Source organism: Coptis chinensis, chromosome 2 (assembly GCF_015680905.1).
Source record: "Coptis chinensis isolate HL-2020 chromosome 2, ASM1568090v1, whole genome shotgun sequence".
Classification (NCBI taxonomy): Eukaryota; Viridiplantae; Streptophyta; class Magnoliopsida; order Ranunculales; family Ranunculaceae; genus Coptis; species Coptis chinensis.
This window is the reverse complement of record NC_141457.1, coordinates 20780835-20851509: the sequence shown is the minus strand read 5'-3', so window position 1 is coordinate 20851509 and position 70675 is coordinate 20780835. Positions and strand designations below refer to the sequence as shown.

The following is a 70675-nucleotide window of genomic DNA, read 5'->3' as shown; positions in this document are numbered from 1 at the left end:
TCACTCTCTTAGATGTCGAAGTTTGCAATAATTTTAACATCCCCCTTTGTCAGGGCATAGGGAATTTTTGGCGCATAATGTATGCCGCGAATTCTTACAACAAGACTAGAGAACCCAAAATCACAAGCCGCGATATCTACTCTCACTATTACCTTAAGACAAGCACCTAAGATGTCAATGTAGGGTATTAGTCTTCCTGTGTACGCCCCAAGAAACAATATTTTGTCCTCCATGTCATCACTTCAGACAAAGTGTGGCACCACTATCCTCTATATGTATCAGGAAACATTTTGTCCGCGGGCATTCCTTCCACCCTAACTCTTAATCACCTCGCCTTCCAAACTCGGGGTGAGTATCGCAGTTCTTTCTTCCTTTTTTGAGGTGCTTTCCATGTTGTCCACTAATCCGCGGTTGTTCTTATTTGCAGGTTGGCGGCCGGACTCTAAATCCAGGATTTATGCCAGCATTTCTTGTCCTATCTTTACAAAACTCCGCGACCTTGGTCCTGCTCAGGTTGATCTTCTAGGTATACATCCCACTACCACTACTCCCTTACTACCCATCCCCGCTCTCCACAATTTCTGCGGCTTCTCAGCTCCCTTTTTCCGTCCTCCCCCTCCCAAGGAGCGAAAACCCAGAGCATCCCCTCCCCCAAAGAAAAGGTCTCACGCCCACACATCCCGCCACAAACGTCCCCGAACCTCCACACAATCCCCTGCCTCCCTTGAATCTCACGATCCTCCTACCTCCTCTGCTCCCGAGGACGTCCCTTCCTACCGCTCCATCTCGCACTGGGACGATCAGTACACCTCCCCCCACTCCCCTCCTGAATACATGGATGTTCACAAACAAAAGCTGTTCGACAATGATACCGATGATGATGAGGTGATGGAGGTTCCCTCCACCGAAGTGCGGGCACTTGCTGACCAACCCCCATCCAAGAAACAACAGACCTCTGCATCTGTTGAACCTACCCCGGCCTACCACTCAGCGGACCTCCACATCCGAAGAACTTGCCGCTACCACTTCACCCTTTCGCCCTGCTGCCTCCTCCCCCCGCCCACGCCGGTCTGGCAAAGAACCAATTCCTCCTACTGCCCTGGCCTCTAAACTCACACCCGTAGAGGACTTTTGTCCTATCTTCAATGTGCGCAATCGCAGGGTGAATATTGTGGACTCCATACTGGATAATGCGGCCGTAGCTTCCTCTCTTTTTTACAATGCTCACTTGCCTAAAGACATAGCGTATGCGGACGGGGGTTCCTTCGATCAACACTGTACTTCCCTGTATACCAACTGGGAGAGGGTACTATTTCTCTCTCTCTCTCTCTCTCTCTCTCTCTCTCTCTCTCTAATCCCTCTTTCTCTTGGTTCCTAGGTGAGCTTGGATGTCTCCTTTATGATTCACGGCCTATACAGTGCCAAGACCAAGGTGGCATCCATGGAGAAAGAGCTTAACGGCCCTGGTGGCCTAAGATATGCCTATGTCGGCCTTCAATCGGATCTAGCACTGCTAATTTGGCCAAAATCAAGGCCCAAGATGAGCTCTAGTCCGCGGAGAGAGCTCACGAACAGTACATGGATAATGTCAACGAGCGTCTGAGCCATCAACGGGAAGTACTCCTCCAACAACAACAGCTCAACCTAGATGCACTCACTTAATAACACAAGGAAGCCATAGACGCCCTCAACCAGAAGCACCAAGAGTCCTCTGCCGAATTATTGCAACATCACCACGCAGACATGACTGTACTCTGCGACAGTTTCAAGCTCCTGGCTGACAAAGGGTGGCCAAGAAAATTCAGAAGGATCATGAGAGACTCACATGGGAGGGTCGTCTTCTCCCTAAAGGGCCTACCACCCCGGTGATCGAATCCCTAGATGCCAGGAGGGAAGAAGTGCCAGCCCAAGAGGTCTTTCATGAACATCCTGTGACAACCGAACTATTCACCCAGACGCCGGTCACTCATTAGACCACCGTTATCGAGGAAGCTACTGAAGAAATCATCGCTGCTACCATCCAAGACACTGCAGATGTGGTGCTCGTTAATGAGCCCACCACTGAAATGCTTTAGAGAGCTTTTTTATGTAATAAGATACTTTTACAATTTCTTGACCTATTGTTTGCTACTCTTTATTTTGCTACTGTTTTGCTTTAATGTGATATTTGATTTAGCCCAATGTGTTGTTGCCACTTTATCTTTTGCTTCTAGCTATTTGTTTAATTCGCAACATCTCTTCTTAAATAGATTTCCATGTCTCTACTTCTTCCCCATGTGTCTCCTGTGTCTCTGATCTGCGGAGGCTATGAAGCCTGTTGGAAGAATTCATCTTGTTTCAGGCTCATTCCAGCTCTAGCATCAGCAAAGGGCTCACCCCCCTCCGCTGCCTCTCTCTCTGATAGGCATGGACCCAGATGGGGTCACTCTCTTTGTCCCATGTGTCTTTGCATCTCTAGTCCGCGGAGGGCTCATCCCGCCCCACAGGCTCAATCATGCCATGACCTGTTGGAACAACTCATCTTGTTCCAGGCTCCCTCCAGCTCTAGTATTAGCGAAAGGTTCATCCCCTCTGCTGCTTCTCTCTCTGATGGGCGTAGAAGCCCGATAGGGTCACTCTCCTTGTCCCATGTGTCTCTTACATCTCTGATCTGCGGAGGGCTCATCCTGTTCCGCGGGCTCGATCATGACACAACTTGCTGGAATAACTCATCTTGTTCCAGTCTCCCTCCAGCTCTAGTGTCAGTGAAGGGCTCATCCCCTCCGCTGCTTCTCTCTCTGATGGGCGTGGAAGCCCGATGGGGTCACTCTCATTGCCCCATGTGTCTCTTGCATCTCTAATCCACAGAGGGCTCATCCCACTCCGCGGGCTCGATCATGCCATGACCTGTTAGAACAACTCATCTTGTTCCAATCTCCCTCCAGCTCTAGCGTCAGCGAAGGGCTCATCCCCTCTGCTACTTCTCTCTCTGATGGGCGTAGAAACCCCGATGGGGTCACTCTCTTTGCCCCATGTGTCTCTTGCATCTGTGGTCCGTGGAGGGCTCATCCCGCTCCGCAGGCTCTATCATGCCATGGCATGTTGAAACAACTCATCTTGTTCCAAGCTCCCTCTAGCTTTAACGTCAGCGAAGGGCTCATCCCCTCTGTTGCTTCTCTCTCTGATAGGCGTAAAAAGCCCGATGGGGTCACTTTCCTTGCCCCATGTGTCTCTTGCATCTCTGACCCGTGGAGGGCTCATCCCGTTCCGCAGGCTCGATCATGCCATGACCTGTTGGAACAACACATCTTGTTCCAGTCTCCCTCCATCTCTAGCGTCCGCGAAGGGATCATCCCCTCAGCTGCTTCTCTCTCTGATGGGCGTAGAAGCTCGATGGGGTCACTCTCACTGCCCCATGTGTCTCTTGCATATCTAATTCTCTATCCGCATTACTATTTAAACATCACACATAGCAAACAAATTTCGTTTCAAAAAAGTGTTATAGTCTTATATTTATAAACAGCTCTAGTCCTTAGCTCTGGACTTTTCTTACATTGCTTGGTAACTTCATTACATTCACTTGCAAAAAACTTTAAGCATTCTTACATTCCAAGGCTTCTCTATCAGCTTTTCCTCCAGTGTTCGCAACTTGTAAGTACCAAACCCTCCTATATTCGCCACGGTGTATGACCCTTCCCAGTTCGGACCCAACTTCCCATCCTTTTCAGCCTTTGTACTTGGAGTCACTCGGCAGAGCACCAAGTCTCCCATCTTGAATTGTCGCGGCCTGACCTGCTTGTTATATTGCCTCTGTAGCCGCCTATGATACTCTTCTAACTGGATGCGTGCTGAGTCTCTTTTCTTTTATGCCAGATTCAAATCCCCTGCCAAGATACGCCAGTTCGACCCCTCCTCCACGGCCTTAGTCCGCATGGTGGCTGCCACCATCTCCGAAGGAATTACGGCCTCGACGTCGTAGGCCAAGGCAAATGGGGTCTCATTGGTGGTGGTCCGAGGTGTAGTTCGATAAGCCCAAAGAACATGGTTTAACTCATCTGCCCACGTGCCCTTCTTATCTTCCAACTTTTTCTTAAGGTTGTTCATTATCGCTTTTTTGGAAGATTTGACCTGTCCATTGCCCTCAAGGTTGTAGGGGGCTGAGAATCCCTGTTTCACCTTGTACACCTGCAGGAACTTAGTCACCTTTGCTCCTGTGAATTGTGTCCCATTGTCAGCAATGATGGCATACGGCAGCCCAAACCGGCAGATGATGTTCTCCCATAGAAACTTAATCACCTATGGCTCCTTCACCTGTTGCAAAGGTACGACCTCTATCCATTTAGTGAAGTAGTCCGTGGCTACCAGCATATATCTCATTTTGCCGCTAGCCATAGGCAATGGTCCTACGATATCCATCGCCCACATAGCAAAAGGTCACGGACTTGAGACATTGTGTAGGGGTTCCGCGGAGGCAAATATCAGCTGTGACAATCTCTGACACTTGTCACACTTCTTAGCGAATTCCACTGCATCCTTTTTCATGTGGGGCCAGAAGTAACCCTGTGTCATCAGTCGGTGTGTCGTAGTCCTTTCAGCGGAGTGGCTCCCACAGTCCCCCTCATGCAATTCTGCCAGCACCTCCAAGGCTAACCGCGGTCCTAGACATTTCAACAATGGTCCATTGAAGTTCTTTCGGCAGAACATGTCTCTGAGAGGCCTATTCCAACCTTCTTCTTTCTTTCTTGTCCATCACCTCCTTTCCCTCCAAGAAATACTTAATGGGGTCCATCCATCCCCTTTCTTCTTCAATAATCTGACACACCTCTATCAATTCCTCCGTGCTTGGCCTCTCCAATCTTTCTACCTGTATCGTTCTCTCCTCTGATCCAGGCATGGCGGCAGCCACGTATGCTAGAGCGTTTGCGTGTCTATTCTCACCATGCCCTAAGTGTACAAACTGGAGCTTTGAAAACTTGTTGGCTCTTTGGTGTACTACCTTTAAGTACTTCGCCATTCGCGGACATCGAGCAATGAACCTACCATTTGCCTAACATACCACTAGGTTCGAGTCCGAATACACGGTCAACTCTTTTACTCCCAAGTCCCCAGCCATCCTCAATCCCGCTATAACTGCCTCGTACTCTGCTTCGTTACTAGATGCCACAAACCCCAGTTTTATGGTCAGTTCTATTATGTTATTGTCAGGTGTAACTAACACAACCCCTATGCCGCTGCATGTGTCCGTGGCAGATCCATCTGCGAATACTCTCCACCCATTTCTCTTATCCCAAGGGTCTAGTAGATCGAGCTCTACATCCTTTTCTGACTCCATGACCATCTCCTCTCCCCACGTGGGATCCTCGGCGGGGAACTCTGCTACTTCCTGCACCTTCTCTGATGTTCTTATCTGATATTGTATCTCGTACGAGCTAAGCATCACTGCCCATTTCAACATTCTGCCTGACTTCTCTGTCCTTAATGCTTGTCTGAGAGGCAGGTTCGTCACCACCACCACCAAGTGTGACTCAAAGTAAGGTTTCAGTTTTAGGGCTGAGAAGGTTAAAGCAAGGGCATACTTCTCCATTCTGCTGTACCGCGTCTCGGCATCCAACAATGTTTTTCTTTGAAAATACACTGGCTTCTCTACTCGATCGACTAGTCGGACAAGAACTGAACTAACCGCATACTCAGTGGCCCCTAAATACAGGTATAATTTCTCCCCCTGCTCTGGTCGTGACAGCAAGGGAGCCTTGCCCAAATACCTCTTCAACTCTTGAAACACCTCCTCACATTCTGATGTCCACAAAAAATCAGGGGTGCTTCTCAATAACCGATACAGCGGTCTACATTTGTCAGATGACTTGGAAATGAATCTATTTAATGCCGCAACCCTTCCAGCAAGCCGTTGCACCTCTGTGACATTCTATGATGACATCATCTCCACCAATGCTCTTATCTGTTCTGGATTAGCCTCTATTCCCCGATGAGTAACAATGTACGTAGCCCAAGAACTTCCCCGTGGTCACTCTGAACATGCATTTATCTGAATTCAACTTCAAATTGTACTTCTGCAGTATCCCGAACGTTTCCCTTAATCCCTCTAAGTGTTCCACCTTAAACATGTTTTTTCCACCATGTCATCTATGTATATTTCTATCTATTTCCGAATCTTGCTTTCAAACATTTTCTCCCCCAACCAATGGCTCCTGCATTCTTCAATCTAAATAGCATCCTTGTATAGCAATATGTGCCGCCTACTACGACAAATGTTATCTTCTCCTGATCTGGCCCGTACATTGCGACCTGATTGTACCCCATAGAGGCATCCATAAACGAAAATATCTTGAATCCTGCGGTCCTATCCACTAATTCATACACCCGTGGCATGGGATAGCTATCCTTCGGGCACTCCACATTCACATCTGTAAAGTCGACGTACATCCGGACCTTGCCATTCTTCTTTGGTACCGCGACCACATTGGATAGCCAATCTGTAAATTCCACTTCTCGTATTATTCCAGCTTCTTTCAATCGTGCAACCTCCTCATGAATACCCTCCGCATATTTTGGTCTAATGCTCCACATTCGCTGCCTCACTGGCTTGGCATCTTCCTTTATGTGTAACCGATGACATGCAAACTCTGGATCTAATCCTGTAACATCCTCTATTACCCACGCAAACACATCTTTGTTTTCTGACAAGAATTGTATTAACTTACTTTTCCACTCCTCCGGCAAAACTGGATCCTACCGAGGTGAACTTCTCTTCCTCCCCCTCCCTAATATTTACTACTTCAATCTCATCAAGCGTCTTCGGCCCCACCGCTGACTCCTCTTCCCTCTCCCCCACGGCGCACTGTAATTACTATGCCTGCCTCTTCTTAGGGTTTGGGTTCTCCTCTTCTGGTCCATGGATTAACCATTTCACTGTACCCCGATGATTGTTCTTGGCCGTAACCTGATCTCCGCGAACTTCACACATGCCTGTCGGGGTAGGAAATCGTATCACTTGGTAGTACGTCGACTGGACAGCCTTCATCTCGTGAATCCACCGTCTCCCTAAAATCGCGTTGTATTGAGAAGAAGAATCTACCACCATAAACCGAGCGAAAACCGTCACTGATCCCGTGGTTACCGGAAATAAGAGTTCTCTCATGGGCTCCGTCATACTCCCATTGAACCCATATAAATTGGTTCACGGAGGCCTCAATTGCTTAGGATCAATCTCATTTCTTTCAAAGCTCCTTTAAACAGCAAATCCACTGCACTACCACAATCGATCAACACCCTCTTCACCATATAATTGCCCAATGCAATTGTGATGACCAACGTGTCTTCATGGGGGGAATCCACTACCAATAGATCCGCACTGCTAAAAACAATCCTGTCTCTGTCTTCCACTGACCATACCCTTGGTCGCGGTCTGTCTAGCCCATCATTGATCTGCTGGATGCTCGCGGTTCTCCTCACCCTGTCTCTATGCGCATTATGACTTAGTACCTCCCCACTAAAAATCACATTGATAATTCCCAATATTCAGTCCTGTCGTGGCAAGTGTTCCTCATTCTGTGCATCTCTCACAAACTCCCTCATCCTCCCTTTTTCCACCAATTGCTGAACCAACCACTTCAGTGCATAGTAGTCGTTGGTCTTATGATTTCGTATCTGATGATAGGCGCAGAAAGGTTTATCCGCCAGTTCTATTGGTGTGTTTCGCGACCCTTCATATCCTTGCAGGTTCTTAATCAATGGCAATATTTCGCTTAGGGGTCTATTCAGCGGCATCACTTCTATCTCGCGGTATGACTTCCTTTCTCTGTTCTCCTTTCGGATCCCCTCCCGACTTCTTTCTGCCCTTGGGGGGTATCCACGATACCCAAGGCTTTCCTTTTCAGACGTCTCCGCCCTTCGGTGTTCTTTGTCCTTCTCTAATGATAACACTGCTTTCCTTAATCTCTTAGACTCCTTCTGTACTGAGTCCTCATACCTGATATATTTTCTACCCACGGATATAACTCATGCAAGGTTGCAATCTCATTCTTCGCCACAGATTGGTGTACTCCAGTTCCTGGCCGCAACCCCCTTTCAAATGCGATCACTGCGGTTCTCTCATCCAGATTTTCAAATTTCAATGTCTCGGCTTTGAACCGGCACAGATACTCCCTCACTGACTCTGTGGACCTTTGCCGGACATTGAACAATGCCGCGATATCCACCACTCGCTTCTTCTGGTGTATGAAATGACTTATAAACGCATGTTCCAACTCTTGTAAATTACTTATGCTTCCCGCTGGCAATAGGTAATACCAGTCAGAAGCCCCTCCCTTCAGGCTTGCTGGGAACATCATGCACCGTAGTCCATCATACCGAGCCTCTTGTAAGAGAGGCATCTGTTGTCGGAAATGGTGGATGTGGTCAGCCGGGTCTCCTTTGCCATCGTATCTCTCGAACCTAGGTTGGTTAAAACGCTTCAGCACCTTTGAGGCCCAGATGTCGTCCGCTAACGGTTGCGGTTCAGTCCAGCTACCACTTGGCTAGCCGCTCCCCCACGGTCCTTTGCGTGTTGCCGATTCGCCTATCTGTCGTTATCTATCATCTCCTGAACTTGTTCCATGATCAAGCCCGCCACCGGATTTTCAACGAGGTTCAGTCCGCCCTCCTCATTGTCCGATTCCTCATCTGCTTCTTCCTCCTCTGCTCTTTCTTTTTCCCTCCTCAGTTCATCGTTCTCCTCTCTCAGTCTCCCGATCTCCTCTCGCATAAGCCGGCTCTCTTCTGTTTCCTACTCCGCTTCTTGACCTCCCACCTCATCAACCACCGCCTTTGGTGTTGGACCTTGCACTGCTGCCCTCTTCGGTCTGCCTACCCCTTTCTTCACTTTCGGTGCCATTTCTACCTTCTACACTCTCTTCGGTCCCCACAGACGGCGCCAAATGTATGAACCTAAAACCTAACAACCGGAACCGAAGAGTTTCCCCCTAGTTCTAGGTCTCTTCTTTTTTCCTCTCCTCCTCTTTTCTCTCTTTTTCCTCTCTTTTCTTATCCCTTCCTCTCTCCCTCTCTTCACTGTGCGGCCCCCCCTTTTCTCTCCCCATCATCTTCTTTTTATACCCCTTCCTCTTCCTATCTGGGTCGTCCATCTGTCCTCTCATCTGGTGGCTACCCTTTTTGCTGTACCTATGCCACGTCCGCAGTTTAGGGTTCCGCGGCTAGGTTTCCCTGCTCCCAGGGATATCTTTTTAAGCTGCATTCCACTCTTAGTCCCATTGACTTAGTCTCCTTCCCTTTATTGGGTCGCCTCAATCTGGATTGTCCATCTCTCCTTCCATCCCTCGGTTCATCTTATAGTCGTACGAGTACCACGTCCTCGGTCTTGGGTTCCGCGGACATGATCCCATACTGGGGAGTTACTACAGTCCTTCCATCACCGTTATCATTATCAACATGAGCAACAGTAAATGGCTTTGTGCACTTTGTACACTCCTTATAGCGATTACCTTTTATCTATAGATTAAAAAAATAAAAATCATGTCTATTAGCAAACTAGTAACAATATATGAGTGATTTTTTGCTCCCAACGATATTGCTCCAAGGTCTCCAAGGGGACTCTAGAGCCAACCACCTGTCCAGCATAACTAGAAAGCCAGCCTAGCAGTAACCGACTTTATTTCCAACTTCCTAATTTGTCCCTTACCTTATATCAAAATAAAAATGGTTCATCTTCTCCACCTGAGTACGTGATTCCGCCATCGAAGTTAGTCTGGCTCTACCTTGTATTCATCAAGTTCTCTAATCTCTTTTGTTAGTCTCTTCGTTTGATGAACATTAAAATCTCATTACTTTGAAGACTACCACATAAACATTTCCATGTGAGATTCATATGGATTAGTTTCTTTGTATTTGTCTATATCATTGATTAAATCATACATTCAAGAGGAAAATGCAAACTGACCAACATTTCACTTGATTTTTTTTGTTGGTTATATATTAAACACTCATTCACAACTAAAGTCAAACCTTGATTCAATTTGGTAATTGATATTGATATCATATATATTTTTTACTAAATTAAAATTTGTAGTGTTTACTCAAAACAGTGAATAATGTTGTTTCCTCTCAATGAAAAATAAGGGGGGAGGCGAAAATCCCAACGCCGCACTGTCTCTCTTTTTCATTATATATTTTATAGGGATAAAATAGGAAGTCAAGATTTTCGATGGTTTTTGGCTATCTGGCTTTCTTATTTTACTCACAATATATAGCGGCAACCCGAAAATAATTAGTTTGTCTTCTTACCAGTCGTTGAGGGCCCTAACATAAACATGGCATGCAGAATCTTCTGCCACGAATGGCAAAGGAAAATATGTACTTCTTGGCATTCCCTTGTCCCTACTAGGTAACAAATTGATTTGATTGGGAAAGTCGTGTTGTCCGACGTCAATGACTCAATATCTTTACTTTATAAAGAAAACTCCCCAAGCAATAGTGTTTTTTGGGTCGATTGGATTTTTTGTTTTCCAAATTTGCCCTCACTCATATTTTCTATTTACAAAACTATAATATGATTTTATTTGTAATTTATTATATTTGATAAGGGTAAATATGTAAATATAATATTCAACTCTAATTGGATTGGTCAACAATTATGGCTGGGCATCTGTTGGAATTCGATGGGCTTTTTGCTACTGGGCTTCAATTGCAATTTGGTTGGGCTTATTTTGAATGGGCTGCGGTTGCAAATTTTTTAAAAATCAACCTCACCATACGGACTGGGCTTTTGTTGCGCTTGCTTTTGTGGCTTGATTAATTGGACAGCTCTCAATTTCACGCTCATAGAGCGTGCCCAAAATGTTAATATATATATATATAAAGCTCGCACCTTACATCTCTTCTCATCACATGCCTTTGTTTTCTTAACTGGGCATTCTCATTGACTCCTAAAAAAAAGGCAACTCTATAAATTAGTTAGACTTCTCTAGATTTGCTATTTTCTCCTTCTTTTATTATTTATTTATTTGGGCCTCCTCAAATAAAATAAATTATACATTTTTTAAAAAGATAGGTACTTATTAAAATTCTAAACACCTCCCTAGATTTGTTAGTTTCTCCTTCTTTTATTATTTAATTACTATGCCCTCAAATTAATAAACCAAAAATAGTATTAGTGTGATTGAAACTCCTAACACTTAAAAGAAAGTTAGACCCTAAACACTAAACCCAACACTTACTTTCTGAAAATACAAGGTCTCTAATCTCCATCTTCTATCTCTGTTTCCTCATCTTATTTGATCGATCAACACCCAAACTATTTCTTTACGAAAACAGAGCTTCAAGAGTTTTGCACGAAGCTTTCGCTTGAAAGGTAATAATCTTAATATACTGTGCTACTCTCTTTCCTTGAACTAAGAAGTGCTTGTGCTTTATTCTTTTAAACATGGTAAAATGTGTTTGAATTCAGGTGGTGGAAAGGATTGAAGGTGTCAATGTGTGCTATGGCTATAGGCGTGTGCAAATCAGCCACGAAGAAGATGCCTCCAGTGTTAAACAGGAATGACTACCGTACCTGATGCAAAAAAAAAAAAAAAAAAAAAAAAAAAAAAAAAAAACTCTAGGATGTGGAAGCAAAAGGAGACGGATAGGAAGAAAATGGATGTGGAAATAGCTAAGATCAGATCATTAGAGCTGAACTGATAAAGGAGGTAATTAAACTTCAGTTAATTTTTTTAGCATATTTACTGGTAAACATTACTGATCGAACAACCTTGAATTCACAGATGATTCTCAAAACTCAAGGACAAGTTTATATACAAAAATACTAACATGAATGAATCAGTTAAAACAAGAAGCAGATTAATGTAAGTAATTCTCTAAGGTATAGAAGCCAAACAACATAAAGTGTATACTCCTAATGAACCAAATTACAATACTCACAATATAGGTAGAAACTAGAAGATGGAATATCTTCGATTTCAAACTGGCCTTTGCGGTCCGATAAATGTTGATTTGTCTGATGACTAATAATAATAGTCGGATATACTGATGTACAACCAAAAGAATCGATTGTTTATTATGCTGCAAAGACCAGCGTTTCGTCCAACTTTCGAGAATCCTTTTCTGCTGTAATGGTTCTTGGCACAGTCGGGCATCAACCCTTTGAAATAAACTTGGGCAGGGAACAAATTCATCCCAAGGCAGAGAGAATGGACTGTAGCTGTTCTTACTGATGAATTTTGCATCCCAGGGATATAAATGGATAATTATTATGCAAAACTTGAATGTAAAGTGTTCTTACGAAATAATGGATATCAGATTTGCAGGCATAGCCAGTACCCAATGATTCAAAAAAGAAAAAACGTGAAACGAGACTAAAGATAGAGATTATGGTCACAAATTTAACAAAGCCAAGTCCAAGAAACTGTAGTGAAGGAAAATAGGCAATCAAAACTGACATATCAAATCACATAAATAAATAGACATGGTAAAATCAAATGTCTCCTGAACACAACTGGAATGCATACACCAATGAACAACTTAACAATGAGTCAATAAATTTAATAATGATAAAAGCACACGATAGAGTTTCGTCGTTTAGGCTTTAGCTAGAAGGAAGGCATTCGGTTTTCCTTGAACAAAACAGCTACGATGCCTGCATAAATCAAATAATCCGAATCAACATATAGAGATGTATAGTGTCATTGCATATCAGAAAACTTAAATGTGATTATCCATTTTAAGTTCGCAAGAAAAGGTCTGTCAATATTATTCATTCTCTATCTATGAGAAACATAAAATTCGCATACCATAGGCAAAACACAGATCAATTAAAAACAATAGCATGCCATGCTGCCCATGCAAGAACTTCTGCATCTCACAACGATAGGCATAGTCTGCATTCAACTGTCAGGTTGTAGTCCAATGCACACGTTTCTTTTTTATTTATCTTTTGGGAACCACTTCTTCTAAAATTAAGAATTGAGTCTAAAAGCATTGTTTAGGTAACCTTTTGGTGTAGTTGTTCTGTCTTTAAACTTTTCAGAGTAGTCACTTTGTTGTTTATCCTGTTAATAAGGAAGAAGAGGAACCTGGAACAGAGCCTTTGTTCCTCTGGACAAAAATATGATTTGTTCAATAAAAGGTAACCATACAATCATTATTAGTCTATGAAGTATGGTTATGTTAATATATTGATTTCTTAATTCAATTTTATTTGTTTTGTTTTCCTTAGGATTTGACCTATTGGGTTAAGTATGATTTTAGTGGTAAACACTTTAAAAGATATTTTGCACTTTGATTTAGATTCAACTTGACATTTGACAGCTGTTGCTTTAATAAGAACAAATACTTAATTACACAGTTGAGACGTTAGGTGAAGCTGTAAACACGTATCCCGTCCAACTATTCAATTGATTTGCTTTCATAAATAATTAAGTAATTAACCTTATTAAGCAATGTAGATCATTCCCTAAACAAACTTTTTTCGTTTTTGTTATTTGTAGAATGTGGAGTTTGGCTTTATATCGGAACGGAAAGGCATAGCTTTAGAAGCTATGATGACATATTCTAAGAAATTAATATTTAGACACAAGAAAGAGCACTCACGTATATCCAAAGGAGCCAAATTACATGGGGTTTACCCGTTTAGAGTGATACACTAATTCAAGTACGTATCTATGTACGCTTGATTTCCACCTATCAGTATATATAACTCCCTCAGAGAGCATAATAAATTAAGCCTTAATAGAAAGAAACAACTAAAGGTCTATAAATTATTACTCTTGGAATGAATTTCCAATTTGTTTGCTATGTAGCTTTTCGAAACTGACCAAGACATTCATGGATCCATGTAAGAAAAAAAAAACTATTCTAGACCAAGGCCGTATCTGGACAAAGATGTCAACTTCCTAATAGCTTAACTTATCTACTGTCATTTTGATGTTATCTGATATTTATTGATCTCTTTGACCATTTTAGCAGATACACAAGAGCAACCATTTTGGAAATTTTGCAATCAATAAGCATCAATAAAGTTTCTGTCTGTTCAAACTCTCTTAGGAAAATTTAAATTCTCAAATGTTCAGGAGGTTAAACATAGTAATCCTTTGATATCGAACAAACATAGTAATCCTTTGATATCTTAGTATGTTATCGTGGAACTTATATGCTACCTTTAATTAAACTTAGTCAATCGTATCAAACTGAAATACATGAATAAGCTTAAACATGCATGAACATAGTAGCTATAACCACTCATCATCACATTTTTCTTATTCTTATTGATCAAATTTATAGCTTATTGATCAAATTTGTAGCTTGGCAGGAGTAGCTAGATTTTGGCCGAATATTGCATCTTCTCTAATTCTATTGGGTCGACTACTAAGCTCCATTAAAATTCTCATAATACTAAATGTGATTCACACTTATTTTTTTTTTTTTTTGAAATAACTAGGGGTTTAGGACTCCCCAACCTTTTATTTATGAAACTATGATATTCGCAGATACATCTTTCCTTCCTTATCTGCCAAGATCAAATCATTAAGTTTGTGATCCAACGGTGGAATAAAGTACACACACTCATTACAATTTTGCCTACTTAGCTTAGATAGATAATCTGCTACTTTGTTACCCTCATGAAATACATGTGATAAGCACCCAAAACTGTAATATTAAACCCCGAGAGACATAGCATTTTGGTCGATTATGTGTTTAATAATCATGTAATAATCATATTTTTGTACTTTTGCAGGTTTCCGTATTTAAAATGAATATAATGATAAAACATGCATCGAAGTACGGGAATATTAGAATATGTGAAGTTCCCACTCAACCCCAGTGAAGCCCAACAGAGCCTGACTAGAGCCGAAGTTTCCAAAAGAACAAAACCAGTGCAGAACGGAACCACATATAAAGAAGCAGCAAACTTCCGAAGCTCAAATCTGATAAATCTGGGTGCCGACGTTGGCTAGTGAACTGCCAGAGTGACCAGGGCGACAAACTCTACGCAAAGACAGAAAGTTGTAAAAACGCCAAAATCGGCGCCGCCACTGGACATACTAAGTGGACCCACTCAACGGGGCCAAAAGGCATGATGAGTCAGCATAGGCAGGTGGCAAGAGATGGTCACAAAATTGTGCCACCTTGCAATGAGAGAAGACACGTACCTGTTCAAAGATTGAAATGAAATTGAGCAAAGGGACAAATACAAAGCATAAAAGGACGAAACATTAAAGGAAGTCACATGCAAACAAAACTTTGAATATCAAAGTTTTGAATGTCTCAAATGGAGAAACGACCAAAACTCAATTAAATCCTTCTCCAGTCTCCAGCCTATATATATGAGGGGTAGCCTTTGATATTCTTCCTTCAGCATTTTCATGCTTTAGCTTCCGTTTAGCAGATAGTTAGTTTTATTTCTGCACTTATATTCTGTCATTTTCATTCCAGTAGCTTAAATACTGTAAGTCATTTTACCCTTAATAACAGTCATTTCTTTTCTAGTTTAATTCCTGTCCTGCATTTATTTACTTAATGTATACAGCAAGTTTTATTATTCCTTCAATGACCATGAGCTAATCCCCCCCCCCCTCAGGGGGAGGGTTATGCTGCTCGTGTGAGAATCCGGATTGACTCTTTAATATTTTAGAATCACTACTTAGGAATTAGGCATAGATTAGACATCCGGTCCCAAAATGACTGAGATCAGCATAAATTTGGAGTGCCGATGCTCCGGAGCAGTCTCGTCTTGCGACCAAAATGTCTCGCCGCGCGACTCATGGTGTCGACATTCTCTCCAATTTGTCCAGCTGATGTGGAATCGAGCCAGGAGCTGAAATGATATTCCAGAGATGAAATATTAGTTCAACTCTTTATGCTAGTGCGATACAGCTCAGAGATGTGGGCATGAGCTAGGGATCAATACTCAACGTTGTCTCCGAACACGAGACGAATTAGAGATGTAGTGACGTGGTAATATAAACTGTTAAAAAATGATTCTTGCATGAGTATGATTAACTCTCTCCCTGTTTCTCTATCTTTGTTTATCTACATATAAATCACCGTAGTAATTTACATTATTTGCATTACCGTTAATTTAATTAAAACTAACTAAAAAACCTAAAATCCTACTCACCAAAAGTTGTAATTCCAGTTGTGAACCTTTCCGAGCCCTAAGGTTTGGACGATCCCTTACTCGACCTATCCTACCAAACCCACGTGAGTAAGGTAACTTGACTAGAACGTACGACTATACAGACTTTGGACTTGGGACTTTGGTCTTTGGACTTCGGATTTCGGACTGTGGACCTCGGACTTAATTAATCGAGAAAACCAATAAATGCACAATTAAAAGAGTTTTTATCAACATGCTTGAATGTTACTAGCTCAAACTTCAAAATATCAGCTTGTATATGAGCAACTATGTTCCTACAGTGCCATGGCGTCTCTTCCTCCTTTGCCAAGATTTGCATTGCCCTCAGAGAATCCGATTGCACTTGAATTCTGCTAATCCTCATATTTGTCGTGCCTTCTAGTCCTTTTTGAACCCCTAGTAACTCTTGGTATAGGACTGACATTCTGGTAGAGCTGCCATTATAAGCCATTAGTGCATCTCCATTCCAATCTCTTACCGCTCCACCATAGCTGGCCCTTCCCTTTTGTACCAATCCATCCGAATTAAGAACTACTATTCCATCTACTGGTTTACTCAATTTTACCCATATCTCCTCTCTTTGCTTTAGAGTAACCCCAATTCCCAGTTTCGCTAGAAGTAATTTCGCAGCCTCCTCCTCCTTTACCGGTTCCAGTGTTTTCCCCATATAAATCTTCATGCTGTTCAAAACTTTCTGGCTCACAACATCTGCTGACCGAAATCTATCTTTCTTCAACCTCCAGTTTCGCTCATTCCAAATGGCTTGGACTGCAGCACAGGTAAAGGCTCTTATCACTTCAGAAGCTAAGGTATTCGCTCTGCAGAGTCTCATCAAGTAGTACCATTCATTATGCGATGCTCGCACCATCTCTGGCAACCCCATGGCTTTCTTGAAATTTTGCCAGACCAGTTTCGAGTACGGACAATCAAAGAAAAGATGAGCTAAACTCTCTTCATGGCCACCACGCAAGCAACACTTTGATTGCGCTATCACCCTCTTCACCATAAACCTATTCTTAGTTGGGAGAGTTCCCAAGAACAACTGCCAAGTGGTAAAATAGTGCTTTGGTACTGATTATTCCCCCCACACAATCTTGAACCATTTTACCTTACTTCTCACCTTTTTCAGGACAGAGTATGTTGAGGAAGTAGTGAAAGCTCCTGTACTGCTTGGGGTCCATGTCACCTGATCCTCAATGATATAGGAATTTATCTCAGTTCCCATAATCCAATCCTTTACCTCACCCTCCGGCATATCGATTAGTGATACAGCTTGACCATCTCCCCTCCCTTAAAATTGCGGAAACCTTCGCATCCTCTGGGACGATATGTCCTAACAAACTTCTGGCTTGGTTGTTCAAGATTAAAGGCCCCGAACACCATGGATCATGCCAGAAACTAGTACCATTTCCATTCGCTATACAATATTGGACAAACTTCCATGAGACTTCTCGATGTTTCAAAATCCCTCTCCACACCCAGGAGCAATCCCTCGGCACCTTCATAGTCCAAAACTTTTTATGCTTTATGTGTTGCTGCCATGTCCATCTAACCCACAAACAATCTTATTTCTGCGCAAGTTTAAAAACCAATCCACAGTACGCGGCTTGATTCCAAACTTTTGGATCCACAAGACCAAGCCCTCCCTGATCCTTGTCTAGTTTGAGAGTAGCATGACTAGCATGATGCATCTTCCTATCCATGTTTGGGCATATCCATATGAACCTATTGCACAGCTTCGCCACCTTCTCAATCACTGTTTTTGGCAACACAAAAGTCTTCACCCAATAGGTTTGGAACGATGCTAGAACAGACTTCACCAATTGTACTCTTCCGGCTCTGTTAAGATCTTTATTCTTCCAATTTGAGATTCTCTCCGTGATCTTTTCAATTAGAGGCAAACATTCTCTTATACCAAGTCTAGTGGCCATAAGAGGCAGCCCTAGATAAGTAACAGGGGGAGCTACAAGAGAGATATTCATAACTGCCGCTAATTCTAGTCCTTCTTCTTCTGACATGCTACCAGTTAGGAGAGTAGTCTTTTCATTGCTAAACTGAAGCCCTATAGCCTGAGAGAAGTCTTGCAAGATGTCTTTCACAGCCATCATAGATTCCATATTACCTTTGCAGAATATTAGGACATCATCGGCAAAGCATAGATGAGATATGTCCAATTTCCTACATTTGGAGTGAGCATTGATTTTTTTCTACTGAAGCCCTTTATAAAGAAGAGCACTCAAGATCTCCATGACAAGCACAAACAAATAGGGAGAGACATGGTCACACTGTCGAAGCCTTCTTTTTCCTTCAAAATACCCTTCCGGTGTCCCATTTACCATTACTGAGAATGAAGGAGAAGCATAACACATATGTAGCCATTCAATGAACAAGAAAGGGAACTTGAACTTGTGCAAAAATAGCTTCTACTACTTGCCAAGACACCGAATCTTAGGCTTTCTTTATATCAAGCTTGATAGCACATCTCTTCTGACCATGTTTCCTAGAATAACCCCTTAGTAACTCATGAGCTAATAGCAGGTTATCTTGAATCGACCTCTCCGATATAAATGTTGATTGTGTACTTGAGATCAATGAGGATATACAAGTCTTCATTCTGTTGGTTAGAACCTTTGACACACACTTGTATACGATATTACAACATGCTATGGGCCTGAAAGAACACGGTAGAAGCATTCTTATTTTTTGGAACGAGACAGAAGAGAGTGGAATTTATACCTCCTGTCAATTTCTTCTGGAGAAAAGTGTATTTGATTGCTTTGGTGAAATCAGCCCCAATAGTAGCCCAACTTTTCTTGAAGAAACATGTATTGAAGCCATCTGGTCCAGGCGTTTCATTATCCTCCATGGCAAAGAGTGCTTCTTTTATCTCCAGATCAGTTATAGGAGACTCTAGAAATTGCCTTGTACTCTTATTAATCTCCTTCAATTGCACATTACAGAGAAACCAAGAATCATAGAAGGCAGCTGAGGGTATTCCAAGTAAATTAGAGTAGTACTGCCGAAAGGCATTGGCTACTGGCTCTCTACCCTCTCTTCGAATTCCGTGTGTATCAATGATATCCCATACGAAGCTTCGAGTCTTCTTTTCCTTTAGTGCATTGAAGAAGTATGCACTACATTTAATCGGTCCTATGGAAAATATCAGCTTCCTCCATCTTTATAAAATAACAAAACTTTTCCCTTAACTCAAACTCCTTTGTACTGAGAGAGCAATCCAATGGATTCTGGTGACGTGTTTCTTGGACTATCTTCAATTGTACTCTCGTTTTAGTCACTATTCTCTGAGTATCATGGCAAAAATTCCTTGCCCATCCTTTCAAAACTAGCTTCAAATTTTTCAGCTTTCTTGTTAACATATACGGGGGGCTCCCATGATTTGTTATATCCTAGCACACTTTAAGAGTTTCTTCAAATCTTGGTGCTTCATCCAGAAGTTACAAAATCTAAACGGGGGGTGGCTTCTGAAGGAGTTTTGGAATGTCATCAACAGCGGACAATGATCTGAAGTTCCTTGCGTTAAGACTTCCACCTTTGTAGCCAACACAATGGCTGACCAAGCTACATTAACAAGGCATCTGTCAATTTTCAACCATTTCCTAATATATCCCCCTCCACTGTTCCACGTGAAAAAACACAGTGATGCCAAATGATCAAACAGCCTTGCTACATTCAAGCAACTTGCAAATGGCTGCGTCTCTCTAGGATGAACTGTCGTGTCACTAATACTTTCATGGGAGTACAAGACATTATTAAAATCTCCCATTACACATCATGGATCCTTGATCCCTGCACTTAGGGCCTTCAACTCGTCCCATAGAATAAGTCTCTCATGGTTATTATTCTTCGTATATACAGCAGTTAACAAGAAGCTAAACCCATACTGCATACTAGTGACCTTGCAATGAATGAATTGGGCCCCTTCCACCTCCTTTTGAACATCCAAAAAATTCCTATTCCATATGATCCAGATTCTTCCATATTCATCACTCGAGTAATTATGTTCTGTAGCCCATGAGGGACATACCATACCTGTAATGGTGCTAAACTTCTCCATTTGTACTTTTGTTTTCAAAATACCCATACAACTAATCTTATTCTCTACGAGAAATTTATTCAACTGTTTTACCTTTGTGAAGTCATTTAACCCCCTAACATTCCAACTACCTATTTTAATCATTGGAACTTTTTATCGTCTTATTTTCTTACCACTCACTTTTGATCTGCCCCTACCTTTCTTCCCTGATTGTTTCTTCTGTTCAGTTTCGTTCCTCTTCTGAGCTCTTGTTTGTACTGAGGCAGTCACACCAGATTCTTGCAGAGGTCATGGAGTGACATTCTTGTCCCCAAACAGTTCAGGCTCTGCATCCGATAGATCATCATCTTCCAAATCTACGAGCTCCTAAAAAATGTTCCTTTTAGCGCAAAAATTGCCTTCATCAAGGTGCACTGGTCTGATATGTTGAATAGGTGTATGCATTACTGCTTGAGACTCTTCAGCAGTAACATCATTAAAAGTACACTCAATTCGCCCAAGGGAGACCAGGTTTATATTTGATGACAGAGCTGTCTCACTATGATTTGGTTGAGTCTGTTGCCCAACCTCTTCACTATTATAGCCTTCTAACTCATTTTGATTTTTGATTCTTATAGCCACTTCTTGCTCAGTGATAATTGTTACTATCGCTAGGGAAGTTATTTCTTCGCATTCTACTACCTGTTCTGAAGTGTCCCCTTGTTCATGCCCTGAACCTCTGCCTTCATTTTATGAACTTGGAATTGCTTCAACACCACTGTTTGGCTCTCTCCTCCTCTGTTGCCATACCCTAGTTGTTCTTCCAGAGCACTTATCTATAGAATGTCCAAACTTATTGCATTTTGTACAGGACAAGGGCTTCCATGGATACTCAAGTGGAATCTCAACCTCTCGATTTCCAGCTTTAACCTTTATAGAGTCTTTATACTCAAAATTCACTAGGAATTCAATACAGAACCTTGCGAAGGATAGCCTTTCCCTCTTCGCTGTTGCGTCATCCATAAACATTGGCGTCCCTCCAACCAAGCTTGCAAGGTAAGAAAGACCATCAAATGTCCACATTTCCTTTGGCACATCCATTAGCTTCATCCATAGAGGGATTGAAGTAACCTTGTTTTTATAATTCTCAACCTCCATAGACCATGGCTTAACCACAAACACTCGGTTCGCAATAAAAATTGGTCCTTCATCTAGCACCATTTGCCGGTCCTCTGAACTCGTAAAACTCATATAGAAAAGCTCCTTATCAGTGATGATATCAAATGAACCTTTTAATTTCCACTTCTTCTCTAGAACATCCTTTACTATAAGAAAAGAGAGTATTTTGTCTAGGAAATATCCAACAAGATACTCATCCCACTGTTTTATACCTTGCTTAAGGAGCTCAGAGGGGAATTGAGCAACACCATCCATGAAGATGGGTGAAAAGGATTTGAACGCCACTATTGTTTCTGAATAACCAGCTCGACCAAACAACGAACTCCAGGAGTTGTTTCTTGGGCCCCCATTACTATTTCGACTTTCAGAAGGCATCGGATTGCTTGAGGATGCCATATGTTCTTTACTCGGGAAGAGAGGTTAGAGTATCCAAGTCAAGCTGGTTTAGATTTCTTCCTTTTCAGAACTCACACTATTTATCAATGGAGGATTTTACCTGAAAAGGAAAGAAGAAAGAGGTGGAAAAGATAAGTGTTCCTCTCCAAACTAGTTTTTAACTAAAAGCGGCAAAAATAACAGAGCATCTGATCACTGCAGGAGCTTATGTTATATCACTCCCTATCTCACTATATTTGGTCCCCATTACACAGTTACTCTTTATATCAAGTTCGTCCATATTACAGTGTTGTGTCTATGTGTGGTCCTTTGACCAAGGTTGTGCCACATATAAACTATTGTTGTTTTCACAGTATTCTTTTCTTTCTCAACGATTTAGTCAAACAACTTTTTCAAAATAATTTATGGAAATATCTCCGGAATCTCACAATAATGTTGGTATTTCAATCCAGTCTAGATTCTAGAAAAGTCGTACTTAGGTATTACAGTAAGTGTGTAGGTTAAATTCAAAAGTTTCTTTTATGCTTATTAATCTTTCTAATTGAAGCCCTGTACTGATGCATGTTAATTAGTCTTTCCAATTACTCAAAGTGTGATGCCAGCTCTAATCTCCATGAACTCCACTCACTTGAGTATAAAATCAATTTTACTTGCAAGTGGAAGAGCTGAGGATTAACATGAAATCTAAAACTAAGAAAAACTGCAAGTGGAAATACAATTGCAGTTGGAAGTATACAAATGCAGGTGGAAATGTTCAAAATGGATACCTGTGCTACTGTTATTTTCTTAAGAAACTATTGATGGAATAAAAAAGCAAATGTATTCTCTTAATTCCATTTTCTAGCAAATATTGAGTATAGTTTTTTTAGCCTATAGATTTTCAATCGCAGTAACAAGGATTAGTATTAGCTAGTTGTCTGCATTGCATTGTACTTATCAATTATAATTTTAATCCCATTTTTTTTCTTAGAAATCGATGAAACTTATTGTCAGTAAGGTCATTGATTGAGCTCATTTTCTACAATATATAGCAAGGTTGAGTAGGATAGCTCTGACTTCAAATCCCCAAGAGATTGTGAGGGAAAAAGAATAATTAACGAGAAATTAGAAATTAACCTCAAAGAACAATTAATGGGAAATAAAAAAACTTTGTACAAATGCATGGAACTAACCTCAAAGAATAATTAATAGGAAATCAGAAACTCGATAATTTTTTGATGATCCCACGAGCCATGTATAATTTTTTTTATTTTTGTTTTAATGCCATGTTTGCAAGGACACTACAAAAGGATAAATAGAAGTTAGTATTACATACCACCTCAGATAATTAATGAGAAATCGAAAACTTGATGCAAATGCATTAAACTAACGTCAAAGAATATTTAACGGGAAATCGAAAACTAGATCCAACTGCAATGAACTAACTTAAACTAATAACTAACGGGAAATCAAAAACTAGATGCATCGAACTAACCTCAAAGAGTTATTAACGGGAAATCGGCAATTGGATGCAATTGCATTGAACTAATCTTAAAAGATAATTAACGAGAAATCGGAAACTAGATGTAATTGCATTAAACTAACCCCCAAAGAATAATTAACGGGAGTCGGAAACGTGATGCAAATGAATGGAACTAACCTCAAAGGATAATCAAAAGAAAATTGAAAATTAATTGGATGCAAATGCATTGAACTAACCTCAGAGAATAATTAATGGGAATTCAAAAACTGGATGCAATTGTATTGAACTAACCTCAAAGAATAATTAACGGGAAATAGAAAACGGGATGCAATGAATAGAACTAACATCAAAGAATAATCAACTGGAAATCAGAAATTGGATGCAAATACATTGAGCTAATCTCAGAGAATAATTAACGAGAACTCGGAAATTGGATGCAAAATGAATTGAACTAACCTCAAAGAATATTAACAGGAAATAGGAAACTTGGTACAAATGCATGAAACTAACCTAAAAAAATATTAAATGCAAATACATCGAACTAACCGTAAAGAATATTTAACAGGAAATCAGTGGATGCAAATGTATTGAAATAACCTCAAAGAATAATTAATGGGAAATTTAATCAAAAATTAATTAACTACAAAATCAAAAATTAGATGCAACTGCAAAGAACTAACCTCAACGGGAAATCGAAAACTAGATAATCTATGATGATCCCACTTAGTGAATCATGTATATTTTTTTATGCCATGTTTTCAAGGACGCTACAGAAGGATCAATAGAAGTTGGTATTACACACCACCTTGGATAATTAATGAAAAATTGGAAATAATTGGATGCAAATACATCGAACTAACCTCAAAGAATAATTAACAGGAAATCGAAAACTGATGCAAATGCATCGAGCTAGCATCAAATAATTATTAACGAAAAATCGGAAACTGAATGCAAATGCATCATACTAACCTCAAAACATAGTTGTATGGTATGTAGTGAGAAAGTCTCGACAAATATAATTTTGCATTTAAAATGGTGTTTATTATATATTTTTTTGTATAATTGAGATTGTCTTGTATAATCAATTTAAAAATGTCAACAGTTAAATTTGAGTTCAATGACTTTTCCAATTTGAATTTTTGCATGAAAGAAAGATAGATTCTACTTTTAAATTTTAGAATTTGTTAGTGGTTTGTTCATGAAACAAATTAATTATGTTTGTTGAACTATTTTTTTTTTCTTTTATTAATACTATATTATTATGCCTCAACGCCCTTTCTACGAATCATTACAGTACTCTATAGTTAAATTTTTTTTTGATACATAATAATTTAAAAAATATTAAAAAAATCAAATCAATTTGATAAAAATGGTCACCGTTCGTTGAACGGGCTCAAAAACTAGTATATATATAGAGAGAGAGAAGTTTGGAGCGGTGATAGGTATACGGGTCGGTTTAGATATAACCAATTAACCATAGAGTCATGGACACATTAGGCTAATTGTTTCTGTTCATAGAGACGTCGAGACACAGACGCAAATGGCCCAGATTGCTAGCCTATGTTTAAACAGCCCAACAGTATTGTTGGGAAAATTTACTATGACCATATGCTATTCTGCTGTATGGATTGATCAACTCCTGGTAAAAGCCATTGTTCTTTATAAAAAAAAAATGTAAAAACACAATGAATTGCTTCAAAGCATAGGCTAACAAGTTCTATTATATATGTTTGAGACAATCAAATACACAAAAATATTAAATTCTGAAAAATCTATCGTACACTTTGAATTCATTTTATAAGGAACATAATTGTGATGTCCAAGAACACCTTTTATCAAATGTTCTAAGATCACACAACCTTATCAATGAACAGAACTGAATGAAGAAGATGAATTGAATCAAAGTTTTATTGATTGGCGATAGAAATTTACAATCTCTCTCTATTTCTCTCTCTCCTGTTTCTAATAATCTTTCTGACAATGAACTAATGAATCTATTCTATTGCTCTTCCAGTCTTTATATAGTATCCTGATTTGGCTTTGACCCAGTCAATTTTTGACACGTGTCCATTGTCTTCCTCCTCTTTCCCGCTCAATACCTGTTTTAAAACCACCACGAAATATATCGAGACATTGACCCTTATGTCGATGTCTCGAGTTTTAAAATATCAGTTAGAATATCTTAAGGCACGAGATTTGCGCACTACAATAATGTCTTCAAAGATAAATACACCGATTCACTCATCACTGAAGACATTGCTACATCATCACTGAAGACATTGCTACATCAAAAATAACAGTGAGCATATGCTTTTTGTCAAGGCGTTGAATCTCAGCCTTCGTGATTCGATTGGTAATTACTTTTAAAGAAAGAAGAGCACTGATTTGCCGGCTATTCTAACAAAATCTGAACATTATGCGCCAGGACTTCCATAGCTTGGTGGAATTTTTATCCAACTAAAAGGATTAAAATCTACCAACAAACACAAAACTAATATGCTCATCAATTTGTATTTTTTATTTATTTATATTATTTATAGATTGTCTAGAGCCTGCCTTTGGACACTTAGAAAGATAGTCTGCACGCAACATGGTTAACTTGCCTGTATACATGCATTATGACCACTCTCTCAAAATATGCTATCTTCTTCATAATGGATGCAATCAAACCTGCTTATCTGACCATGGAACTTCCTCCATTCCTCTGATGGCCTTGAAAGCTCTTTGGGAATCAGGCCCTAACTTAAAGTCTTAAGAACTCCCTGTGTAGGCTAGGACTATTGTAGCTTGACGAGCCCTGATTAGGGATGCCCATCTTACCTGAAACCTGCCTAAAACCCGAACAAAAAACCTGCACCGAACCCTGCTCGAACCCGAACCCAGATCAAAATACATAGGGTAGGGTTTGGTCACACTCTCTAAACCCGAACCAATCCGAACCCGACCCGATAATTTAGCCATAAACCCATTAAAAGGGCTAAAAAATCCAAAACCGAACCCAAACCGAAATCGAACCCCAAATCCGGTTTCAATTGCATACTACTAATCTCATATAAAAGAATGAGTTAGATAAATATTTGGATTATGATCTCATTCATGTTTACAATGATAAGTTATTTAATATATTGGATTATGAAAAAATTTATGTCGGGATTTCTAATTTTTTCAGTAATTGCACGTGATCATGTGTCTATAGTTCATTCCGAGTCCATCTATCAAATAATTATGTCCGGATATAAGTGATAATTATTTCCAAGTTCATTATAACTTTTATTTTGTTTGAAGGATTGGTGGATAGCCGAAGAAAGAATAAAATATAGATATATATATTTCAAATAAAATTTCTTATTGTCTTCTTTCTTCATTTATACTGGGTTTTATCCTACCCAAAATCCGAACCCGAGCCCGATGGGTATCCGAAATATAGGGTTAGGATAGGGTTTAGTCACACTTCTCAACAAAATACCCTACTTCGAACCAGACCCGCTGAAAACTGATCCGGGTTCAGGCCGAGTCGGGTACCCATTTGGACATCCCTAGTCCTGATAAACAACCCCCCACCCACCCAAGTCACTACCCTCATCTGTAGCAGATCCATCAGTATTTAGCATCAATTCATCTTCTTCAGGTATAAGCCAAGTGCACCGTACTGATGATTTGGCCTTAAATTGAACATCAATTCCTAGTCTGTTGAACAGTACAACTCCTTGTTTACATCAGACTGAAGTGCTTCTTTAACAAATCCTTGGAGCTATATCTCCATTTCCCTGGCCATTTTATCAAAAACGTACAGCTTGAATGCTCTTTGTTTTGTCTTCAAACTATCTTTTGTCCCTCTCAGTCCACATTGACAAAGACCTCAAATTCATTATTCCGACTTCAACTTAATAATATTATCTATCAACCGAAAAACAATCTTGGAAAGCCCTTACCGAAAAAGAATCTTGGAATGTGATATAGGTATAAGTCTCAGATAGTCAGATGCAATATGGATCAATGGAATGGACGGATGGAACAGGAACTGGTTATGTGGAGATAGAACCAAATAAGCAGGTGATTGCATGCATTGGAGATAGAAGTTTTCAGGTATCAATTTAAGCACGGATTGAAAGTTACTCAACAACTTTAACTAACATATACAATATAATTGGTATCTATATTTTAAACCATCGATCCTGGTTATTGTACAGGCAACATCAGAAGATGTTTCAAAGATGTTGAAGTGTGGACAGAAGAATATAGTATCATATAATTAAACAATGGCGGGTAGTATTCTATAGAAGAGGTGATCCATGCTAGCTCTGGGCCTTATAAGGTGATTGAGCCTGAACTAGAAAGAGTCTGTTTAGGCGTTTCATAACAGTAATGGGAATGCTGGAGAGATGAGGTAAACTTGGGTCATTGGCTTACTTGTGACTTGTGCGTGTACAGTGAAGAAGAGGTGGTAGAAGCAATTGAGAAAGCAACAACTGAAAAGAAGGTTCCTCATGCTTCATCGAGGTGATTTGTCACAGATGTGATACCAGCAAAGAGACAATTTAACTGGCTGTCAAGTTCTCTGCATCTAATAGTCGAACATTTAACCCTCATGGAGTTCAAGTTAAGGCTTGGGCACCAACTTGCCTGAAACACACTGACAAAGTTCATCTTTTAAGTGAATTTGTGTCTGGTCCAAGTATCAGAACACACAACCAAAGTTGCACCCAGTACCTATAGCATTAAGAATTCCTTACAGAGATTAAATGATGAATAAAAACTGAAACTGGTGTAAACCTCATTTGTAATAATAGAAACAATGTACAGGTGAAAAACAATGTACACCTAGCGTTTTCCATGTACCCCTTTATGTAGGCTCCATTGGAAAACCACGAAGGTCAAGAATCTCAGTTCCATTAAGGGGAATTACAAAAGGGTGGGGGTATAACATGTGGGGGCCTTCCACATAACGTCACTTTGTATAACACCACAAATTTGTAAAACTCCATTTGAATGACCACCAAAGTCAACTACCTCATTAGAACCTTGCTAGGAAAACCTAGTGCAACAACAAAACCACAAGTGTAGGAAACGTAGTAGAACTCTGTAATCAAGTATGGGTTGGACGCCGTTAAATATGACTATATATAACCCTGTCAGGAAAGCCCAGACGATACCCTGTGTCATAGAACCTAGGTTGAGCAGACTATGCATGGTAAATTCAAATAATTTTTAAGGAAGGAAATACTACGCAACTACGACACAATAGACATCAGAGATGAGATGACAGATGAGAAGAGAGTCCATAAAGTTCGGCTATTTTCCCAAGTAGCTGCAGCAAATTAATGAAGTACTTCCATTGCAGGTCTCTTTCGTGAAGTGACAATAAGATACCTTAAAAGAAGTTCTCCTAGCCAGTTTTAGACCCTACAAATTTATTACAGTATACAAATTTGGAACACAAAAGGAAAAAGTCATGAGTAATTGTGAATACAACCTGTTGTGAATAAGATTGCTCTGTGTTTTTGTTTCTGGCAATAGTAGAACCATGAGAATTCCTCCCCTATAAAGACTGGCTTCTTGAAAAGTTTCACTAACAAGTAACTAACAATATGTTTAATAATTTGGTTATGTTTTTACAACATGTGGAATATCCCCTGCATCCACTAATTGAGCAGTAACATATCAAGCAACTTCTTCTCTTGGCGCAGAAAACTGTTCACCCTCATCTTTCTCTTCCTCATCATCGACTTCATTGTTCTTCAAATTAAAAAATGTCGTAAACTTCCTCATTCTTCTAAATACCTGCCGCTCCTATGCTACCTCTGAAACTCCCAGTGTGATGAGATCTTTGCATAACAAAGTGCTTTCTAGAGGGATCATACAACAAAGGAAGAGTTTTAGCAAAGGGCGCTAACTTAACTGCTATGCTGAGTCCCACTTTCAAAAAAGAGATGCCCGTTAATTTTGTCCTAAATTTTGAGGATTAAATGCCAAGAACAACACACACAAATCACCTCTCTGCCAGCCAATCCATCCAAGGATGGAGATGGGGAGTCGCCCCAAACATTTTGAAAACCCAAGAAAATACACTACAATCAGTACAATTTTTTTTTAATCTATAAGGCATTGCCCCTCCAAAAATTCTGAAGATAGTGTACTACTGCCCCTCATATACCTTGCACCCCTAACCCAAATTCCTAGCTCCATCCCTGAATCCACCACACATAAACTTTCAAAACCACAGCCACCCAACAACCATCTCTCCCAAGACCTTCACTTCCATGTCTAAACCCAACCACCATTTCGCCCTAGACCTTCATAATAATTTCACTTAATTTTCTGTTTCAGGCATATTTTTCCATGCGCTCTTGAAAGGTTAAATCTTATTTCTATTGACCAGGTGATGGTATTTATGACACTAACATTTATCATCCCAAGAGAAATTTATAATGAGATTATCTATTCCAGAAAAACCACATCCAAAAAGAATACAAAATGAATGAGTAGGGAGGCGTGAGGGGACTGAGTGGGGTATTACTATTCATCAAACTTTTGTACTCTTACATTTCCATCCAACTAGCTGATACCAAAATTCATCTTATAGAGTGGAGCAATAGGCAACGAGGGATCTCCCGAGATAAACTGAGAGTAGCACCGCAGACACATCCAATCAAAGCTACTAAGAGAAGCCCGAAGTCACGACACTCGCCAATCCTCAAGACCAAATTTTTAACACTTTCAAACGAGAAATATCCTTAAAGACAAACGTAAATCATCCTTCAAAAACCTCAGCAGGGAAAAGTGTGTCCATCTACAAATTGAAAGTGAGTCAACCTCAGATCCTACTTGCTAACTTTAAACAATCATTTGCAGCGATAGTCATATACATTCTAATCCAGCCCAAAGATAAGTGGGAAAGAGTATTGTTGTACAACTACACAAACTCTAGTGTAGGGGTCATATTCATGACCTAAAAAGCTAGTGGTGACAAATGGACCAGATGCTGTATAGTACGGGGAAGCGAGCTGCATGGGATCATATCCGCAGTATCCTAACCGCTTTGGAACCGCTGCAAGACGTGGAGAGAGAGAGTGGAATCCTAACTGCAAGATAACTGCCGCGATACGTGGAGAGTGAAGAGACATTAGATGGAGGGAAGATCAACGAACAGAGAGAGGAGGTTAGAAAAAAGAGATAAAAAGAAGAGGTGAGAGAAAAGAGTGAGGAGAAAAAAAAGACAAAGAGGAGAGAAGAGTAAGGAGAAGAGACAAATGATCTCATAGGTTGTAAGAACAGGGTATACATTTTGGCGCCGCTGCCGGGGAACTGAGAGAAAATGGCTACTGTAGTGAAAAGGAGAGTAGGAAGACCTAAGAAAGCAATGGTTAGAGAAATGGTCGAAGAAACAGAGAGCACTGAAGTGGAAAGGGTAGGAGAAGAAGAAGGGGTAGGAGAGGAAGAAGTATCTAACGCGGCGGCGGACGCTACCAGACTTCTCCAGGAGGAGATAGTTAGGTTACGTACTGAGAATGACGAGTTAAGGAAGGAGAGAGAGATTACACATGGTGAAATGGGGCGGGATGATCATCGAAGCAGCGAAGTGGAAGGGGAGAATGAGGAGTACCCACCACAGGAGGCTGAACAAATGGTGGGTATCACATTGGAGGTAGTACAGGCTATGATTGAGAAAGATAGGGAGATGAACCGCGCAGCGAAAAAAACGAACCAGAGCGCTATGCAGAAGGAGGTTGCAAGCCTCAACAAAAATCCACTGGCAGATTCGATATGGAATTCGGAAGTGCCTAAGAGGTTCGCCCAGCCCAGATTTGAGAGGTATGATGGAAAGGGAGACCCGACAGATCACTTACACCATTTTCGACAACAGATGCCGTTATGGCAAGAGAATAAATATGATGGGCTTCGTTGCATGATGTTCCCCGCCAGTCTAAAGGGGGAGCCTCCGATTGGTATTACAGGTTGGCTTCACGAAGCATCAAAAGGTTTGAAGAACTGGAGTGCGCGTTTGTTGATCATTTCATACACCAGAAAAGAAGGGTGGTTAACATCGCAGCTCTGTTCAACATAAAGCAAAGGTCCGCGGAGTCATTGAGAGAGTTTCTTTGTAGGTTCAAGGAGGAGACATTGCGGGTGGAAAATTTGGAGGAACGTACCGCAGTCATAGCCTTCCAGCACGGCTTGAGGGCGGGAACTAGAGTTCATGAGTCGGTTTCCAAAATCGAAATCACTTCTTTGCATGCTTTGTATCCAAAGGTAGAAAAATACATACGCTACGAGGATATAATGCATAGAAATGCAAAGGAACATAAGAGATTAGGGAAGGCAGTGCAGATCATCGACCGAGATGACAGCAAGGGAAAAAGTAGAATAGAGGAAAGAGAGAAAGGAGCGTACAGAGGAGAGAGCCGAGGTCCGAATAGGACGGGAGACCGCGGCCGAAGGGATATCCGGGAGAGGAAGCCATACCGGGAAATCGAACAGACTCCGCTCAACAGGCCCTTAGAGGAAATCTTGCCGCTGATTAAGGGGCAGCAGTACTTTGAGGGTCCGCGAAATACACCCGTGGAGATAGAAGGGAAGCTATTCTGTGCATATCATAAAATCAGGAATCACGCCACTAATGAATGTTATGCCTCAATAGTTGGTGGAAAGAATGATTGAAAAGGGGATGCTCAGGGAGTTTGTCGCAGAGGTTCACCAAGAAGAGAGGGTGCCAGCTCCTGCTAGAATTTTAGGTACCATCAATGTCATCTTTAGTGAAGAAACCCTAGGAAGAAATGCACACCGAGAAAAGATGAGAAAGACAGTGAGTTTACAACAAGTGAATGAGGTGGTAAGCATACCACGGTTAATTCGCGGAACAACAGTGGGTGAGGAAAGCATAAGGTTTACCCCAAAAGACTTAGAGTCAGTAATTTCCCCACATGAGGATGCTTTGGTAATTACTATAGCAATGGGCAATTATCTGGTAAAGAGAGTGTTGATAGACTGTGGTAGTTCAGTGGACTTGTTATTTCAGGGGGTGATGGAGGAGATGCATATTAGAAAAGAATAGTTAAAATCACCTCGAACAAATCTGTATGGGTTCAACGGCAGCATGACAGAGCCCATGGGGGAATTGATGCTACCGGTTATAGCTTGTCCAACAATGGTATTCACTATGTTTATGGTGGTGGATTCAAGTTCTCAATATAATGCCATCCTAGGGAGAAAATGGATCCACGAAATGAAGGCCATCCCCTGGACATTTTACCAAGTGATCCGCTTCCCTACTAATGGGGGGACATACGAAATAAGGGGGGACCAAGTAGCAGCGCAGAATATCCATCAAGTTACTGTAAAAAGTATGGTCTGCGGAACAAAAGGGGAGGGGACGTCAAACGAACCAGGATCATCATAGCAATTACAGGGGGCAGCGGAAACAGAAGGGTACGAGCCTCTGCTGGGACCGAAAACGTTGGATGAATTGGAGGTAGTGAACCTTGGGGTGGGAGATGAGGAAAAGTTTACATCGGTTGGAGCTGACTTGCCGGAGGAATGGAAGGGTAAGTTGGTGCAGTTTCTGACGGACAATACCGATATATTTGTATGGGTAATCGAAGATATCACGGGCTTAGACCCAGAGTATGTTTGTCATCGTTTGCATATGAATGAGGTTGCTAAGCCAGTGCGACAGAAGATGAGAAGCATAAGGCCCAAATACGCTGAAGGGATTCGCAAAGAGGTTACACGGCTGAAGGGGGCGGGGATAATAAGGGAAGTGGATTATACAGAGTGGTTATCTAATGTGGTCACGGTACAGAAAAAGAACAGCAAGGTTAGAATGTGTGTCGACTTCACAGACCTCAACAAGGAATGCCCGAAAGATTGTTACCTTATGCCCCGGGTGGATGAGTTAGTTGATAGAACGACAGGATACAAGGTGTTTTCCTTCATGGATGCATCGATGGGATATAATCAGATCGCGATGTTCGGGCCAGATCAGGAGAAAACCACCTTTGTGGTGGAGGGTGGTACCTATTGTTACACCAAGATGCCTTTTGGTTTAAAGAATGCGGGTGCTACCTTTCAGCGGTTGGGAGAAAAGATGTTCAAAGGCAAGATTCGAAAGGGGATAGAAATATACATTGATGACATGGTGGAAAAAAGCATGTTGGAAAAGGAACACTTAGAAGGCCTCCATGAGACTTTTGGCATACTGCGCAAGCATAAACTAAAACTCAATCCCGAGAAATGCTCATTTGGAGTAACTTCAGGAAAGTTCTTGGGCTACATAGTCACCCACCACGGAATAGAGGCAAATCCAAAGCAGATTTGATCATTGATTGAGATGCCATCTCCGCAGAATGTGAAGGAAGTACAACAACTGGCTGGACGAGTCACCGCACTTAATAGATTCATTTCCAAGTCGTCGGACAAATGTCGGCCTCTATACCACTTGCTGAGAAAAATTCCTGATTTCCATTGGACAGCGGAATGCGAAGGAACCTTTCAAGAGTTAAAAAGCTACCTAGGGCAGGCACCCTTGCTATCACGGCCAGAACAGGGAGAAAAGCTGCATTTGTATCTAGGTGTTAGCGAGTACGCTATAAGTTCAGTTCTGGTGAGGGTGATCGACAAGATAGAAAGGCCAGTTTACTTTCAAAGCAAAACCCTACCGGATCACGAGAGACCCGATGCAAAGAGGATTGAAAAGTATGCTTTGGCTTTGATATTTTCAGCTCTTAAATTGAAGCCTTACTTCGAAGCTTATTATGTGGTGGTAGTAACAAACTTGCCTCTCAAACAAGCGTTGAAGGCCGAGAAGTCAGGTAGGATGCTTAAGTGGGCGGTATTGCTCAGTTCTTACGAGATTACATACCAAGTCAGAACAGCGGAAAAGGCACAAGCCGTGGCAGAGTTTCTGGCCGAATTTCTGGCAGAGGATCCCACTTGGGGAGAGGAAATGGTAATGGAATCTGAAGGGGAGGTCAGTCGCAATCCTTTGGATCCTTGGGATATGCGCAATGGGTGGAGAGTTTTCGCGGATGGTTCTGCTACAGATACAGGAAATGGAATAGGGGTCATGTTAGTGACTCCTGAGAACAATCGCCTTGAGCTATCTATGAAACTGGGCGGCTTCAAATAATGAGTCTGAATATGAAGTTGTGATAGCTAGATTAGACTTGGCTAATAATCTAGGAGTGAATGAGTTATCTGTTTTCTTATATTCCAATTTGGTAGTTTGTCAGGTGAATGGAGGGTTTGTGGCTCGCTGCCCTCGGATGGCGAGATACCTTGAGGTCCTATAGCGAAAGGCAAGCAAGTTTGACAAAATACAATTTGCTCATCTGGGCCGCGGAGAGAATAGACACGCTGATGCTTTGGCTTATGTGGCGGCGGTTCTTCTCAGATCAGAGGGTCAGTCTATTGAAGTTAGAGTGTTGAGCAAACCAAGTACATCCGATGAGGATGGGGTTTGGCTCACTACCGAGGGGGATCAAGGTTGGATAGAACCGATAAAGAATTTCTTAAAGGGAGTAGAGGCAGAGAATAAACAGGACAGACGAAGGATGGAACAGTTGAGTCAGAGGTATACATTGCTAGAAGGTGCACTATACAGGAGAAATTTCAGCGGACCATTGCTAAAATGTATAGGTCCGCGGCTGGCGCAAGAAGTTTTGGCAGAGGTTCACGAAGGAGATTGCGGGAGTCATTCTACAGGGCAAACTACAACTTATAGGTTGATATCACAAGGGTTTTTTGGCCCCATATGAAAAGAGACGCCACAAAGTACGCCAAGAAATGTGAGAAATGCCAACGATTTGCTTCATTCATTCACTCACCAGCTGAGCCATTGCATAATGTGTTCAGCCCATGGTCGTTCACCATGTGGGGACTGGATATTGTAGGACCTCTACCCATGGCGAGCGGTAAAAGGAGATTTATGTTGGCCGCTACTGACTATTTTACCAAATGGGTGGAAGGCGTGGCTTTGCAACAAGTTAAAGAAGAAAACGGCATGAAGAAGTTTTTGTGGGAGAATATCATATGCAGGTTCGGGCTGCCACATACAGTAATCACGGACAATGGAACTCAGTTTACCGGGGGAAAGGTGCGAGAGTTTCTTCAGGCATTTAAAGTAAAGCAAGGGTTCTCAGCCCCCTACAACCCTGAGGGAAATGGACAGGCAGAGGCATCCAACAAAATAATAATGGACAATTTAAAGTGAAAGTTGGAGGAGAGGAAGGGTGCATGGGCAGACGAGTTAAGTCATGTGCTATGGGCATATCGGACCACACCGAGAACATCCACTAATGAATCACCATTCGCAATGGCATACGGAGTAGAGGCCGTCATACCAGTGGAAATGATAGAATCCACAACTAGAACCCAAGCTGTTGAAAGAGGACTGAATGAGAGAATATTATATGTGGATTTGAATCTTATCGAAGAAAGAAGAGAGATAGCCCATATTCGATTGGAGGAATACCATCGGACTCTACAGAGACAGTATGATAAACGAGTAAAGCCACGGAGTTTCGCGGTGGGTGACCATGTGCTGCGACGAGTTACTCCTGCCACCAAGATGGAAAACGAAGGAAAGTTGGGACCAAACTGGGAAGGACCCTATGTCATCAGTAAGAAGGGTACCTCTGAAACTTATGGATTACAGACTACGATAGGGGCAAAGATAGAGAGGCCGTGGAATGTCAGAATGTTGAAAAAGTTCCATGTCTAGGGTCTGTGCTTAGTCTTTTCGTATGACATATTTAAGAAAGAGCTTATGATAGCGCACTATTTGTATTGTTTATTATTATGTCTATGAAATAAACATGCACTTCTTTCAATGGAATCAGCAGTAGATAATAAATAATCAATTTTGGAACGAGTACAATTGCCCCAACAAGCTTTACAGCTGTATAAAGAGAGCGGGGGGGAGGAGCCCTTCGCGGACTGTATGTCCGAATCAAACTGGGGGCAACCTTGACTAGCTTCACAGCTGTAAAGAGAGAGAGGGGAGCCTTTCATGGATCAGTATGTCCGAATCAAACCGGGGGCAACCCTGACTAGTTTCATAGCTATATAAAGAGAGCGGGGGAGGGAGGGAGGGGAGGAGCCCTTCATGGATCAGACGTCCTGAATCAAACCGGGGCAACCCCGACTAGCTTCACAACCGTCAGATAAAAGAGAGAGAGGGGGGAGAGAGGAGGATCCCGCGAGACTATACGTCTGAGTCAAACTGGGGGCAACCCTGATTAGCATCACAGCTATGGGGGGGTGGGGGTGGGGGGAGGAGCTTTCGCGGATCAGACGTCCGAATCAAATTGGGGGCAACCCTGACTAGCTTCACAGCTATATAAAGAGAGAGCGGGGGAGGAGCCCTTCGCGAACAGTAGTGACAACCCGAATCAAACTGGGGGCAATCCTGACTAGTTTCACAGCTGTATAAAGAGAGCGGGGGGGGGAGGAGCCCTTCGTGGATTGTACGTCCGAATCAAACTGGGGGCAACCCTGACTAGCTTCACAGCTGTATAAAGAGAGAGCGGGGAGGAGCCCTTCACCGACGGTAGTGACAACCCGAATCAACTCGGGGAAAATCAAAATAGCCCCATCGAATATTAAGAAAGGAGTATCAAGATTAGAGTTTCTAATTAAATGACTTCACGACATAGTGAATTGATATATGGAAAGTTTAAAATTATAACAGCCAATAGTGAAAGTGCTAAGGGAAAATTAAACAACTTAGATTGACACCTACAACGCAAATGTATTGGTTTGGAGAAATACTCGTTCAAGCACAAGCAAAAAGCAAAAGTATTTGTTCACAAAATATTACAAATCGGATGGATCAACTACAAAGAAAGAAAGCCGGCATATGTTACTACTGAGGTTCTGTATTCACTTCTTCTTGAGAGGGATTGGCCTCTTCACTAACAGCGGTGCTGTTATCTTCATCCACTTCCACTAGGGAGGTGTTAGCACTAGCAGGATTTATAGGCATATCAGTGGTAGTCATCTCAGTAGTCTCACGATTCATAGTCAAAGGAACTAACGATGGGGTATCTGAAACTGGAGGTGGCAGGGGAAGAAGACGTCCAGCCGCGGTAAGCTGATCAAGTTGCTGCTGTAATTCACGAGCAATCTTCTTTCCAGCTAAACCTCGGAATCGCTCCGCGGCTTCCTTCAATGCCTTGTCCAAAGAAGCTTGAGAGGCAAGTTTCTCTGCCTCTTTCAAGCTTTCCAGTTTGGAATTTACCCCCGCTATGTAGTCGCGGTGCTTATCCTCAGCAACCTGGAGCTCTTTCTGTGCCTTGTGTGCCGCGATCTGAGATTCATCCCTTTCCTTCTCCAACTTGGCATACTTTGATTTCTAGCCATCAATCTTCTGCTTCGCAGCATCCAGACTCTCCACAGTACTGGTTAGGCCGCGCAATACATAGCCAATATCCAAGCTCAGCTGCAGAGACATATTTAGAATCAAATGTAGTAGGACAGATAATGGGAAATTAAAATTAATAACACACACCTTTTCCCAACCAGTATAGATGGAAGCCCTATAAGCGACAGTGCCAGAGTCTCCATAGGCTTGATCCCGAGGGAGATGGGAGCTGAAAAACAGAGATGTTGCGATAGCTGGGTTCTCTAAAGCTGAATCACGAGTGTTGACATCGTGGTCTCTGGCCTTAAATTTGGGATGCCAAACTTCAACCGGGCCGGATGTTAATAGACCCACTAGAATTGGGAGCAATAGACTGCGAAGGCTCAGCGCGGGCACCAATGTTGGGATGAGAAGTGGTTTTGGCCTTTTTCGTGGGAGGACTCTTATCAGAAACTTCAACAGGCGCATCGCCATCAGATTCGCTGTCCCAAAGCTTGTATTTATTTACATCCATATCGGGGGCAGAAGTTGGAGAAAGATTGTGGGCAAAGTCGTCTTCCCATTTAGCCACACGAGAATACGATGGAGGAAGTGGGATAGCAGTCGTAGTTGAGGCCTTGGTAGCAGTGGCCCTGTGGGCGGCCGCTCGAGAATGAGAGATTTTGGTGGTATACTTGAAGGACCAGTGAACTAGACGTTTTCTTTTTTGAGGTAGGGAATGTTTTGGCTTTCTTTCTTTGGGGGGCGGCAGGTGATAGAGGGGGCGATAGTGGGGGCCTTGATATTTGCCGATGTCTTTCAGAGAAGGGTCAAGTAGGAGAGGATTGGCTTTTTCGGGATCTATACCGAGGACTTCACACTGGGCACTCCCCAAATCGCGAAAGGATTAGAAAATCTCTGAAAAAACGCCAGTGTATATCTGTGATCGCGAATCGGGTCTCCAACCTGGATCACCAAAAATAAAGGAAAATTACAAACAAGTTGGACAGAAACATTGCGACTCTAAATGGTTTACTTACCGCTTGTAAGGAAATGGAGATGCCTCAAAGAAACTTCTGAAGGGAGGTCCGCGGATAAAAAACTCCCAGACACATACAACGGATAATGGTGCCACACTTTGTCAGAAGTGGTGATGTGAAGAATAAAAGATTTATTTTGCGGACTAGTGCAGAAGGATTGGTATCCCACACTCCCAAGTTTAGTTCTTTTCTTTATATAAAAATGGGCAAGTATTTCGTGGAGTTGGATTTTAGGGGAGTGGGTCTCGTTGTAATGGTTGGCGGCGTACATAACACGCCAGAAATTACCTATGCCTTGACATGGCAGAATGTTGAAATGGTTGCATACTTTGACGTCAAGAAGATTTAAGGGAAAGCGCAAACTTGTCGCTATCTGTCCTACAGTAGCGACGAGATAACTAGGTCACAGAGTTACCAAGTGAGGGAAGTGGGTGACACCAGACACGTGTTCTAGAATCACGTCGCTGGGTATGCCATAAGCAGCTTTAACGGCATCTAAGTTGGGTTTGCAGTAGTATGACGGCGGGGGAGGAAGAGATGATTTCCTCCCCGAAGTAGATGGAACAGCGGCTGGACTGGTGGAGTCAGAAGTGGGGGATTCCGATCGGTCCACGGAGGGATGGCTAGATCTGGGGGTAGACGATCCAAATCGGTCGGATTTGGTGGCGGAGGTAGCCGCAGATTCCGATCCAGACATGATGGAATCAGCGCAAAGAAGGGGGTTTCACACAAAGGGAGATATTGCAATGCAAGAAAAGAAGAAAGAGATGGAGCAGCACCCAAAAGATACTAAAACAAATAACGAGAGGAAAAAAAATGAACAGAAGGGGAAAAACAAACTTGCGATAGGAGGAAGCCAAAGCGACTGAGGAAGGTGAAGAGCACGATCAGAGCTGGAGATATCCACCGGAGGGAAGAACAGGGGAGACAAAGTGGAAGGGGTTGAAGGGAGAGAAGGTGAAGGGAAAATGAGGGTTTGGGGTTTTGAGAGAAGTAATAAATTTGAGCGGGATTTGAAGGGGCAGGGGAAAAAAGGGATTTTTCGAAAAAATAAAAACCAGAGAAATTGGGACATGTGGAATCTCGAAAATCGAAGAGGTAGGTTTGGATGCGCGTGCGCCGTATTTCCACATGGCAATAAAGAGGAAGCACGTGGAGCACGTGCTGAGAAAGAGAAAATGTGGGAAAAGAGTAAAATAATAGGGGGTGGCAGTGAAAGGAAGAGAGATATACCGCGAAGGGTGTCTGGGATGAGCAAAGGTTAGTTCTCGGCCCCATCGCTGTCCGCGGCCCATCAATATGACCGAGAGAGGGTATCTGTAGGGATCATATTCATGACCTAAAAGGCTAGTGGTGACAAATGGACCAGATGCGGTATAGTACGGGGAAGCGAGCTGCATGGGATCATATCCGCGGTATCCTAACCGCTTTGGAACCACTACGAGACGTGGAGAGAGAGAGTGGAATCCTAACTGCAAGATAACTGCCGCGATACGTGGAGAGCGAAGAGACATTAGATGGAGAGAAGATCAACGAACAGAGAGAGGAGGTTAGAAAAAAGAGAAAAAGAGATAAAAAGAAGAGGTGAGAGAAAAGAGTGAGGAGAAAAAAAAGACAGAGAGAAGAGTAAGGAGAAGAGACAAGTGATCTCATAGGTTGTAAGAACAGTGTATACATCTAGCTTGTAAATAAAAGTAGTAAGGGAGAGCCATAAATGGCCTTATTGTGCGGAACAACCCTTTGTTATTTGTACATTTTCACAGGTCTCTAAATCAAGCTAGAACACTGATAAAAACCGGCAAGCAAAAATCAATCAATCCTAATGATAGAGGATCAATTATCAGCCACAAATGAATCATCTACCAAAAGATAGCATGTTGTTCTAAATCAATAGTCTTACTTTAACAGATAAATTAAGTAAAAAGGAAAACAAACAAGGTAACACTCTTGGCGCACAGAACAGAAATCCTCAGTCACAGGTTTGAGATAAAAAAAGTCATTATATAAATAAACGAAATAGATTGTTGTTCTCAATCAGGTACGTCACTTACTCACTTACCTAATTACATTCAAAACATCACTACACTTGCAAATTCACAACCTGAGCACGCTTAAGGAATAAACGATCATCTAAATTTTGAACAAGCCCGCAAAGGTGACAGAAGCAATGTTGTTCACTGCATGAAAAAATATACTTCTGTCGTTTTGCCATCATCATTATCATTATCAACATGACCAACTGTGAAAGGCCGTATGCAATTATTACACTCCTTATAACGATTATCTCTTTATATGCAAATCAATAAATCATGCATACATATAAGCAAAGAAATCACAAAACCAAAATAAAACAAAGTGCATCAAGGAAAGTGGACAGTGATTCAATGAATATTATTCTTACCAGTTGGGGGCAGAAACACAACCTGCAGAGGTTGACGGAAGAATCTTCTGCTACCTGTGGTAATGGGTAATCTATTCTTACGAAGGAATAGACGGATGATGTCACTAAGGGACCTCCTACTCCAAGTCGACCATATTGACTCCACCAACTCATAACAACTTCAGGCATACGAACTACGACTTCAAGCATCCTCATACTAACCACATGCTCAGTCCATCATTGGCGACACGTGGTTTACCACATTTGACTAATCTCCCAGAATCACCTTACTACTTGTCACTATCACCGCTAGCTCACTACAACACTCAAATCACTGCCATAATTACATCTTTGACTACACTCTTTCTATACCAGCTCAAACAACATAATATCTAGAGCTACCGCACACATGCAACCCATGAAGATGTGTAGCTCATCCTAGCAGCACACATGTCCATACCACTACACGTGTCCTACCAACTACTTGCTCGCAATCTCTATTAAAGTCACCCCCAGAACATTGGCTTGATTCCAGTCTCACTCCAAAGTACTGGATTGTAGGCATCTTCTTACTTATGAAGAACAACCATTTCCAACCTCCAAAACCATTCCCCTGCTTCATCTAAATTAGAGTTAAGTCATAAACATTTTGGTGTAATGTCTGTTAATCCTCGGGATAAAAATAGACATTTACAATGTCCATGTAAGTGGTTCTCCTGGTATTGAAGGTGTTGAATTAAAAAAGTTCACTGACACGTCTGATGAAGATATAGAATCTATCATTCTTACCTCGGATTTAGTAGAGCCTGTAGACCTTAAAACTACTTCTTCACCTGCCATTGAATCACCACAACCTTTTTCTTCAAGTTTTGAATGAGAAAGTTGTGTCGACGTCTACATATAGACAGTTTTTATAGAAATTTTGAGTGGTGGTCATGCACTCCTAGTCTCCTACGTGTTTGACTCCGGTTAGACTAATAACCAATAGTCCCATTCGGCCTGTAGCTTGTGGCTTTGTTAGTTGGCTTAATAGCTTGCTTGGTCCGATTGTTCTTGTTGTTGGTCCCTTAGTAGTAAGCGATCCGCCAAAAGCAACCAAAATATTCCTTGGCGAATCGGGCGAAAACTTGAAATTAATCCTATCCATGAAATTGTTCCATTCATCTTGAAAGATTTTTGCAGATAGAAAAGCGCCATTTGATTGTTTGGTTAGATGGGGCTATAATAGTTGAAACTTTGGATATTCTATCCAGTGACGTCTTCGGAGCAGAACTCGAGTGGCATTCTAAAACATGCTGACAATATCTAAATGTTTACGGGACAGATGAATGAAGCTGAACTGGCATTGGACTCATACAATACAAGTAACATTAAGTTGATAATATCAATGTATTTTTGCACTATGATATCAAATCAAATTTTACTTTCCATGTCTTTGAAATCGAAACCAATAAAACAAAATGCCCAAGAAATATCTTTGATGTGTATATGTATAGATTTACACATGTAAATAGTTTTAACATTTTTGTTGTCAAAAACTTAAAAGTAATTAACAAAAAGAAAATGCCCCAGGCGCATCGTTCAAAATTGTGATGATATCAAGACTTTATTATCTATTCTAGCAAGAACCAGATGAAGGTGGCACAACTAGTCCGCCTTGGTTTTGCTCCCCCAATGGTCACCAGTTTGATTCTCCTCAATTCTCCTCAAGCAACTGGCGAGGTGCGCGCAAGCTAGCTCGAAAATAAATAAAATAAAAAATGCAACTTTTAAACTTATGTGGTTTCTATAGTTGGAGAACAAGACATTAGATTCTAATTCTAGTTTGTTTCCTTTGAAAATTCAATTTTTGGTCAATATTTGTTTTTCTTTTAAAAAAATAATAATAATTAGCAAATGTGAATCAATTCCTAAAACATTAAGGGTAATTGCCTGAATCGGCCATAATAAATACACATTGTTCTCCAACTGGCCATGCCATTCAATTTTGACTAATTCAACGGATTTTTCACCATTTTGCCCTTCCATACACTACAACATAACATGTTTTTAGCAGCGCCATACCCCATCGCTAAAGGTGTCTTTGAGCGTGGCAAAAGATCTGTCGCAACGCACCAGATGGCGTTGCAAAGGCGTGGCTAAAAAGTGCGTCTCAAAAACTCAAATGCAACGCCAAAAGTGGCGTGGCAAATGTTCCTAGTTTGTTCTGCGGCCTATGGTGGGCCTGCTAATACACTAATTCCGTTGCTACTTCATTTATAAAAATTAAATTAATTACAAATTTATTTCAAACTATTTGCAGCGCTTGGCGTCGCAAAAGAGAGCTTGTAACAACTAGGATGGCGTTGCAAAAGTGGTACCTTTAGCTGCACAACTAGGCGTCGCAAAAGGCAACCTTTTGCTACACTATTTCCATTGCAGAAAGTTTGAATTTTTAGCTGTATATTTGGCGTGGCAATAGACGTCTATAAATTTAGCGACACACCAAGTGTGGCAAAAGGTGTCTACGTTACCGTAGAATCAATTCTTTTAGCTACACCAAAATTATTGCGAATGATATAAATTTCAAAAAAACACACGCTTTATTTGGGACGCATTTAGCATTACAAATGGTGCAATTCATACATATACCTATACATTTTCATTTACATAATCCTGCCCTAAACAATTTTTATAGAACACAGTAACCCTATAACAATTCACCACAAATCATAACAAAATGAATTGCATTACTAAATCATCAATACAAAAGATCTTAAAGAATTCACATAACTATTTTTTGCGAAAAAACATCATCTCACATAATCTTAACAACATTCAACTAAATTTAGACAAATTATTCAAAACTAAAATTCCGCAAATAATGTCTATAGCATGCTAATTTGAGCAGCATCCACTCGGAGCTTCTTCTTGATTCTACTACTTCTGGCGACCAATCGACCAATCTGGCACAACAAATTAAAAAAAAAAAATCACTTAAATAAATTTATTAGAAACATTAATAAACCTAATATACACTCAATAAAAATCACTTAAGTAAATTTATTAGAAACATTAATAAACATTAGTAAACTTTTCCGACGACTATGCCCACTGCTGTGGACTATCGGGTATGTCTGTTGTTGTTAACCATCGGATATACCTGCAGTGTCCTAACCAATTCAAATGATGAATTACAGGTCATGTACCTTATCATCTCTTCGATGAACTTCATTCAATGCTGAGAACCACTCTTGTAACGCCCCAAAATCTTAAATAAATATTACGAGGCGTTAAAAGACCACATTCAATATACTAATTTAAAATCAACGATAAACCATCATATATTTTTTTCTACAAAAAATCCGGCAGAATTTCCTCTGTATTTTCAACATTTCATATACCTAAAACCTGTCATAACCTGAAAATCAAATAAAACACTTCCATATATCATATTAAAACCTCAACCGTAAACCCAACTACTAAAGATATTGATTCGTGGCACCGGCTACTTAACCATCTCGACAAATGCCAGTTAAATCAAGTAGCTACAGCGCCCCGAAACCAATCTCATACCCCAGATCGGTCTTTCACATATATGCACAACCCTCCATGACATCATATATAAATTAAAGTCATGCAAAACAAGCTGCAATAATTTATGTACAACGAAAAGGAATCAATATAATATACAGAAATAGGAAGCCACTACTTGTAACAAATATTAAGGTCACTTAACAACCCATATGACAGCATTAACACGTCCAGTTTTCATTAATGCAACTGAATCTGCTATAAGAGTAGCAGGTATTTTATCATGAACCAACTCAAAGGTCAGAGCCTAGACCCTCGAAGTTGCGAATGAGAAGAATCATATTAGGATTTAAAGACACAATATGTACTTCAATTTTGAAACCAACACAACAATTATTTAATCCATGGATTACAATAGGGCTTAATTACTCGCCTTTTAATGTTAACGACCATTCCATAATATGACAATAAAGTTATTATTTACAATGTTTTAAGAAATCAATGACAACAACTAGCATATCTCCTATTGTTTAGAGAAATTGATCCCTAGAACGACAATTTCTGGGGATTATGCCATTACTAACCTCAATTTGTAACTTTATCCATGCACATTGATTTCTACATAACAAAATCAGCCAAGGGATTACACCTTTAACGTTTCAACTCGCAAATTTTTAACAGATTTCATTACGGTTGACCAGACTAATTCACGACTCTTTGAAAAATTGTGATAGAGTGAATGCCTCATTAATAGTCAGTATCCAATACATCCCACTTCTCTCTCTATGTAAAACGTCACCCTAGGCAATCCAACCTTTAAACAGAGACTCTAATGCTCCTGTTCAATTTCTTTTTCATAATCACTATAGTATTGGACGCTTGTAGTATAGGATGATCAAGATAGCTGTTTGACATATTGGATTAGAGTCTAATGCTCCTATTTCATAAACACCCTAGGTATCATGTCATCTTTTTAAAATGACTAGTTTCGGTCAAATTCAAATGCCAAAACTATAATGACAAAGATACAAGGTAATGTTGGGGTACTTGCCTGGTTAAAAGGTCGTCTCTGTGCAAAAGGCCTTTTCAAGGACCCTATCAGTATGAAGTGCACGGATAACTCCAAGGGCGTTACCATATCCAAATGTTGAAAGACTATTAAAACAGTGTACAAGGTGAATGTATCATAACCTATTTTACATAAGCTCTTACTAGATCGATAGAATAACGCGAAAGTCTACAATATTGCAAAGTCCGAGCACCTGCCAGTGTTGCAATGAGTTAAAATAGAAATGTTCTTAGAATCCTTTAGAGTATTCTTAATAAAGCTTGCTCCATATGAACCAATAGCTTTATTTGAAGCAACATCTCAAGCATGGTTTCAAAGATTCTATGTAAGCCCTGAAGAATAATAATAGACAAAGCTTTTGTTTCTCATTAGTGTAACAGTTTTTCAATCATTCTAAGACTAGAATCTAGAGTTAAATCTACTACCTGAAAAACAGATTTGAATCCCGAAGAAAGCAAAGACTCTTTGTTATGACATCTTTAAGTTTTATCACTTGATCCGCGAGTTTTACGCCGATTGATATATTGACCAACTAGTGGCCTAATAATTTGAGCAACCAATAGGCTTTTATTATATTCATATAGTGAAATCTTTTACTTACAGGTAATGGCCTTTACATTGTTATATTCAGAGATCAATCACGGTAGCTTGCGGTCGATTCGGTCGGATCGATCAAAAGACTTTAAAATTAGTTATAACTACCTCTCGTTATCAAGAGAAACCAATAATAATTTAGAAACTAAAGTTACAAAGAGTGCTTGTTACCAAAAATCCAGCTTGCGCAAGATAATTATAAGCCAAGTGTTACCAATTTGCTCGGCCCGGTCAATGCAACTTACAAGATTCCAACCGCTTTCGATTGATTGAGTCCCCGCACAAATGACTAATAAATGATCGATGAGCAAATTCAAGAGAAGCCTTCATATTTGTTTAACTCTCCCCATACAATCTCTTCAACTTCTTCCCATGATTTGACCATCTTCAGTTCCTTACACGGGCTAAATATAGCTCCCGAGACATTATCCTTGTGCAAAATGCAAGAGCACCTGTACCAAGATGAAATTGCTCAAATTAACCAAAACCCATAAATCAAAGACACCAGATTCACCAATGTAACAAGATTATGATGAGATGGTGGTGAAAAACACTACTATTTGTCTATTTGTAAAAAAGAAGACCCTACAATCAGCACATCAATTTGGATATTTGGAAGGTTCTATAGTGTTCAACTCATGAGCAGTAAAATACCGATCACTTGCTGCAGCATGGATCAATGGCCATCTATATATTCTTACTTGTTTGAAGTACAAATGTCGAATCATACTTGGCTGCCACCCTAAGAAGCATGATTCAAGAGTATTTATTCTTGGGGTAACAAATATTACCACCGTAGTGCGCTTGTCAACTGTTCCTGAGTTTGAAGGGTGGGTTAAGCCAAGGCTTGAATTCAATGTAGTCAAGCAAGCTCACGAAGTTTTAACGTGGTGGAGGATACCCCAAACTCTAATCTGAAAATTTTGTTAGGTAAATTTAGAATTAACCCTAAACAAATATTGAACAAACCAAAAGTCGATGCTTTAATGGTATAGAAGAATAACCAAAATTAAAGCTTTCAAATTCAATCCAAATAAAGAAAAGAGAGACTAATACCTTAGCTTTGACCGCGCAGGAGGAGAGGAGGATGAAGATTTTTTTTTTTTTATGAAGATGACTAGGTGGCAGTAAAGAAAAGAAGAGGGTTGGAGAGGTTTTCCAATTTTTAGGGTTAGAATACAATAATAAGAAAGGCCCGCGAGAAAATTTTGTTGAATTAGAACATCCCGCCCCAATAAAAAGACCATCAGCGACGCCATTGTCGTAGCAGCAAAGGTAAAGAGAAAAACATTGTATTTATTCTTTTACCAAAATAATTAATCACACCTATTGGTCTCGCAAAAGGCGTGGCAATAAGAAAGTTTCACTAAGGCTAAAGGCGAATAGAACGCAAAACTATTAGGGACGCCTCAATGCGTCACAATAGATATCTTTTACCAACGAATTTTGAGTGCTGCAAAAGAGTGCGCTGCAACTGAACCCTTCTGTTGTAGTGATACCACACTCTATCTCCTCTGCAACACACTCTCTCTCCTCTTGTACTACTGATGTTGACATACACAGTCATATCTATCCGTTAGATTCTCTTAGTGATACGTACCAGCGATTAATGACCGTTGGATTTCAACCCAGCAAAAATGAAAATGGACTTTAGCAATTGTGGGATCACGAACCAGCAACTTATGGATCTACTATCAGCAACTTTTACATTGTTTTTGTAATTCAAAGACTAGATAATATTTACCTCGTTTTTTGTGCCAACCTCAAAAAGTTTTTACAAAACTCCAAAGTTACACTTTTTTCTCTGGGTTCTTCTTTTTTTGATATTTTACTCTATTTTTCTCATTTTCGATTTTTCTAAGGATTGTGATGGATGAAAAGAACTCAAACCTCGATAATGGTCAGTTTTGATGTTTGTTTAGTTGTCTTTAGTGTTGGTTTGTTTCTATGTAGGTTTATGCTTCGGTTTGCTTCTTCGTAATTTTACGTAGAAGTGTGAGTGTTTTTTTATAAGGTTTCCATGGTGGTTTACCATTTCGAAGTTGATTTTATTGTCATAGTTATGGTATTTATACAAGGGTTATACAATGTCATAAATGTAGAACAATAAATGAAAGAACTTTACTGTCGTTTTATTAAAAGCTCTTACTTTTTATTGTGCTGACTTTGTATTTTTTCAGGTTCATTCGATATGCTTATTTATTATGATGGCGAGATGAAATCTGACAAGCATGGTGTGATGAAGTATCTAGGGGGTGAGGTGAAATTGAGAGTGTTTGATGTGGATACTCCCTTTGAAGGATTCATGTGTCTTGTTGAAGCTGTGTCATCGCGCATAAGATTGGGTTTTTCTGTTAGGTATTTGATGAACAAGTCCCCTTGTAGAATTGATGAAGAAACCGACTATTTGAACATGATTAAGAAGCAGAAGAAGACTCCAATGAAAGCAATGAAAGTTTGGGTTATCAATGAAGCAATCGTCATCACACTATGTGGTATGGGAGTAGGACAAATTAGAAGATCAAGTCCTGGACAACCTACTATGAAGAACAAAAAAGTTCATATTGAGCTGTTTAAAACAGATAGTGTTACTCCTGGAAAAGGTGGTGGACAACCTAGAGTGCAGAATAAACCGGCTAGTAGTGAGCTATTTAAACAAGAAATGGTTAGAAGTGCAAGTCCTGGATCAAGTTATGGAATTCCTAGTACAAAGAAGAAACAAGTTTGTAGTGAGCCGTTTAAACCTTCTCTGCTGCCAAAGAGTGCTTGTCCTGGATCAACTGGTGGAGAACATTGTATTAAGAAGAAACTCAATAAAGAAATTCCAATTACTGATTCTCCAAGGAAACAATCTTTTTTGAAAGAAAAAGTGCTAGCTCGACAAAAATATTCTTTCAATCAATTTAAACTTGTGGACGAACTAATAGGTAAATCACTAATTTTATTTTAGTTATTCTTAGTTCCAATAAATGTTTTGGTTGCTGACGGTTATAAATGATGTGTTCCCCAGACAGTCCGCTAGAACAACCTTCGATTGCAACTCGTCAATTGCAAGATGTGGAAAATGAAAATGTCATTGAAAATGTCCCACACAGCTTGGAGACGTTCGAAAAGGTCATGGCAGGTGAGGGATGGGGGAACAAGTAGTACACCTGTAAATATGTTAGTTACGCATAAATGTCTGTTCAATTACTCACATTTAGTAACCATTTTAGATTTGTTCCCAAAGGGAAGCTCAAGTGCAGTTGGTAGTTGCAAATCAATAGAAGAAAGAATACTTCTTCCAATTGTCATTGAAGGTGAGCAGTATAAACATTACAGGGGATAATTATAGTTTCAGCCGCTAATAGTCCATGCACTAATGGTTGACCTATTATAATGCAGATGATGATCCCACTAGTATTGAAGATGCTGATCAACCAGACTATGAAGAGTTTGATTCTCAAAATCCATATGGAGATATAGCTGACATTCTTGAAGAATACATAATTGCCAGTCCTCGAAGTAATGAGGAGGTTGAATTTCAAGATGAAGATGAAGTTCAAATACTAAATGATTTAGTTGATACAGCTGGCATTCCTAAAGAAAACATAATTGGCAGTTCTCGAAGTAATGAGGAGGTTGAATTTCAAAATGAATATGAAAATGAAGTTCAAATACTAAATGATTTAGTTGATACAGCTGACATTCCTCAAGAAAACATAATCGGCAGTTCTCGAAGTAATGAGGATGTTGAATTTCAAAATGAATATGAAGATGTTGCTGTGGGTGAAGTTGTGGTAGTTGAAGATGATGAAGATGATCAAGTTGAAGAATACGATCATGATGATGGCGATATATGGTCGACTCCGAATCGAAGTCAAGAGTATTTGTAGGGGGCACACCTATGACAGTTGTGAATGATGGCGATGAGGAAGGTGAGATTGATTTCGAATTGGAGGGAATGGTTGATGCTAGGGTTATTGGTGCTAAAGATCTGAATTCTGAAGACCTATGTCAAGGATATGATCCTTTGTGTGGTTCTCAAAGTGAGGTTGTAAATCCTTGTAATGAGGGGTTGAAGTTTGTACCCCCTAAAGTAGGTCAGCACTACATGATAAGAGCCCAAAACTGTAGTTTTAACCCTGTAACAGTCATACTGTTAGACCAATTATGTGAGTAATAATTAAGAGTTAATACTGATTACGTGTTTTTATGCATTTCAGGCTTCAAAGTCCATTATGTGCAGAAATGTACCACTTTAGCGAGATAACGGAGCAAAGGTCGGTTGCTAAGGAGTTCTGTGATTAAAGGCCAAGATTCAAGAAGACAAAGTCTTTCTAAAGCCTGGTCAAAAGCTGAAAAGTCGACGCGGGCAGAAACAGCACTCAAAGTCAGCAGAACTTCCGAAGGCTGTATCTTTGGACTCAGACCTCGGAATTGGGCCTACCTTATGTCAAAACGACCGGCTTGGAAAGAGCTTTCCAATGGTCTAAGCCTTAACCCAATCAGAAGAGCAGAAGTGGACGAAAAGTCTGTTGAAGCCAACTGCAGCTGAAGAGGCCTTTTTGGACTGAAAGAATTAGGTTTTGGGCCTGATTCTCTGGCCCAAAACATGGCTCCAAGCCCATGCACGATTTTTGGATCTAAAAACATATAAAAACAAAAGCTTAGCTCTTTGTTAATGGTAGCTAGTTAGACCTAAAACAATAGATAATTCTAGATCTAGTTTTCATTAATTAAATTAAGTTTAGTTTAAATTCAATTCTTGTTTTAGATTAAACTCTTAGAATCATTGTTCTTAATTAGTTTAATAAATAAAATAGCTATTTGTCAATTTCAATTTTGTCATTTCAAATTATAGATCTAGTTTTAATTCTTGTTGATTATCATTTCTGAGTTGTTAAATTAGATTGAAGTATTGTTAGTTAAATTAGTCAAGTTAGAATTTTGATATGATGTTTAGTTATAACAATATGGGAAATGATGGTTTGATGAATCAAGGCTAAACCTCCATTAGAGGGGTTGATGAAGCCTTGATGAAAGCTTAGTTGTATAAGTGTAGAATCGTTGTAGAGTCTATTCCATTCTAGAAGGTCGTGTTTCGCCATGAGAATGGGTAAACGACCTCACATGCTAGTTATAATTGGTAGAAATGCCATGTTAATTAGGGATTAGAACGAGCAATCCATTACAGTAAGAACGTAAGGATTGGAATACAACAGTCTATGCTAGGTGATTAAGTTGGATTTGAGGTGGAATCAATTCCCCTCTAATTCTTTATCTAGATTCACATTCAGTATTCAGTATCATTTCGTTATTCGTAACTTGTTAATTTCATTCACCTCGTAGTATAGAATTCCCCTCGTAAACCTCTCATTAGATTTAAGACCAATTGATTAAACTATGAAATCATTCCATGCTAGAGAACTAGGAGTGGAACGAATTTGTTACTCCACTCTATTTCGATATAATTGAGAGTAGAAACTTGATAAATATAGACTCATAAATTAGATTTAGTTTACTTACGTTTTGAGTTTCATCGTTCATTTCGTAGGTAAACGATCATTTTTATGTTTTATCAAATGGCGCCGCTGCCGTCTTAGTTTCACTTTAGCATTATTTTCATAGTATAATTAGTCATTTTTAAGTCCCATTAAACCCACCCACCCTTGTTTGATTCATACTGTGGTTGTCCGTTTCAAAGATTGAAAAGTTTCACGAAAAAATTACACCGAAGCGCACCAGCGCCCAAGCGGGGCGCACTGCTTAAACGCTGGAACCTTGAGCGACCATACTAAAACACTGTAACTTGAAGTTACACGGAGCGCGACCGCACCCTAAGCTAAATTTTTTCGGATTTCTACAGGTTTGTTTCGAACTTCGATTTTTTAAGTTTTTTAGTGTTCTAACTTGTTATTTACATGAACACGTAAACAAGACGCTATTCATAAAGCGAAGCAAGGACGCTTATCGGTATTCCTTTCTTCCATACCTCGCATCTCCAGTTAGAGGTTTATACTAATATATCAAGATTGTTTGGAGTGTTGTCGTGTTCGGACTTAGACTTGCATGAGATTAAGGTCCGTCGGAAAAACACCGAACGTAATTAACCGCCAACGTCAACAAACAAATCTATCGAGTATACCAATCATTACACCTATAGCTACTATTCCACCAACCACACCTGACATAATGGCTGAAGAAAGAGAGACTCCTCTCTCCGACTTTTACAAAGCCTTGAGCGATAGCCCTAAATCTTGCATCGTTCTAGCAGACCCAATGTGGGGATTTTCGAATTCCCCAAACATATTTAATTTGTTACCCGTTTTCCATGGTTTAGACCATGAAAAACCTTACCAACACATGCGTAGGATTGAACAAGTCCTTACAACATTCCATCATCTTATGGTTGGTGCGGAACAAATTAAACTGAAAGTGTATTTCCCTTCACCTTAGCCGATAAGGCGTAAAATCTTGGTTAAACGCCCAAAACCTAATTACGTGGACTCGTGGGCTAAACTTGTTCACCGTTTATGGAACATTTTACCCACCCCTAAAGACGGATGAGATGCTTTCCAAGATTCATTTCTTTTCGACAAAATCCTCATGAATCATTTTCTCGAGGCTTGGAATCGTTTCACCGATCCGCTTATAGAGTGTCCACACCATAACCTAGCAAAAGACACGTTAGTTCGTGCCTTTTCAAAGGACTTCAACATCACCATAAAAAAGTCCTTGAAATAATGAATGGGGTAGTTTCCTAAGTAAAGGAGCCTGAGGCTTACAAATTTTAGAAGAGCAAACTAAACGCAAATAACAATTGGGGTAGTGATGATATTCCCCGCTCGCTAGTTCTTTTCAATAGTTAAGGCACCGGTATGTTTAAGATGAAACCCGATCCAGAACTTAAAAATTTAATCGAATCTCTAACTAAAAGGTTGAGGCTATTTACGTTCAACAAAAGCCTATCCCGTCATGAATGTAAACTCCAACCCATGTAATTTCTGTTTGAGTCCCGAAGCACCACGACTCCTATTGTCCTCTCGCTATGAACAACAACAATTAGAGCAAGATAATGTTTGCTCCATTAATAACTATCCTATTCCTAATGCCCCATGGAGACAACATCCCAACTTTAGTTGGCGAAACAAATCAACAAGTTACACCTCCAGGGTTTAATAACCAAAATGTTAGGCAAGCAAACAACTATAACCAAGCTCCACCTAGGCAAGGACAAAGACAATGTCAGGGAAATTATAATAATTATAACAACCAAGCGCAACCACGACAAGGTCTAGCACAAGGTTAAGGTAATTATAATAGTTATAATACCAATAGAGGTATCGTTCCGGTTAACAATAGTAACTATCACAACCCACCCATAAATAATCAACGTGAGATAGTTCCGTCGCACCACGTGACTACTACACCTACACAACCGGATCGTGTCGACGCTTTTATACAAGTTTACCCAACAACTTTTCCAAACAATGACTCAATCAAATCAACAGATCTTACAATCCATAAATCGGGGCATACAACAATTAGCCCAAGAGAAAACCCAACCAAAAGGCGTGTTTCGGAATGAAGCGATAACAAACCCTAAAATAGCAAACCACGACCTTTGAGGTAAAACGGTAATACTAGTACGAAACTACAATCGTAGGTGACCTTAATGCCATCACCACTATCCGCTCGGAAGAGTGGTTGATAACAAAGTAACTATGCCTATAGTTACTCCATCAAGATTCCTACACCGGATATCGAACTAGATACCGAAATAGAAACCAAGAGCCTACCACTCGTAGGTACCAGTTCAACAACAAACTAAGAAACAGAAAGCCAAGGTTACACATCAAGTCGAGCCATACGCTAAATATAGAAGCGAAAACCACCCCTCATAAATTAGCCATGCTAACCAGGGATACAAACTTTGAGGAGATTATGAACGTTTTCAAAAATCTAACGATAAACTTTTCTTTTCTCGAAGCTATTAAAAAGCTACCTAATCACGCTAAGTTTCTTAAGGAGTTGTGCACTACTAGGCGTAAGACAAACATACCTAAAGACGCCTTTCTAACTGAACAGTTCCCAACTTTATCCGAAAATAATGAAATTGTTAAGTACAAGGACCCTGGTCGTCCTACAATAAAATGCACCTTAGGAGATTCCCACACGATGACCGCTTTATTAGACCTGGGGGCGAGTGTTAACTTACTCCCCGTTATTTGTATAAACAAATAGGTCTACAGAAATGCAACCTACAAAAATAACGCGTTGCAATTAGCGGACGGATCAATTAAGTATCCTAAGGGTGTAGTGGAAAAACGTGCTTGTTAAGGTTCAGGATTTCTACTATCCTGCTGGATTTTGTTATCCTCGATCGGAAGTCGCTAACGACTCTGTCACCGATCATCTTAGAAGCCCCTTCTTGGCAACCGCCAACGCTTATAAATTGCCGCGATGGTAAGATGTCCTTATCTTTTGGCCATCTCACTGTTGAGGTAAATGTTTTTAAAATGTTGAAACAGTTACCATATTCGTCTATAGATGGGGAGGTTAGCATGATCGAGAGCTTAACTCAAGATTATTTTAACAACACGTTTCTTGAAAACAATATGTACAAATTCCTTTCTTTTGGAACTTCAGATTTTATAAATGACTCCTACTTAGAGGAAGTCAACACCATCCTTGAGTCCACACCAATTGTAGACCCTTCGGTTGCTCCATATACTGAGTATGAAGACTTGCTACCTAAGCAAGTTTTCATTATGCAAAATGAGGACCCTGACGAAACATCTATTGATTTTCCTTCCACCCCAGTGCTCAAACCTCTTCCCCCGGAGTTAAAATATATTCAACTTGATCCGGATGGTAGTCATCCGGTAATTATATCTTCTCTGTTATCTAAGAATGAAGAGACACGTTTAATCCGGGTGATTAGGGAACATCGGTCTGCAATTGGTTGGTCCCCTAGCCGACATTAAGGGGAATTGACCCTAATGTTTGCACTCATCGTATCCATTTGGAGGATAACACGAAAGACTTCGCGAACCTCGCCACGCTTGAACCCTTCCATGAAAGAGGTGGTTAGGGAAGAAGTCTTACGATTACTCGATGCGGGTATTATATACCCAATCTCTGATAGCGAATGGGTAAGCCCCATTCATGTAGTTCCTAAGAAATCGGGAGTTACCATGGTACGTAACGGAAAGGGTGACGATGTTGTCACACAAGGTCCTATGAAATGGAGGATCTGTATTGATTATAGACATTTAAATGCTATGACACGAAAGGATCACTTTCCTTTACCTTTTATAGATCAAATGCTCGAACGCCTCGCTGGTCATGCTTTTTATTGTTTTCTGGATGGCTACTTAGGCTATTTTCAGATTATTATTGATATTGATGACCAAGAAAAGACTACCTTCACATGTCCCTTTGGAACGTATCCCTATAAACGAATGCCTTTTGGCCTTTGTAATGCTCCTGGTACCTTCCAAATGTTATGCTTCATATATTTAGTGACATGGTAGAGCTTTATAGAAGTTTTCATGGATGATTTTTCTATCTATGGAGATTCCTTCACGCATCGCTTGTCTAACCCGTCTAAGGTTTTGACACGGTGTGAAGAAAAGAGCCTCGTTTTAAACTGGGAAAAGTGTCATTTCATGGTGAAAAAGGGCATAGTACTAGGTCACATTGTATCTAGTGATGGCATCGAAGTAGATAAGGCCAAACTAGATAAGATAGCGACTCTACCTAAACCACGGACTGTTCGTGATATTAGAGCCTTTCTAGGCCATGCAGGTTTTTATAGGCGTTTTATTAGAGATTTCTCGAAAATAGCTAGGCCTTTAACTAATCTGCTTTTAAAAGATGCAATCTTTTATTTTAATTTTAACTCGTATAGCGTGCTTTTGAAACTTTAAAAGCAACCTAACCTCTCTCTCGCACTATTATACAGCCTCTCGATTGGTCTAAACCTTTCGAACTCATGTGTGATGCTAGTGACTATGCAGTTGGTGCAGTCTTGGGACAAAAACTAGATAGTAAGTCCACTGCTATTTATTATGCTAGTAAAACCCTAAACGATGCTCAACGGAATTATTCAACTACCGAAAAAGATTTCTTAGCCGTCATTTATGCTTTAGATAAGTTTCGTCTTTATTTGGTTGGTTCTAAAACTTTAGTTTACACGAACCATACAGCCCTTAAGTACCTTCTTGCAAAGAAGGATGCTAAGTAAAGATTAATCCGATGGATCCTTATCCTGCAAGAGTTCACATTAGAAATAAAGGACAAAAGAGGGGTAAAAAACGTAGTTGCCGACCACTTATCTAGACTTACAAACGACGATAATAGTGATTCTGAGTCCATACCAGACTATTTTCCCCGATGAGCATCTCATGCTATTTTTCAAAGACCATGGTATCTTTGACATTGTAAATTATTTAGCGGCTGATGTTATGCCTTATAATTGGTCAAGGAATGAACATAAGAAGTTCTTGGCCAGAGTTAAGTTATACTATTGGGATGATCCCTACCTTTTTAAGTATTGTGCGGATCAGATTATTCGTCGTTGTATTCCCCAGTGGGAATATAATGAAGTTCTATCGTTCTGCCATGACAAAGAGTGTGGTGGCCATTTTAGTGGGATGAAAACCGCCGCTAAAGTTCCTCAATGTGGATTTTATTGGCCTACCTTTTTTAAGGATGCCCAAGTGCATTGCAAGACGTGTATTCATTGCCAACAACTTGGGCGAATCACGAAGCGTAATATGATGCCATTAAATGCAATCTTGATAGTAGAAATTTTTGACGTTTGGGGCATTGATTTCATGGGTCCCTTTCCTGTTTCCCACGGTTTTATTTATATTCTAGTTGTCGTGGACTACGTGTCTAAATGGATAGAGGCCCTAGCTTGCCGTAGCAATGACCATAAGACCATTATATTTTTTATTAAAGAATATATTTTCTGTCAGTTTGGCATTCTTAAAGCCATCATTAGTGATGGTGGAACACATTTTTGCAACAGAGTTGTTGCATCCCTAGTAAAAAAGTATGGAGTTACACACAAAGTAGCAACTCCTTATCATCCACAAACTAGCATACAAGTAGAAGTTTCTAATAGGGAAATCAAAAAGATTTTAGAAACAACCAGAAACCCCGATAGGAAAGATCGGTCGGCGTCTATCGGATGCCTTATGGGCGATAGAACTGCTTTCAAAACTCCTATAGGTATATCTCCCTTCGACTTGTATTTGGGAAACCATGTCATTTGCGGTTGAATTAGAGCACCGTGCTCGTGGGCTATAAAAAGCCTTAACTTCAATATTGATGAGGCGGTGTCAAACGCAAGTTGCAATTGAATGAGCTTGAAGAAATCCGTGGCGATTCTTACGATCTCGCCAAGGATTATAAAGCTAACATGAAACGTGTTCATGATAAGCAAATCTTGCACAAAGAGTTTGTGGTCGGTCAAAAGGTCTTGCTTTACAACTCCCCGCCTACATATTTTCCCGTGGAAACTAAAACCCGTTGGTCCGGTCCTTTTCTCGTTATCAAGTCACCCCTTTACGGGGCAATCACATTGGTAAATCCCAATGACAACAGTACCTTTCAAGTTAATGGTCAACGGTTAAAACATTTTCACGAACTTCTGTCCCCTGATGTAGAGGAAGTCCTTTTACAGGACCCTGTCTATGAGGATTGACCGTTGTCATTTGGTGTACTTCCTTTCACTTCCATATAGTGGTAAGTGCACCATTCAGGTAACCGGGCCCTCCTTATGGAGTGTGTGGCTGTAAGTACCGAATCCTAAGTCCACGGTTAACATAATTCACGTTTTCCACTTTTGCATGTTTTCTCGGTTTTTGAGTCATGTTCCTCTATGGGGTGAATTATGTATTTATTGTTTTTCGTTTTTCTTATAATAAACTAATAAAAAAAATAAAAAATTCTAAATCGTAGAAATAGCAATCCAACAAGTCTTGGGAATCTGACTTTAAACGACCCACGTTAGAACAAATTTTGTGTTTAGAAATTTGTTTGGGGGTGGGCAGTTGGTCTTTCCATCCGGATTGTTCGAACTTTCCATTTGTGTTGCTTAGGCTCAATAGGTAATTCAATTGGGTTGACGTAATCTAAAACTTAGATTTCTTTCGTTCGCATAACTTACGTCACACACGCACTTCGAGGCATTTTTCCACCTTCTTATACGTTACCCATAGTTGGAATTGAGTGTTTTATGGATCATTGGATTGGAAATTATCTACTGATCATTTCCATAATTCATTCGCCAAAATCGGGCCAGTAACGAAGCGGCAAATTGAATTTGAAATTGCGGGAAAAATCGGAAAATTTTGGAATTCAAATTGGGCTTGGGCCCAAACCTCGCCAAGACCGGCGCAAGACACCTGCACCGTTTCCACCGAATAGTATCGCGCTCTAACCCACCACCGCCATTAACAAGTTTTCAACCTTAAACACCAAAAATAAAAAATAAAAAAAGAGAAAGGAAAACCTAACTACACCCACACCAACCATTTTAATCAAACCGAAATCTTCTCCAAACCATTACCACCACCAACCCCAACAATTTTAAAACTCCGAAAACAGCCACCAATTCAAGCTTCAACCTGCCACCGTACCCACCATCGCCACCACCGTGTCTTTGGTTGTTTTACATCAAACTCGTCTCCCCCACCGTCTACAAACCATTGGTTGTTTCAAAAACTTCAATGGCGCTACGACGAAGAATTTTGTTTGAGCACGTTTCTTTTGTCGGCGACAACTTCACGCCATTTTACGATCGCGGAGATGATTAGGAGGGATTGAACGGATTGTGGTACTTTCGATCGAGGAGTTCTATCACTATGATTTGGTAGAACAGTTTTATAAGAAGCGAGAATTGGAGGGATAAGATTTTCATTAAGGTAGCGAGAAACGAGGAGGAAGTAACGAGACGGTTGTTGTTGAAATTTGTTAGGGAATTACGCGAAAAGCAACCTAGAAAAGACCATTCGTGAATCCCGGATACTAGAGTTCCCGCTTTGATGAAAGATACTTGTCGTGGAGGGTGAATACAATCCGAATCTCATCATTCCGTCCAATCAATCAACCACGAGAACCAATCAACCGGGTCAGAGCTCGGTGGATTGGTAGGAACGCCCCTCGGGAAAGACAAAGTCAGCGATATCGGTCTGCAATGTCTGCACGTTCTCTGGATTTTGCAAACGAATAAGTATAATTTCTGTATCCTTGATTTAATTTTTAATGTGATTAGAGGAGTGGGAAAGAGCTTGGCGCCTCTTCCCGTATTGATCACTAAGATCATGCTCTCCTTTAGAGCTGTCGCAAAATCTGCTCCTATTAAGATCAAATTGCATTCTAATGCAAGTATCTATACGGATTGCATCCAAGAGACTTGGCCGTTGTCTTGGAGGAAAGGTGGTTGAGTCGGAGGATGAAAGGGAGGATATGACATGTCTGGATGACGATGCATTAGATAATTGTAGTTCTAATTTAGAACGCATGCAAGTGTTGCAAACTGGCTTGCGTTGCGTTTATGGTATTTGTGAAGATATCCGAGATAGACAGATTGTAGTTCGAAATAAGCAAACGAACCTTCAGACGAGACTTGAAATGCTCGAAAGGGTTCAGGACGATATCTTGTCTAACATAGAGACTATCCACCAACATCACCAAGCCCAGTATGCAGTACTCAAGACTGAGATGGAAGCACAGCGCTTATTCCGAATAGAGATGCTACGACGCATGCCACCCGTGGAGGATTCTGTTTCAGCCGAGTCTGAGAGGCATGAGCGTCGTCGCCAAAGGACAGATGGCTCAAGCTATTCTCCATCCCAGGACCAATCTCCATCTCAAGGTCCATCTTCACCACATAACTAGGTGTTCACCATCAGTTTGTGTTCGCTGTTATTTCATGGTTTTTTATTAGTTGGATTTTAATTTAGTTGTTAAATTTAAATATTAATGTGTTTGTTTTATGTTGTTTGGTTTTAAATTTTAGTTTTAATATAATTGGTTATTTTCGAGTTCTGCTTGTTTTTATCATTAATCCCACCTTTCCGACTTGTTTGGGGGTGGTAATATTTATACCGAGCATAATTCGTTATATGATCATCTGCTATAAAGTTGTCTTGGAGGAAAGGTTGAGAATTTGGCCGATATCGGCATATCTATGATTATGTGTGGTGGTAGCATGAAATCTAGGAGAGTTTAGAAGTTACTATTCTAAAATCAGTATAAAAGATACCAGAATTTTTAGAAAATCAAGAAGATGGTTTGTTTCCGTTTTCGGGTTTGGAATTTTTCTATTTCCGGAAATTGCCTTAAAACAATTTGGCAACTTGCCGATTCGTTTTGGAAGCTCAGACCCTATTTAAACTCCCTTCATTCTACACTAACAAACCATACTACACCCCACCATCATCCCTCACCTTTCACTCCAAGCTTTTCATTCTTTTTCCTCTAAACTTCGCTTCAAGATTTACGAGCGCATCCTCGCTTTCTTCGAGAGCGCTTCATACTGCATACACTTCCAGAAATTTTACTCGGGAGCCACCAAGTTGAGCGACTTCGCACCCAAACACTGTAACTCCAAAAACCCACGAGCGACCACCGCTTCAAAGCGCGACTTTCTACCTGCCCTCTGTGAACACGGAAAATTCCAATTTTCTGAGGGTTATTCCAGGATTTTTGGAACTATTCAAAGAGTCGTTGAGATGACATCTCCTATAGTCATACATGAATAGTCTTTCGAAGACGTGTTGGGAACCGAGACCTATGGACATTGGTTCCGACATAGGATCCTGCAGTTAGGATGGCGTCATCTACTGGTAAGTGATGACGATTCATATTCACCACAGCTTACTGCTTATTTCTACGACCACGTTAAATTCTATTGTAATCAGGATGGAGAACAAGAATTCTCCGTCGTAGTCGATGACACGACACTAGAATTCAATAAAAATGTGGTCGCTTTAGTTTCAGGATTACCAATACCTGATCCTATTCACACATGGGCATATATGACCGATAATGCATACCTTTATGATTATACATATTTCCATGAGTATTATGGGGGGGTATTTTCGAGTAATGGACCGGGGGCGATATAACATTGCCCTTGGTAGCCTTTCCCCAAACGTAGGCACCACCATGTTATTCATCCCGATGAATATTTTGGGGAATGGTAGTTCATTTCTGCAAAAAGATGCTGGTGACATTTTCCTCATTTAAAGGTGAGGGGCGTCGCCGATATGACATTCCCCGAGTTTTAGTCGCTAGTCTTAAGAGAGCCCAAAGCATGAGGCGTAAGTATCTTCTTATGCCTGTTTTGGTAAAAGCATCATGCATAGTTGTTTACCCTAGATTCGCGTGCACAATTCACGATTGGAAAAGGGTTGAAGTCATGAGACCCACCAATTGGAGTGGTTAAGCTCATTCGCGAATAATGACTTGGCGGGATGGCAGGTGCACCTCATTTGGTCGCCCATTACATCCCATCGGACATAATAACACTTAACAAAGTTAGCATTAGTAGATGATAAAATGGCGGCAAGCTTGGCAAGTTAGAATAGGCTGGCGGGATCTTGAAAAGAACCTCTTCTCTTTAATGAGGAGGAGGATGCTTAAGCGGGAGATAAGGTAAGTTTTTAGTTTTGTTATTGTCTACTTATGTCCCAAGCAATTTAATTATGTTAACCCCATAATGGGTGGAACTCTTATAGAGTTGCATCAGTATTTTTATTTTCCCTATATTAGTATGTTCTAACCTTGTTTTGCAGATGTTCCAGAATTTCACGCGTTTCCATGGTATTTTTTCTACCTTCTTTATTTAAATGCTTTGAGGACAAAGCATGCTTCTTGTTTGGGGGCATAGAAACTCGTGTAATTAAGGCATCTGTTAGGATATAGATATGTATAATATGCATTTGTTTTCAAGTTAAAATTTTTTAAAATATAAATAAATAAGTTTATGCTATACACTTAGGAATATTGGTATTGTTTTCTTTCTCTATGCTTTTAACAATCTAGAAGTCTCACGTAGATTTTGCATCAGAATAATTGTTAGAAACTTAGGTTAATATGTAGGTAATAATCTTTGCATCTATCTATAAATATATTACATGAGTATCTATGATTGTTAGCGATAAGTTTCAAATCTATGCTAGAGTACTTATTCTACAAATCTGTTAGAATATAGCCTAAAGCCTTATATGAGCAAAACATTTGAGAAATGACACAAGGGAGAAGTAAAATCCGGATAGAAATCACACGTCCACTTGCTTGATCACTATGCCATATCCTAAAAAGAGAATTTAGGCCCTCTTTGGATCGATATAGCCAGAAATTCAAACCTATGAATTATTTTCCGCTAAGTAAGCCCCTCTGAGCCTTTCTTTAGCCTTTCATAACCCACAAATCATTTACCCTGTTACAAAAACAAAACAAAATAAAAAAATAAAAAAATCAACCTACCCAATCTAGAATAAGTCTGAGAATAGAATGAGAAAGAAAGAAGAAGATAAAAACCCGTGTAAACAAAAGTTAGTTAATTGCTTCAGAAAATAAAGAAAAGAAGTTTCCATCCAAGAAAAGAAAAATAAAATAGAAATAAAATAAAAACTAAAAAAAAATAGAATAAAAGGAGTCAAAAGCCAAAGAAAAAGAAAAAAAAAATATGGCTAAGGATGGAAACAAAGTGTAGAAGTAAAAGTAAATAACAAGGTTTTTTCTAAGTTACATAATATGAAGACTCTACTATCTCAGACTTGTCCTTTTGAATATCCATTTCCTTCCTTCTTAAACCATCTTCTAATCCCCGCAACACCTAATAAAGACCTCTAGCTCAATTAGGAATAGGTTAGTGTGATAGTAAGTGGCAGATGTGTTTGATCGACTCGGCTTTCCTTGTTGTCATTGAGATTGTAAGGTAAAAGTGTGCCCACTTAACCTGAGTAGAATGAAACTTTGGCGAAAAAATCGTAGTGGTTTTGTCTTGACATTTATGTAAGGACCTACTTAAGAACGTTATTCCGAGTTTTCAGAAACGAACCTGCTAGGCATTTCATAGTATTACTCATAGTATATATATTTGTATCATAGATGATTGATTATTATGCATATATTAGTTTAAATTTTTGACTTGGTTATTCTTATTCAAATGCTAGTGAGATGTATAGATAGTTGAGACATGAATAAGGAAACAATAGTTTTATTTCTTAGTCGTTGTAGTATAGATGAAGTTTGTGAGTACCTTCACTAGAAAACTCTCACGAGGCTATAACTCGTCCACTAGGGAATTCCTAGTGGTTTAAGGCCTTGTTGCATATGGTCAATGCAATCGCATTCAGCGAAACGAGAGTAGATAGAACTCCATTTTTGGTCACTTATTCTAATTTATCATCTTTGCTTGGGGACAAGCAAAATGCTGTTTGGGGGTGGTTTGATAAGAGCCCAAAACTGTAGTTTTAACCCCTATAACAGTCATCTTGTTAGACCCGATTATGTGAGTAATAATTAAGAGTTAATCTTGATTACGTGTTTTTATGCATTTCGGGCTTCAAAGTCCATTATGTGCGAAAATGTACCACTTTAGCGAGATAACGGAGCAAAGGTCGGTTGCTAAGGAGTTCTGTGATTAAAGGCCAAGATTCAGAAGACAAAAGTCTTTCTAAAGCCCGGGTCAAAGCTGAAAAGTCGACGCGTGGCGTAAAACAAAAACTCAAAGTCAGCAGAACTTCCGAAGGCTGTATCTTTGGACTCAGACCTCGGAATTGGGCCTACCTTATGTCAAAACGACTGGCTTGGAAAGAGCTTTCCAATGGTCTAAGCCTTGACCCAATCAGAGGAGCAGAAGTGGATGAAAAGTCTGTTGAAGCCAACTGCAGCTGAAGAGGCCTTTTTGGACTGAAAGAATTGGGTTTTGGGCCTGGCCCAAAACATGGCTCCAAGCCCATGCACGATTTTTGGATCTAAAAACATATAAAAACAAAAGCTTAGCTCTTTGTTAATGGTAGCTAGTTAGACCTAAAACAATAGATAATTATAGATCTAGTTTTCATTAATTAAATTAAGTTTAGTTTAAATTCAATTCTTGTTTTAGATTAAACTCTTAGAATCATTGTTCTTAATTAGTTTAATAAATAAAATAGCTATTTGTCAATTTCGATTTTGTCATTTCAAATTATAGATCTAGTTTTAATTCTTGTTGATTATCATTTCTGAGTTGTTAAATTAGATTGAAGTATTGTTAGTTAAATTAGTCAAGTTAGAATTTTGATATGATGTTTAGTTATAACAATATGGGAAATGATGGTTTGATGAATCAAGGTTAAACCTCCATTAGAGGGGTTGATGAAGCCTTGATGAAAGCTTAGTTGTATAAGTGTAGAATCGTTGTAGAGTCTATTCCATTATGGAAGGTCGTGTTTTGCTATGAGAATGGGTAAACGACCTCACATGCTAGTTATAATTGGTAGAAATGCCATGTTAATTAGGGATTAGAACAAGCAATCCATTACAGTAAGAACGTAAGGATTGGAATACAACAGTCTATGCTAGGTGATTAAGTTGGATTCGAGGTGGAATCAATTCCCCTCTAATTCTTTATCTAGATTCACATTCAAGATTCAAGATATCATTTTAGTTATTAAGTAACTTGTTAATTTCATTCACCTCGTAGTATAGAATTCCCCTCGTAAACCTCTCATTAGATTTAAGACCGATTGATTAAACTATGAAATCATTCCATGCTAGAGAACTAGGAGTGGAACGAATTTGTTACTCCACTCTATTTCGATAGAATTGAGAGTAGAAAACTTGATAAATATAGACTCGTAAATTAGTTTTAGTTTACTTACGTTTTGAGTTTCATCGTTCATTTCGTAGGTAAACGATCATTTTTATGTTTTATCACTACGCCACTCGAGATGATCTGGTGAAAGACATGAAATCTTATGCAATTGCACACATGTTTGATTTATGTCGTTGCAATACTACCTCCCAAAAGTTGGTAATTAAGTGTAAGGCAACTAACTGTCCATTTCATTTGTATGAAAAACCTACAACTGGGTCTGATATGTGGGTGGTTATAACTTTTAGAAATGCACACACTTGTGCACAAGATAAGGATGTTTCTAAAAATTCACAAGTAGACGCAAAGTGGGTTTCAGAAATTGTTATGTCCAAGCTTAAGGACAATTAAGAACTGACTGCAAAGAACCTTCAGTTGGAGGTGAAACAGTCACAACTAACTGATGTGACATATAAAGTTGCATGGAGGGCCAGAGAAATTGCGTTAGAAAAGGTAAGAGTACAATTGTAACTGTCAGCAACTATTAGGATAACTAGTATCAATATATAAAGTCTTAGTACAATTCCTTGTTTAGGGTATACTATGTACACCGAATTATTCTTTATAGTATGCTATGAAGAACATGTATCATCTTTTCGATTAACTTGTATCTGTAATGGCGTGTAACTATTAGGCATATGTAACCTGAGCTGGTGTATTTTTCTTCGATGTAGATAAGGGGAAGCTTCAGTCAATCATACCAGATGCTGCTAGTTTATTTTAGATAACTGAAGAAAATTGATCCAGATTGCCACACTGATATAATAACAACAAGCGAGCACAGGTTTGAGCATTTGTTTGTGAGCTATGGCGTAACTGTTCGTGCCTATAGAAGGTGCCTTCGTCCGTTGATTATGATCGATGAAACTTTCATGAAGGGCAGATACAAGTTTGTCATCCTAACTTCTCTTTCTGTTGATGGAGATAGTCATTGCTTTTCAATAGCAGTTGGTGAAGTCCCAAAAGAGAATAATGAATATTGGGATTGGTTTCTTCAAAAACTCAGAGATGTTGTAGTTGGTCCTATAGATAAGTTTGTTCTATTATATGATAGGCATACTAGCATTCTCCATGCAGTGCCAAAAATTCTTCCAAATGCGTACCATTGCTTTTGTGCACAACATATCTCCAACAATGTTAGCAAAGAAGACACCAAAGGGAGAGTTAAGGCTGCTGCAGAAACTTATGATAAAGCTGACTTTGTGAGAATCATGTGTCGCATTTGGTGTAGTGATAGTAAAGGTTACACTAAAATAATAAAGATTCCGAAGTAACAGTGGTCATTTGCCTATGCTAAAATGAGAAGGTTTGGAATTTGTTATACAAATCATATCGAGAGTTGGAATAAGATGATTATACCTGAGAGAGCTATGCCAATTACATCTCTGCTAAATGGTATTCGAATGAACATTATGAGGCACTTTTATGACTATCGGGTCATGGCTTCGAAGCTGAAGACAAAGCTGACGAAATCAGCTGAGGATGTAATCATTTCCTCTCGTTATGTTAGTCGGTCGTTCACAACAATAAAAGCTAGTGAGTACGTATACTCGGTTACCAGCGTAGGGCGCACGGATACAGTTAACCTACTAAAAAAATATTGTACATGTGGTTTTTTTCAACAAGTTGGTATTCCTTGCAGCCATGCAATGAAGGCCATTGACAATAGTCGGTTTTGTGTATATGACTTCTGCCTGCCGTGCTACTCAAAAGATATGATGATGGATACCTATCAAGAGAATTGGACACCGATGAAAGGCAAAGAACAGTGGCATTGGGGAAGTTACAACATTATGGTTCGTCCTCCCACAAATGAGGTAGTGCCTGGCAGTCCCCAAAAGAAGAGGAAATGTTCTAAAGGAGAGGGTGTGCCAGTGAAAAGGAGAAGGTGTAGCCGTTGTGGTGCCCTTGGACACAACAGAGCAACCTACCCTAATGTGACAGATGATGCTACTTGGATTGACTTTTCAGCGGTGGTTCCGGCTGATTTTACCAACGACGACAACATTTGAGTTAACCATCAGCGACGACTATAAGTACTATCAGCAACTAATCTTGTAATGTTATTTGGATTTTCTTGGGCCTTTCAATAACTATGTAAGTTATTTGGGAATCAATGTAATGATATTTTGTTGTTGGGTATACTTGCAGGTGTTCTGTCTATTGAAGTTATCAATATGTAGGCAAAAAAAGCAAATACTATAAAAAAAAAATACTATAAAATTAAGGGTTAAAATTAATGCTACAATTGAAACACTTAGGATTGTATCTTGAAAATTAGAGACGTTATCTAGGGTCGTTACCTAAACAAACCACTGAGTTCAAACCCCTTCAAAATAATGTTATTTGGATTTTCTTTTGCCTTTCAATGACTATATAAGTTATTTGGGAATCAATGTAATGGTATTTTATTGTTTATACTTGCAGGTGTTTTGTCTATTGAAGTTATCAATATTTAAGGTAGGTAGCAAAAAAACAAATACTATAAAATTAACGCCTCAATTGAAACACTTAGGTTTGTAACTTGAAAATTATCTAAACAAATACTAATTTCAGGTGTTTTGTCTATTGTTTAGATATGTTATCTTAACAAACCACTGACTTCAAAATATTATGTTTATCAGAACAGAGCACTGCAAAATTAGACACATAAGTTCCAAAATAATAACGGAATAATAACAAACATCTAAAAATGATAGCATTTCGATGTCCCCTAGTTCTTATCTTCAGCTATGTTCTCCTGCTAGTCAGTAAACCCATCTTCAGCATCTTTAGCTTTGTTGTTTTCTGCATCCTGCAGCTGTACCTGTCTTCCAACTGTTTCATCATGATTCACTTCATCTGGTTCCATGTTGAGTTGGTCCTCAGTAGCAGCTTCTGCATCCTCCTTTACTTGCTCAATTCCAGCTGTTGCATCTGCTTCACTCTGTTAGCATTGGTTAGCCTCCACTTGGACCAACTTAGCAGCAGGTTCAACAGCCTCCTTAGTAGCAGGTTCAACAGCCTCCTCAGCAGCAGGTTCAACATCCTCCTTAGTAGCAGGTTCAACATCCTCCACAGCAGCAGGTTCAACATCCTCCTTAGTAGCAGGTTCAACATCCTCCTTCTCATATACAACCTCCTTAGTAGCAGGTTCAACATCCTCCTCAACAGCAGGTTCAACATCCTCCTTCCCACATACAGCTGCATTTGCTTCACTTTGTGGGCATTGCTCCGTCCCCACTTGGTTCAGAGTAGTAGGTTCAACAGCTTTGTCCACTTGCTCACTTCCAGCTTCATCATCTTTTATCTCAGTAGCTGCTTCAGCATCCTTGGGCTCTTTGTCAATTCCAGCTGAATCTGCTTCACTCTTTAGCTCTATGCCAATGTGAACTTGCTTCAGTACCTCTGTCCCAGTAGCTGCTACATCCTTGGACACATGCTTCAGTACCTTTGTCCCAGTAGCTGCTACATACTTGGACACTTGGTTCTCTACTTGCAGACTTTCTTCTGTCAACCTCTTTTCAAATTATGTTCTCTTCTTAGACACTTCATCTGGATTTAATCCACAGGATATAATGTCCATTCCAATCCTCAGCCGCATTCTAAATGGTTGCATGTCAATATTGTTGACCCTCTCAGGAACACCTCTAAGAAGAGTGTCAATAAAGGCAAGGCAATATAACCCACAGCTGTTGAAATCTAGTTGTTATGTGACACTAACAAATTCACGAGCCCATGGTGTGTTCAAATCAACAGTGGAACTTGGATCAACACACCTGATCACGTAAGGAATCATTCTCTCCAAAGCTAGTTGTTCATCAGAAATTTGCTTTCCACCAAGAGAATCATAGGTGCACACTTTCATCTCTTTAAAGTTAAAGACATCAACAATCTAGTGACTACCATGAACTTGAAGAGGTATAATTACTCCCTTACCCTGTACTGGGTGCGGTTGATTTCTAATCCTTCCATCAACAGGGTCCAAATACTCTTTCACAATTTCATCTGTATGGTACAAACCATTAACCACTCTTTCCTCTGGGCTTGTAGCTCGAAAACTTGGGTCTTGTAGCTTATTCTTGAATATCCCATACTCTCTTATCATGAATTTCTACATCCACAAAGTGATGATTAAGCTTATCAAACTTAAGTAAGAATAGTGAGTAAGCTTCAATAGAAACTTAGTATTAAAGTATAGATAACTCACAACAAAGTAAACATCCTCCATAACAGTATACACTTCATCTTCCGGAATGGCATGTTCCTTATAGTGCTGCTTATACCACCTTATCAATAGCTTGACATATAAGCTAAGAACCTATAAAATAATCAAATAGAAATTAGTAACAATTAACTTTCTATAGTAGTTTACTTTGCACATTAATACCAAGTTGCTGATAGTTTTAGAGCAAATTACTAATGGTAGATTCATTACCTCACCATCCACCCATTGTCTTCCATGTAACGAATGAAAATTATGCACTGAAATAACTTGATCATACCCAAAAACTCTCATATCTGGAGAGTTCTGTTGATTCTTCTTCCAACTACACTTTCTTCAGTAATAATTGACAACATTTACCTCACCTGTGGTAGTTGTTTTCTTGTAAAAGGTTGATGACAGAGCAACCTTGATTAATGAGTCACAGTCCTTTCCCATCTTCTCTTCCTATAAAATAGTACTTTCTTTTCCTAGTTTTTTCTCCCTCCTCCTTCTTCTACGGCCACTCTCTGCACTTTTCTTATCCATTTCCTTCTCCATCTGAGTGTGAATGAGTACCACATCAGGGTCCTCCACATCACCAACATCATACTAACCATCAGTGTTCTGATCATCATCTACAGCTGCCACATCATGTTCAGTGCTTACTCCTTCTGATGGTGATAGGGCTGGCAATTCAGTTATGTCAGAGAGCTCTGTACTTCCAGGCAATAGAGAAACAAAACTGAATTTTTCCATTTCTCTATTCAGGATTTCTTCCCTATCAAGATCACCAGGAGGAAGGACTAAAACAGATGCCAAAGGATATAATACCCCATCAAGATCCCCAGATAACAAAGAAGAGTAAAAGGGAACACGATAAAGCATTGAAGATTCAGCATAAGGTACTATAGCAGTCTGTACCCCCACCAGGTCCTCCTCCAGCTCCACACTATGTTCTTGGTATGTCCCTCTGGGTATGACCTCACTAATCTCCTGCAAAGCACTTGCAGCAACTGACTCCAAATCATTTTGCTCTATTTGTTGTTGTGCAACATCTTCATCTTCGTTTAACTCAGCCTGGATCAACTTCCTTCTTTGTTTGGGTGTCTCATCTTCCTTAAGCTTTAACTCCCTTTCCCTTGTTCTCTCACTGATTTGATATTTTTTCTTCAAATTTTGCCTTTCACTAGCCTTTATAGCCTCATTTTTGCTTGCCCTAGATGGCTGAACTCGAGTACCACAAACTTTGACCACTTTCCTTTTCTTTCTTTTATACTGAGCAGGTTTTGAAGTATCTCCCACAACTTCAAGGCTTTGATCCTTGTCCAATGTTCTTTTTCTTTGATTTGAGGAACTAGGAGAAACCTCAAAGGTAACTTTCTTAGGTTCTAAGTGAACTTTCTTCTGGGAAGACTTCTTCAGGGTAGACTTCTTCGGGGTAGGCCTTGTTGGTGTTTTCAGTTTAGCATCAGAGCCTACATTGCTTGGCTTCTT

At 40.0% G+C, this 70675-nt stretch overlaps 3 protein-coding genes and 1 long non-coding RNA gene across 4 annotated transcripts; 1 reads left to right on the top strand and 3 right to left on the bottom strand.

The window, feature by feature from the left end:
- Window positions 1–16289: 16289 nt before the first annotated feature.
- LOC147515300 (uncharacterized) lies at window positions 16290–17378 on the bottom strand. Its single transcript, XM_086592863.1, has 2 exons — window positions 17244–17378; window positions 16290–17165 (listed from the first exon to the last, which is right to left on the bottom strand). Exons 1-2 carry the CDS (start codon window positions 17376–17378, stop codon window positions 16290–16292), a joined length of 1011 nt encoding a protein of 336 aa, XP_086448989.1.
- A 3528-nt stretch (window positions 17379–20906) lies between these two features.
- Window positions 20907–21731, bottom strand: LOC147515299 (uncharacterized). Its single transcript, XM_086592862.1, has one exon. The coding sequence runs from the start codon at window positions 21729–21731 to the stop codon at window positions 20907–20909; it is 825 nt and encodes a 274-aa protein (XP_086448988.1).
- A 13772-nt stretch (window positions 21732–35503) lies between these two features.
- On the top strand, window positions 35504–35911 carry LOC147515298 (uncharacterized). Its single transcript, XM_086592861.1, has one exon. It carries the CDS (start codon window positions 35504–35506, stop codon window positions 35909–35911), a length of 408 nt encoding a protein of 135 aa, XP_086448987.1.
- Window positions 35912–43706: 7795 nt separating this feature from the next.
- On the bottom strand, window positions 43707–44758 carry LOC147515297 (uncharacterized). Its single transcript, XR_015213409.1, has 2 exons — window positions 44140–44758; window positions 43707–43896 (listed from the first exon to the last, which is right to left on the bottom strand). It is a non-coding gene; the product is annotated as an uncharacterized LOC147515297 (long non-coding RNA).
- Window positions 44759–70675: the final 25917 nt, after the last annotated feature.

Bases quoted from the DNA above. Each gene is read 5' to 3' on its own strand.
- LOC147515300 (XM_086592863.1), bottom strand. From the start codon at position 17,378: ATGCCGGAGGGTGAGGTAAAGGATTGGATTATGGGAACTGAGATAAAT. The intron at 17,166-17,243 runs GTGAGAAGTAAG...ACCACTTGGCAG, and splicing joins CATACTCTGTCCTGAAAAAG to TTGTTCTTGGGAACTCTCCC.
- LOC147515299 (XM_086592862.1), bottom strand. From the start codon at position 21,731: ATGGCATCCTCAAGCAATCCGATGCCTTCTGAAAGTCGAAATAGTAAT.
- LOC147515298 (XM_086592861.1), top strand. From the start codon at position 35,504: ATGGCATACGGAGTAGAGGCCGTCATACCAGTGGAAATGATAGAATCC.